At 34.6% G+C, this 55,993-nt stretch overlaps 3 protein-coding genes across 9 annotated transcripts; 2 read left to right on the forward strand and 1 right to left on the reverse strand.

Annotated features, from left to right (window-relative positions):
• Window positions 1-26,996: 26,996 nt before the first annotated feature.
• On the reverse strand, window positions 26,997-34,716 carry LOC145591332 (F-box/LRR-repeat protein At5g02910-like). Of its 7 annotated transcripts, none has more exons than XR_014102294.1 (6): window positions 34,464-34,716; window positions 33,286-33,543; window positions 32,511-33,208; window positions 32,270-32,430; window positions 32,032-32,184; window positions 26,997-27,695 (listed from the first exon to the last, which is right to left on the reverse strand). XR_014102294.1 is itself a non-coding variant. In XM_081647763.1 (6 exons), exons 3-6 carry the CDS (start codon window positions 33,379-33,381, stop codon window positions 27,618-27,620), a joined length of 1,266 nt encoding a protein of 421 aa, XP_081503889.1. In that variant the 5' UTR covers window positions 33,382-33,403; window positions 33,485-33,543; window positions 34,464-34,716; the 3' UTR covers window positions 26,997-27,617. The 7 variants fall into 7 exon arrangements, 6 of the variants coding, with proteins under 6 accessions (XP_081503889.1, XP_081503890.1, XP_081503893.1 ...); XM_081647763.1 differs by having other exon boundaries at window positions 32,270-33,208; window positions 33,286-33,403; window positions 33,485-33,543; XM_081647764.1 differs by adding an exon at window positions 33,588-33,732 and having other exon boundaries at window positions 32,270-33,208; window positions 33,286-33,403.
• Window positions 34,717-48,873: 14,157 nt separating this feature from the next.
• On the forward strand, window positions 48,874-50,999 carry LOC145591665 (PKS-NRPS hybrid synthetase cheA-like). The gene is made up of 2 exons (XM_081648176.1): window positions 48,874-50,521; window positions 50,977-50,999. The coding sequence occupies exons 1-2, from the start codon at window positions 48,874-48,876 to the stop codon at window positions 50,997-50,999; spliced, it is 1,671 nt and encodes a 556-aa protein (XP_081504302.1).
• A 1,582-nt stretch (window positions 51,000-52,581) lies between these two features.
• Window positions 52,582-53,502, forward strand: LOC145591666 (uncharacterized). The gene is made up of 2 exons (XM_081648177.1): window positions 52,582-52,597; window positions 52,889-53,502. The coding sequence occupies exons 1-2, from the start codon at window positions 52,582-52,584 to the stop codon at window positions 53,500-53,502; spliced, it is 630 nt and encodes a 209-aa protein (XP_081504303.1).
• Window positions 53,503-55,993: the final 2,491 nt, after the last annotated feature.

The following is a 55,993-nucleotide window of genomic DNA, read 5'->3' on the forward strand; positions in this document are numbered from 1 at the left end:
AGAGCTCGCAGGGCTGCAGGAAAGGACTAGCATAAGTAATTTTCCACGTAAATCTTCTTGGTTGCCCTTGATTTGTGTTTCGTTCCAACCTTTTGGGACAAATTTGGGTCCGATTTTCACCAAGATTAAATTTAAAATAAATGGAAAATCTCCCATCACCTATGCCCTAGTGTTAATTGAAGTGTGTTGTGCTATTGGCTCACAAGTCAAAAAAGTCCAACTTCCTACTTCAACCTTGTACAATCATGAATTCATGATGATCTTAAATTAATATGAAGGATTGAAGATATGTACTCGTAGTGTATTTGTTATCCTAATTAACTTAAATAGTTGAATGGATATCAAGGGGAATCTTAATGATTGTACCATCACTTCTCAGTTTGGAGGTTGGTAGTTGGATTTTCACCCTTCTCAACCCCTTGGTTAGTTGGGAGTTTTTACTATACCTGTGTCTAGCCTTTGAATTAGGGTTTTTTCATAGTCCGATATCCTCCTTCGAGTCCTCTCCTAGGTCTTACATGCTCCACGATCAACAATAAATAAAATAGGATTAACACAAATAATGCATAATTATGTAAGAGCAGCCTTTCTGCGAATTAGTAATTATCTGGCCATAAGCGAGGTCTGGTGAGGTTAATGATCAATTAAGATTCGTACAAAGGCTATTTTTTTAAGACCCACAAGAATGTTTAGTATGTCTGAGTTGAAACTAGATACTTATGTTCGTACTTGCTTGATCACTAATTCTTCTCTAATTATAGTTATTGCAGTTAGACTTGTGTTAGATCCAAACTGAATTTTGACCTACTTGACCTGATAATTACTGTGAGGTCTGGACTCACCTTGACTAAATTCATCATAATAATTCTAACAGTAGACCTATATATGACCTGACCAAACAAATCCGAACCAAGTCACTGAGCACTTGAACATGACCCGAACAAAACCCGACTTTAATAATCTGTTTTCCACATACTGTTTGAGGTTCTCCATAAATGACATATACAAACCAAGATCCAAAAAAGTTTCCACCTTTAAATTTCAGTTAATCCCCTGAATGTATCAACTACCAGTTCTGCAAATTGCCCTGGTTACTTATTATCCACCATCTTACAAGAACTTGAGGCCCATGCTTCTTATAGATTAATTTCAAAACTACGCAACCACCTCAATTCAATTTATTCTGAAAAAATTACCAAATTCTGACATCTGAAGAGTAAAACCTACCAGCTAAATGCATGTTTAATATTCTTTCTTTTTTACTTTGTGTAAGGGACCAGTAAAAAAAGGTTAAGTTTGACCTTCATAAAGGAAAAAATGTACTCGAACCAATTTGGTCACTATATTATCTTTGATTAAATTCATTATATAGTTATGTTTATATTTACTAAAACAGGGTTCTATTTGCAGGTGAATTGTAAACCACACAACATGAAACCTTCTATTATGCAGCAAGGAAGGTGAGAGTTTCATTTATTACTCCCTGCCGTTTCTTTTTGGGCATTCATGGAGGCGGGCCCGCTCTCTGTCACGAATGCTTCATGAGATTTGGCAATGGTAAGATTATTTTAAGTACTAGTTTTATTTTTCTTGATCATCCAAATTATTCGATATAATTAGGAACATCACAAACATTAAAATGTTGAGATATGTACTTGGTGTGTGTGTGGTTGCGTAGTTTTGTTCCTGCTTGATACGATTTAGCAACTTTTTATTGCATGTATAAGAGATGTACGTCTCAAAATAATCAACCCCGAAGAGTACTACGAGTATAATGGATTCTTTTTTAATTATCTATATGGGGCTGGAAGGCTGTCCATGCTCTAAGTCCCTACATTGCTAAGGCACAGTTAATCATTAATACACAGCATGTTGAAATGCTAACTTCTATAGTCTATGGAAGAGGGAAGGCCAGGCAGTAATGTGCTCGCTAGTCCAGATTTTAGTCTTAAATATCGAGTTTGAATCTTCATAGTGTTAGGTTAGGACTACTTCAGGGTAATATAGATAAAACTTGTGTTAAAGTTTTATTCATAGTGAAGCACTATGCAACAATTGCATGGTGCTTTGCATAGTGCTCCAAAGAATATTTGCGAGTTTAAATGGGTGGCTAAGACCAACCTTAAGAGAGGCGAGCCACGTAACGTGTTCCGTTTCAAAGTCTTATTAGCCTCTCTAATCATAATTACTTCAACAATTGGAATTTTACATCATTATTAATTTATTCGCTATAAAAAATTCTTAAAATTTATATGATTTTCGTATAAACCATGTAAAAGTTGCAAATAGTTTGCTACCCAGAGAAATTATTAATGCACTATAGTAGCATTTCTTCATTAAATCTACTCCTATCTGTTATGGATACCAAACACCTAAATCCATCAGCATTTTCAAAATCTGACAGTAGTACGTAACTGCAATAATAAATAAAAATGAATAAAAATACTAAGATTAAGTTTGTTGAATAATGTAGTATCACTGTATCTCTTATTAAGTATGTGTATGTTAGATTTTTTTTTTCCTCTTTTCATGGCAATTTGGTCGGTAGAATTTTGTCGGTAAAGTTTAAGCAGAACAAATTGAGGTTAGTACTAAGTGAGAATCTTGTCTTGAGTTGTTTTCCATTTACCAAGAGAAACAACATTATTATGTTGCTTAACTACATTAGCTAGAAAAAACCAGACAGACTTAATTGTGTATGGGTACTTCATAAGAATCAAAATCTATATCATTACGTTTGTGGCTCTCTATTACTATATACGCGGGAAGTAAAAAACCCTCTCGTATTAGGTGACTAACAATCTAATATATATATAAAGGGGAGTGTTTTCTCGAGTTTTTAGAGAGTCACATAGGATTTAAATTTTTTAGAGCGCCAGATAATAAATTTTAGTGGTAGCCAATTAAATACGAGATTATTAATTTATTTTAAAATTAAATAATTTAAATGACACGTAAGCAAAATTGGCGAATGAGATTTCCCAATTTAAATTAATTAAATATAAAATATTATCTTTTAACATTAGGAATTTTATCTAAATATATAACAAATTTTAGCACATAAATATATATATAAAAAAAATTATTTTAAAAAATTCAAACAAACCGTGCATTCATCTAGTTACCGTAATTTACGTGTTGAACTTATTTATTCATTTACCATGGGGGGTATACACCTGCACCATGACCTTACTGTGGACTGAATCAATTTGGTCATCGCCTTAATGAGCATTTATCTACAATACTATGTACTGCAAAATAGTATAGGTTGCTTGTTATCTGATTAAGGATGTACACCAGTACATGTATGGCGTGTGTACTGCATTATTTTCAGTATTCTAGTATTTGATGTCTCATTCAACTATTACTCGTACTTTAGTTTTGTTATTGTTATATCAATACGCACTTAGTTAAGACGTAAATGAAAATCTGTGAACGTTTATCGGATTTTGATTTGGTACTAAACTATGTGTGGCCGTGTGGGTATGGAGAAGTCTTTTTTTTTTTTTTTTTTTTGGGGGGGGGGGGGGGGGGGGTGGGGGGGAGATTGGGGATACCTTGCTAAGGGAGATTGGGGATACCTTGCTAAGGGGTGAGATCGAACCCTTGTTACAGAGGTGGAAGGAGGGCTTTCAGACTTTAAGCTAACCTCGATTCTCAAATATCAATGCTATGTTTTGTGAATCAAGAGCTACAAAAGCTGATGAACCAAAGAGGACTTTTTCTTCAAGGTAGATGAAGAAATGACGAACCCGGTTGTGGTACTTGGGAAGTAACCATAAGCAATCTTTAACCTAGATCAAGTTCAAACCTTCTACTATTTTACACTTATACAATGACGGAGCTAAACCTTTCATCAATTGGGTTCAATGGCTCAACTCATATACTTATATTATTGTTTGTTCATGTCAATATATATATTTTAATTATTTTTTTTAACAGTATCGAGAAAGACCTTGATTATAACTTAACCATCACCAAAAAAAAATATGTCTTTTTCAATGTTTGATGGTACTCTGTATACAACGTATAATACATTAATACTACATACATTTATACTACGTATATGCTTTCAAGTGTTATCAAAGAGCAAAGTTTTGGGTCAAACATTAATTCTCTGTATTTGTTTGTAATCACAATTCAGAAGACCATCAAGCTAAGTAAGGAATGAAAGCCAAATCTTTTTGTGTGTGCTTAATAAGTAACAACCACTAAACAGTGGGCTTCCTGTAAAGAAGCTCTCTTCCAACATTGGTACGACGTACGATATTTACCCTAACGAAAAGGGATAATATGAGAAATTTTAACATTACACCCGGTTGTAGATTTCACACCTTATTAGTAAGATTACATACATAATTTGCTACTTTTCAGTCAATTAAGCTGGTTGATACTCATTGTAATTATGAGATATTTAAAGCTGAAGTTAAAGCAAAAAATAATCGATATTTTTGTGTCAACATTTGTAAGAAGTATTGAGTACGACAATTGTTTCTAGTTTAATTATTTGTCTCAATATAATTTGTAATAATACTTATTGTTGATATGCTTCCAAAATAAACAACTCTACCTACAAATCTCACCCCAATCCCCCATCTAAAAAAATTATTAAATAAACTAAACAAATAAATAAATAAATAAATAAATAAATAAAAAAGGAAATGAGCCTAAATTTGGAGGAAATAAAGAACGGAAAAAAGGGTTAATAAAATATAGTGAGACAATCAGACAATAGTTTTATGCAAATTGAAGGGCAACTTTAAGCCATGACATGTGGCAAAAACAGACTTGGTAGTAACACAACGCAAAACACCGTTATCAAGGAAGAACCACTACAATTTGGTTGGAAATCGAGCCCTCGTGTTCTTAAACACTTACTTAAAACATTGTATTGTTGTTATCTTACTACCACTAAGATTGGTTTGCCGCTGATTTTTATTAATTCTATGCATTTATCACTTGCCATCTTCTTTATGCTCTCACTTTCATGCTTTTATTTTGCCCTTTGCCAAATTCACCCTTGCCACTATTACCGGTACGCGTACAGTTCTTTTCATACTCCATTCGATTTGGAATAATTATAACGGTTTGATTTAGTTGTTGCATCCTGTGCACAATATTCATGAAGTCATGGTGCGTCTGATTATATAATGTTCATTTGTTTTTTGATTTACATGTTCGTTTTGAAGAATATGCTCTTTTAAATTTTATTCTTTTTATGACGATCCATAATCTTGTTAACTTTTCTGAATAAAAATGAACATATGTTTTGACTATGAACATACATGTTCATTAGATTTGGACGTGGAGATTTGACATGTTCTTTATTGCTTTTGGAATTCATATTCATTCATTTTAATATTTATTGTGTATTTGGCAGGGTTCTTGTTTGTTTTTAGGGTGCTTAAATCGGTCTTTAAAGTTACTTAATTTTGAGAAATCTCATTTGTTTTCCAAAAGAGATATTTTTAAAATATTTATATGAATTGACATATACTACTAATATTAAGGTTTATATTAAGTACAAAAATTTATTACAATGCATGAATGCTAGGAGTACATAGTTACATTCCATTCTTCCTTGGAAGATAGAAATGAAATTCATGAAGTGTAAGACCCTATTCACTTCACTTTATTTTTGCTGAAATGAAATTATTTTTATTAATTATCTATTATAGTTTTTATTTAGTGTTACTATTTTTTATTTTGATAAACTGAACTTATGGCGTGTTCTATTCACCTAATTTTCACTTATATGAACTTATTAGACTTTATTAAAACTTATTTTAGTTGTAATTTGTACTTGAATTACCCTTACTTGAACTTATTTTTCCTGAACTGAACTTATCTGAACTAAACTGAACTTATTTGAATTTTTTTTTTGAACTTATCTCAACTTATTACATTTGAAATAAGTGAAAATAAGGTGAATACAACATACTCTTATTTTTATTGAACTGAACTTATTTTTACTGAATATATATTTTTTTAAAGTGAACTGAACCGTGCATTAGATAGTTTTTTTAAATCTCAATAATTTGTCGTATCTGTGTATCATAAGATCAATAGCTGAAATAAATCACTACCAAAATCATGCATGTAAGCCAAAAAAAAAATTAAAAATAAAAAAGGGTTACATATTTTTAATAATATTAGCTCGCTTTCTCCCTCTCTAAATGAATTATTCTAATTATATTCTAAAGTATATATACTACTACGAGTCTACGAGTACGTACAACCCAAAGAAAGCATCCAAGGAAATTTGTCTCCACATTGACATGTACTCGTATTTTAAATAGATCAATGAAGAATAATTAGTCTTCAAACTTTTAGAAATCCTGATATTTATATTTGGCCTAATATTATAAATACAGACCTCGTAAGAATGTCAATTAGCTTAATTAATTAAAGTATTATAGGACGGAATTATAGATCGGGATAAAATTCCGTCTATATCACTAGTACCCTTGTACCTCTCTCTACATCAAAAGAACACTTTGTACTATATTGATCAAGATTGTGGACTATCATACATGGACATTTTATTTGATGCAGAAGGTCGGTCCAAAATGTATGTAATGAATGTGCGTGATAAGACTGTTAACTATATATTTCATCTAACTACTAGAATATATATTTCAGAAAATTACAGCTTTGAGTGGGATCTTATCATTGAATTGCTAAATATGGTTAGTTGATCATCATATAAAATTTACTAATATAGTATGTGTAACAGCTTGAAAGCTGCATTGCCTTTTTTTTTTTTTTCATTTTTTTTGTTCGTTTCCTTAATAAGATGGGTAAGAGGGGAGGGTTGTTAATCGAAGGGTTTTGGAGTTATATTTTTGTCGGTTTTATAGTATTTTAAAATAATAGACCACTTTATAATTATTTTAAAGGTCAGAATACATTGATTATATAGGATAACTAATTTGAGAAATCTATTAAGATATGATCGTTATAAACTTTTTATACTACTCCGTAAGAAGATTATTTGAGTCAATAATTTAAGACGAAGGGAATTTCCTCGGTTATGTATAACCTTATTTAGAATTACAAATCACAAAAAACCTAGCTATAAGATTTTCATGTCCTATTGCAAAATTTAAAACTTCCTTGTGGTAAATGCCTTGCCAATTTACTGATTACTTAGTTCGAGTAGTTAGTAGTTACTATGTAGAAGATCACCATACACAGTCTAAGCCACATTATTGTCTTAGATTTTTCCTTAACAATTGTTTGTGATACAAAGTACAACTATAGTGTATGTAACATGTATCACTTACACCATTTGTCGAAAAATAAAAATAATCACGTTGATAATGTACTTTAACCAGCAATATATATGATATGAAGACAATCTCGAATATGGACGCAAGTGATTAATTTTTTTTGTTTTGGATAATCATAGAAGTGCATCTATATCATCTTATAGTACAGCAGAAAATTAGCCTCTTTCAGTCCATGTTGCATGCAAACGCTTATCTGTCAAAACCATCCGTAAACATATATTTAATTATGATAATAATATTCAAATTAAACCATATAAAACAACATATTACAAATACAAATGGCCTGACATTGGTTTATATATTTATGTTTTTACTCTAATGTTTACTTTGTAGCTAATTTAACTAGCGAATCTTCATATAACATATGACCGCATTCAACTTTAGAATATAAACAAGTAATTAATTCTGCAATTTTCTTGATTTAATTTTTAAGTTTCCCAATGCTTTGTCTGTACGAACAACTTATATTCTAATAATCTTTAGGACTTAGGAACCCTAGCTTTGACTTGAGTCTCTCTTCAAACTAACTAGCTAGCTCTATAAAATCTTACTTTGAGCTTTTTTATGCTTCTTCTCTTTTTTCTTTGTTTTTCCTAGACCATCAAAACTAAAAAAGAAAAAAAAAATTGTGTAAAAAGAAAAATGAGAAAATTGGTTTCCTTAAGATTGACTAGCTTAATTTTGGCTGTTTTTCTTCTTATGCATGCTCTAAGAAATTCCTTAGCTCATGCTCATCAAGGTGATTTTTTTTACATATTTTATTTATTTTCTCTTAATCATATCAATTATTGGAGTAATCATATGTTATCCTTAAAGAATGAGATTTAACAATGTTCTTCCTTTTCTTTCATGTAGCTAAGGTACCAAATGCCCTATCGAGGCAAAATCATGTATTTGCAAGAAAGGTATGCTATTTTTCCAATCACTTAGCTAATTAGATTGAATTCATGGAGATATATCACTATTTACCTCTTTTTAATTTGAATTTCTTTTAATTAAAATCTTTGTATTTATTTTAATTACTAGCACCAATATTAATTGTTCCATATACTCATAGACAAAGTTTTGTGTAGGACCTTGTTGATGCTAATAAACATGTCGAAAAGGCAAGAAAAGGCGCTATGGTAGGAGGAAGGAAAATGATGATTACTCACCATGAAGTTCAAGAGGATGATCATATGGTGACAACGAAGAATCAAACTCCGGTGTTCTCAGGTGCTCCTAAAGTTAATGATACGAATGATTTTGGAGTAAAAGGGGATCTTGATATGCATTATAAAGTTAATGATCATACTACTACAAGTGGTTATAGCTCTATGAAGTTGAATGAAGCATTTAGTGCAACTGATTATCACGGTCCTCGGTCACACCCTTCTAAGCATCACTAAGTTTATTTTTAACTTATGATTGATGAGTTGTATGTATAGTAGATTGATCTATCTTGATATAAATAGATTCAAAATTTTGTTGTGTATAGTCTATTGAATCTCCTATTCAAACCTTAAACTAATGAAATAGTTTATTTAGGGATCTAGGTTATTTTAGCTAACCTATGTGTCAAAGGTTGTTTCCAAGAGTTAGGAAATTATAGTTAAATGGCTATATATGCATGTATATGAACCCCTATGTATGAATGAAGTTCCTTTTTTCGCTATATACTCCGCCTATTATAATTTGTGGCATTGATTATAGATTTGCAAGCAACCAATTTAATTGTTTATAATTAATTAGCAATTAATTTAAGAAAATTATGATTTTCATGGTTTATTTAATTCCTTGGCTTGATAGTATTATCTACAACTTTTTTTTTTGGAATGCAGGAAATGATCAAGAGAGAAATGCTTCAAAGATCAACTCTTCTTTGAGATTTCATGATAAATCACACAACAAGGTATTTATACATATTCATTATATTATCTTATAAATGTGTACTTAGTAAATAAAATTATAATTTTCAAATTCATTGATAATAATAATCTTTGACATGGTCTAATAATTTAAGCATTCCAATTCTTCTTTGCAACATGATTAATAGTTGGAGAAGAAGGCAACACAAAGCAACACCAACAAGGCAAAAACTACTCAAGATTACGATACAAAAGCTAAAAAAGATGATGAATCAAAGAGACTCTTAGACGCGACTAAAGAGATTATGAAGCTAATGCATAGAGATTACCGAGGAAGGGGAAGACCTAAGAGAAGGCCACCCATTAACAACCATAATCCCAGACACTAAAACAAAATTAGCTCTTAATTAACCTCAGTTAGGCCAGGGCTTAAGGTTCACAATTTTGACCCTTTGTAGTTAGTGAACCTTTAATCCTCACTGAGTATATATATTATAGTCCTGTATTATTTGCCTTTTTTTGCGGCTTGCTGTTCAACTTATTTTCTAGTTAATTTAGATTAATGTATTAGTCTATAGAAGGAACATAGTATAGTACATGACATATATAGCAGCACAGTTTTTTTTTTTGCTAGGATTTTGTACAATATATATGCTCAACTTCTTCCTATATGTATCAAGTTTAGCGGAATTAAATAATACGAGTATATGTGTTACTTTTTTTTTTTTTTTTTGGAAAGAGAGTATATGTGTTACTTAGATGGTATCTGTAACCATTATAAAAATGCAAAAACAATTACTGTAGCTTGTGAATAGTAATTGTTGGTGTTATTACATAGCTGCCCTCAATTTTAATGATCTGTCGAATTTGCCCCTGTGTTAAGCCCTTGCATTTTGTTTGCCATCTATACTGACATGCCAGCTGTTCTTCATACCTTCTTTTATTGACAGCTACGAAGGTCTTGTTCCTTGTAAGAGTTGCTATTGAATTTCGGGGATTCCTTTGGTGCCGCTGAACTTGGTTTGGTTTGGGTCTTCTATCGGTCTGGTTTTGGCAGGCTCTGGGTTGGATGATGAGGTCTGGAAGGAAGATGCCTTCGTCTAAGAATATCCGGTATATTTTACTTACTCTTTTCGTCTTTCTGGTTTGCAATTGTAGGTCTGGTTTGCTAAATTACTTTGCATGTTAGCTTTGGTGCTTTGATTTCTTAATTAGGAGGTTAGGATTACAATTAGTGTTGGATGTGATGTGGATTGGAGTAGCTTACTTGGGCATTACTTCAATGTCTGGTTTTCAGGAATTAAAAAAAGACTTGGGGATGACTTTGATGTACTTAGTTTGTTGCATAACTCTAGGGTTATGAATGGGTGCCCTTGTTTATCATAACCTATATATAGAGTGAGGGGGGTTCATTTTGGGATATAGCAGGCCATTCATGCCCAGTGATAATTCTTTCTGCCTGTGAGTGATTTGAGCTTGTTGTGCAGAGGTATTCGTTTGAGAGGTGGTGGTTCGTTTTAGATGCCATTATATTGCCTATTGTACAGTCTTGCATATGTATTTTGGACTACATCTTTCGAATTCTCTGACAAATTGAACTTTTAATTAATAACATATATAATATACTACTAAATCAAGATTGTTTTACATGAATTTGATTTCACTAATTCGTTGGAATAATACTTTGTTTTAGGTTTGAATTCTTATTATACATATTGGGTAAATTCAAGAGTGCTTTCGGGTGAATGTGTTCTGTGCTTATGAGCACATATATGATGATTCTATTTTGAATTGGGTTGTTGTTCTGTAGAATAATGTATGGTGTTGCATGAGTGAATTGATTGTTTTCTCTACTTTTAGCCAATTATGTTTAGGATTTATGTAATTGCCTAGCTTATTTGCATGATTCCTTAGCTGTTCATCGTATTCTGTTCGCTATTTGACATATGTTTCATATCTGCTTTGTACATGTGCTACTATACTGCCACTGTATACATTATTTATTTGTAAAGTTCTTACCTGTTCTTCTGTACATTATTGAAGGCTATATCTTACCTACACAACTTTGACGACTATTTTACAATTAGCCTTTGAAACTGTTATTAGTTACAATCCATTTTATTGTGTTGTAATTTAGATTTACACAATGAATACTATTGTCAATGCAGTTGGTCAATACTTTACCTTGGTGAATTGCCTTTGTAGAATGTCCATCTTGTTCTAATAATTGGAAAACCAACAAATAGATTGATGGATTTATATGTTTTTAACTCAGTTTCCCTTAGGGTTACAGGTTTGCTGGTTGCATTGTTTGTGGTTCTGCTGGTGGAGTTTTGCCTGTTGTGCTGTGCTTAGGAGATTTGTTAAGGTAATTTCTATTATTCCTTTTATGTACTAGGTGTTGTGTAGTGATTACCGTCCTTTTAAGGTGTTCATTCCATGCTTTTAAAAGGTTATGATCTCTTGTTATATGGAAGTGTCTTGGTTTCTATGTGCATTAACGATTGTTATTAGTAGTGCCTATGGGTTTGATGTTCGATTGATATGTATTTAATTTTCCATGTGTTATATAAAGTGCTTTTGAGTTGGCGTGCTGCGATTAGGTTATGTTTTAAAAAAGCACAGCTAGGCTTTAGTGGTGTTCTTTGGGAGGTGAAAACTTGTGTTGTAAATACTTTGTCCTGAACATCAATTTTGCCATTACAGGTTATGGCTAGACGGTCGAATTAGCGAGGAATAGTGTTCTGTTATGGACTTTGAAAGCCATTGAAGTGGAAGATGCAGAACCAGAGGCTCAAGTTCTAGGCTCATCATCTGCTACTCGTAACAACGATCAGAATACCTCTACAGCTGCTAAGGGACACAGAATAGAACAACCATTCATGACTGGGGTTGCAGCTTATGGCAGGAAAGACTTCAACATGTCACCAGCCACAACTAAGGCTCATGGCAAAGCAGCAGCTGTTTCTAGCCCAGAGTTCAATGCCAATTCAAGTGACGATAATACAGAAACTAATGATGAGATTCTTGCTGAAATAGCTCAGCTTCATGAATTCAAGCTAGCTTCTCAAGCATTTGACACAGATTGCTTTGACATTCCAATTCAGCAACCAAATAGAGGAATTACAATTTCAGAACCACCAGCTTCAGTTACTGAACTTCCTACATGGAACAAGCTTGCTCGCACACGAAGCAATGTCAAGAACAAGGAGCCAATGGCTGTTGGTGAGATGCTGGATTCAGAAGATTAAGACAGTGTTCCTAGGAAGAAGCTCCGAACAGCCCTTTTTAAAGAAACTGCTGAGAAAGAAAGTTCTGATAACACAGAGTAATCTGGAAACATCCTCAACAGTTATGAATGAAGAAAGCTAAAACTATATAAATATTCGCCATCTTTTGCTTAAGGAATATTGGTACTAATCAGTCTCTATGGTATGGTAGTTTGCTAAATCTGAAATACCTTTTGTTTGGATGTTTAAAAGGAACATTTTGGACATCTTTTGTTTCCAATAAACATCAGCTATGTAATTAGTACTGAAATTATGTAATGAAGCCTGATATGCAGTAGCAGTAGTGTCTTAGTCACCCTATCTTAGTTAAACTTGAATCTTCTGATGTGTATATAGTAATGCTGGCAATTAAAAATTTACCAACATTGTAAGGTAACTATGCTGTACTTGCTTGTATCCTTAAATCAGGATACCTATCTATAATAGAAGCTTTGGTGTTATAATTTCTTGCTTTCAAGTGTTACCTTACTATTATTAGTACACACCTTTATAGCATCAGAAGTTATCATCTACGCTATAATTCATTAGTTAGCTATATTACTTATTTCTTTTCTACATATTGACTCTTGTTAAAGGTTAGTTGTTGTACAGGCCTCTACTATTTTTTGTTAGCTTATTTACATTCTTTCTTGCTCCTGTTAATGTCGCCATTGAAACTTGCAGATTATACAATTAATGATTTGTATCATAAAGTTGTATCCCTCAACTTGCAACTTCAAATTGATAAAGCAAGGAAGGTTCGACACAGTTGCAATACAACACTTGCTTATACATGCTTACAAGAACAGGTACTTATTAATAAGATAGCCTTGCAACACACCTGCCCCTTCTCATATCAGTCTTCTTTTTATTCTCAAACCTAACTGAACTCTCAAAAATGAAACCTCGACCTGTCAATGTTCACAGATTCCTTCGCAGCTCATACTAGATTTCTTGTCACTCCTTGTCTTCCAATCCCACAGTATCTGTACTAAGGTACTACTCTACTTATAATTTCAAACAACCCTTTCTAACATTATCTTGCTCATATTATTTAAATGATAAGAAAGTTTAATTACTCATGTTACGAACTTGCATTAACTATAAAATACTAGGATAAAACTCAAGGAACCCATGTAATTTGTCTGACAATCCTTGAATTAACAGCCAGCAACCTAAAACTTCTACGAGGGCATTGTGCCTTAAGAAAACATATATCAATTGATTCTCTTTAAAACTACACAAGCTACACAAAATCACAAATATCACAAAAACAAAACAATTTCATGAGTCACACTTATCTTGCCGTCGAGGGAGCACGCGCATCGCGCGTGCTCCAACGACTAGTTAGGATAAATATATGCTCCTTTCGCCTCTTAATGAATGCCTTAGCTTGTTTGCTTATGGGACGTAAATATTACAGGAATTGAGTTGAATGATACAAGGTATTTTGAAGGATAATATATAGGCTTGCTATAAGTCTAGTTTACTAAATGTAGAAAGTGACCTATCATTAATCTTAGAACAAACATCAAGATGTTTCCGTGCCTCAACCAATGGCCTACTTTTGCTCGTTTCACTTACAACAATTCTAGATTCAATGTACTACTTCTGTTTCATATTATTAGCAACAATTAGACATTTTTCCTCTCTACTTTATGTCAAATCGTTGCAAATAATATAAAACGGAGGTAGGAAGTTTTTTGGCGATATATAGCTACCAACTTAATTTAACAATTTACTACTCACATTGACAAGCAAATAATGACAATTTCTTAGTACAACCTACTTTTGAGCCCATATCTTGATTTTTATAGACAAGCCCATGTTTTTTGGCTCAATTAACTACTATTTAACAGATTCACTTAATTATAATTTGTAAGCTTGGTTTTTACAAGACCATAAAGGACCCTAGGACACCCTTAAACTTAATTCTATGTATTCTAGTAATTTTACTTATTTTCATGTTGCAATATTTTTAGAGAAAAAAAGTATTGACATTTCATAAGTGTTTATAGATATTATATATTGAGATTTATGATGTATACTCTTTATATGTTACGGAGTAACCTTTTTTTTCATATTATTATTGTATATATATTGTCATTTTGCGTCACTGACAGATTAAATTGAAAACTATAAAGATTATCTTAATAATAACTTGTGCTTTACTACTAATATAGTAATATTGGGCGAAAATAACTTGTATCAAAAAATTCAATTCACTAAGAACAGTACGTAAATGATATACTACGAATGTATATACCACAAATTTTTTTGGAGGAAAATTACAGAATTAAGACGAAGTAAACTAAAGACCTTTCCTAGCTCAAATCACGGTTGTTATAAAAACTCCCTTGCAAGATAGGGTTCTCTCCTCGAAAGATAGCCGACCTCCGTCTCGAACGCGAATCTCCGGTTCAATGGCCGACGATCTTATCTCCAAGTGCTCTAATCTTCGTCTCGATGACGATGATGCGGGGATTGTGGATTTAGGAGGCACAGATTCGACTGAACCGAAGGAAAACTTGGAATTACTCCTAATTGGGAAGCTATGTACTGAAAAAAAATTATAACGCTGATGCTTTCAAAAGAACTATGCAAAAGGTGTAGGCGCCGACTAGGGACGTAGCCAGGAATTGAAATATGGGGGGCCGAGATTTATTAAGTAACAAAATATTGTATTTACCGATGGTATTTGCGATATTATAAATTAGATTTGACTATATTTTATAAAGCAACATAAAGTATTTCATCAAAATAATCAACATTACAACCTATGAAGTCTTGCCTTATTGGTTCAAGCGAAAGATTTGTGTACGATATAAGATTATAGGCTTGATTTCCTCCTATATCCTTCCCGTTTTTATATTGTATTGCTCTTGTGGTTCATTTGCACAAAAATCAATAAAATATTTTTTTTTTTTTTGGGTAAGAAATCAATAAAATATATATAGGAATAATTTTTTAAAAAAAAGTTATGCAATTTACTAATTTAGTAAATTAGAATATAGAAAAAATAATAAAAGAAAGTTTGAAATCAAAACAATTGATAAACAAATAAAACGTAAGATTGAAGGGATAAAAGAAATATAGAGTAAAAATAATAGTACTAGTAATTTCAAGTGAGAAAAAAAAATTCCCTTAAAAAAAAGTAAAAGATTGCCGTAAAAAAAAGTAAAAGAATAATTTAAAAAAAAAAAATGAAAGTGACACCCACAAGAATCGAACACCAAACCAATATGTGAAAAAATTTACATATTCCACTCTAACTCACTAAGGCACTAAGCTATACACTAGAAAGTTATATATAAGTCCACCTTTATTGTATATAAAAATTCCCTTAAAAAAAAGTAAAAGATTGCCGTAAAAAAAAGTAAAAGAATAATTTAAAAAAAAAAATGAAAGTGACACCCACAAGAATCGAACACCAAACCAATATGTGAAAAAATTTACATATTCCACTCTAACTCACTAAGGCACTAAGCTATACACTAGAAAGTTATATATAAGTCCACCTTTATTGTATATATCTATGGGGGCCAGCTTTCAAAATATAAAGGCCGCCAATTGGGCCATGGGGGGCCGTGCCTCCACCAACCCCCCTCCTCCCCCCATGGCTCCGCCCTTGGCGCCGACTCACAATTTGATTATTCGCTCAATTGGACCAAATCTCTATGCCTTTCAATTCTTCCATTGGAGCGATAAGGAGAAAGCTCTGAATGGACGACCATGGTGTTGGGAGAACCACCTTCTGATTTTGAAGGAAATTACAGGGGACGAACAACCCGAAAGTATTTCCTTAACGCACTCGCCTTTCTGGATTAGAGCTACAATTTGCCTTTTAATTGTAGATCGAACAATGATATAAAAGCCCTAACAACGGGATTGGGGGAATTTCTGGAAATCAAAGACGATTTTTTGGGTTAGATCGTTTCCGACAAGTTCGAATCATGATTGATGTTCGTAAACCTCTTAGACGACATCAATGGATTAAAGATAAACAGGGGAAGGAAGTGAAGGTGGAATTTAAGTATGAAAGATTGCCATATTTTTGTTTTGCTTGTGGTATAATTGGACACTCTAAAAAGGATTGTTCAAAATTCTCTGACGAAGAAAATCAAACAGATTGAGGTGGGGTTTGTTTTTGCGATGCGAGCCTCACCTAGAAAGGGGCACGTGAAGGAAGCAGAGGAGGTGACCCAATTAGCCGCCAAAAAACAACTTTTTGTTACAAAAGAGGTAGATATTGCTCAGCCTCGAATTCCTACCACTGTAGAAGAGGAAAAATTGATTGAAAATGTGGCCCCTAAAACTGAACATAGCCTTTTTCCTAATGCTTGTGTGGAGAACAGTAGTACGTGAGGTCAATATTTTGGTTGTCTCGAACTCAGAACATGATGACAGCCAAATGATCATTGATGACGAGGTAGCTATTGGGGCAGGTTCATTGTCTGGGGTGTGTTCTGACGAGAAAGCTGATGGTGTAGGCAAGCAAGTGACATAAGGGAAGAAGTGGAAGCGAAAGGCCCGTACTGGGAATGCAAAAACTGGACCTCATCCAGATGTGGGCGAGCTTAAGAGAAGTTCTTCTGTTGCGGGACTAAGGAGTGAGCTGTTTCTAGGCGTGGTAGAAAAGAAGCTAAAGCCGAGTGTGGATTACTCTAAACTTCAAGTAGCGGGTATTGGTCAAAGCCAAAACCGCGAAGAACAATGAATCTCTTGTGTTGGAACTGTCGAGGTGTCGGCAACCCCTCGGCAGTTAAAGCACTACGAAGGTGGTGCTCGACTTTTGTTCCTGATATTCTTTTTCTTTCTGAAACTAAAATTAAAAAATGTGACTTGGAAAATTTAAAAAATAATTTGGGTTTTGGTTGTGCTATTGGTGTAAGTAGTGTTGGTTTGTCCGGTAGTCTTTGTCTTTATTGGAAGAGTAATAATGTTACATTCTCTAGTTTCTCAATCTCAAAACCATATTTGTGGCGACATTGTTATGACTGATAATGCTTCATGGAGGTTTGTTGGTTTGTATGGTTGGCCGGAGACGATCAATAAATGTAAAACATGGAGTCTTATTCGGAATCTTTGTGTGTCTTATGACGGTCCTATGCTTATTAGTGGAGACTATAATGAAATTTTGTGTTATGATGAGAAGGAAGGAGGGGTGGACAATGAGAGAAGGGCAATGGAAGATTTTCGAGAGACTTTAGCCGATTGTAATCTTCGAGACCTTGGATATGTAGGACAATGGTATACATGGGAAAAAGGTCTGACTACTGAAACTATGATTAGAGAACGGCTCGATAAATATTGTGGGAATGATGCTTGGACTAATTTGTACCCGGAGGCTTCGGTGGAAAATCTAGTGCGGTATAAATCGGACCATACCCCAATTCTCTTGAGATTGACACAGCCTAAGAAGAAGCATAGGAAGAGAAGGAGGACCTTAAAACTGGAAACATCATGGTTGCTTGACCCGTCATGTGCAGCGGTGATCAAATAGGCTTGGTCAGGTTCGGAGGGGAGCTCTATTCCGGTCAGACTTGATACTACTATGAGGGCTCTTAAGCTATGGAGTGGAAAGAAATCCGAGGACCTTGGCAAGAAAATTGACAAGGCCGAGAGCTTGCTTAAGGAAGCTTTAGGTCGTGGGGAGTAAAAGGACAATGTGGCAGAGTGCAATGCTTTGGAGAAACAGTTAGATGATCTCAATAACAAGCATAAAGCCTATTGGTATCTTCGTTCGAGAGCCTCGGAAATAAAAGATGGGAATCGTAACACAAAGTATTTTCAACATAAAGCATCACAAAAAAGACAACGGAATGAGATCAAAGGGCTTTTTGATGATCAGAGTGAGTGGCATGTGGAAGAGGAGGAGTTTGAAGATATTGTGCAAGGGTTTTACTCGAATTTATTCACATCTGCAAGCCCCTCAACCAATGACTGTGTTAAGGTACTTGATGCAATCACTCCCTCTATATCCCTTTCTGATAATAAAGCTGAGATATATGTTGCGATTTGTGAAATGCATTCGTGCAAGGCCTTAGGCCCTGACGGTTTTCATGCAATCTTTTATCAAAGATTTTGGCATATTGTGGGGGATGGTGTTTTTAATCAGGTGAATAGTATTCTTAGTGGTTTTCAATCTCCGGAGGCCATTAATAATACTAATATTATTTTGATCCCTAAGGTCGAGTCTCCGACCCACATGTCTGAGTTTCGTCCAATAGCTCTCTGCAATGTGTTCTATAAAATTATTTCCAAGGATATTGTTATGCGGCTAAGGTCTATTCTTCCTTTTGTGATCTCTGAAAATCAAAGCGCCTTTGTCCCAAGAAGATTGATAACTGATAATGCTTTAATTGCTCTAGAGTTGTTTCACACTATGAAGAAGAGGAGTTCAAGCCGAAAAGGCATGATTGCCATGAAACTTGATATGAGCAAAGCCTACGATAGAGTTGAGTGGACTTTTTTGGAGAAACTTCTCCTAAAAATGGGTTTTTCAGAGCAGTGGGTAAGCATTGTGATGAAATGCGTTACTACGGTTTCTTATTCCTTCATCATAAACTGTAATGTGTACGGCTCAGTGGTTCCTAGTAGGGGGTTGAGACAAGGTGATCCGCTCTCCCCGTACCTCTTCATCATCATTGCGAATGCTTTTTCAGCGCTCATTAAAAAGGCTTCGGATCACAGACTAATTCATGGCGCGGGTGCTAGTAGGAAAGGGCCAAAAGTCACTCATCTTTTCTTCGCAGATGACAGTTTGCTTTTTACAAGAGCCAACCGAGAGGAGTGCTCTAAGATAGTTGATATACTCAATGTTTACGAAGTAGCTTCCGGGCAGAAAATTAATTATGAAAAATCGGAGGTCTCTTTCATCAAAAGCGTTTGTTCATCTAAACAGGAAGAATTGTTGCAAATCATGAAAATGCGATTGGTAAATGCTCATGAGAAATACCTTGGTATACCTACAATCATCCGGTAAACACAAGAGTATGGTTTTTGCTGCCCTCAAAAATAGAATCTGGAAAAAAACTCCAAGGCTAGAAAGAAAAACTTTAATTGAGAGTCGGGAAGGAAGTTCTTGTCAAATCTTTTGTACAAGCTATTCCCACCTATCTTATGGGAGTGTACAAATTGCCTTGTAGTGTGATTGATGAAATTTGATCGATGACGGCAAAGTTTTGGTGGGGTCATTCGGGGTCGGGACGGAAGGTCCATTGGCGGAGTTAGGAGTCTATGTGTCAACCAAAGTGCTTGGGAGGACTGGGTTTTCGGGATATGGCAGTTTTTAATGATGATGCCCTCTTAGGGAAACAAGCTTGGAAGCTTATTAAAGCCCCGAACTCCCTTTTTAGCCGTGTGTTTAAAGGGAAATATTATCCAATTGGCGATTATCTTGAGGCCTCTCTAGGGCTAAACGGGAGTTATTCTTGGAGAAGTATTTGGAGTGCGAAGTCTTTAGTGAAGGAAGGTTTGATTTGGCGTGTTGGAGATGGAACAAAATTAGAGCTTTTGCGAATCCCCCTGACGAAAACGGACGTTTCCTGCAATCCTCTAATGTTGATTGTATAGCCTTGTTCGAGACTTGATTGATGACGAGAGAAAGGAATGGAATTATGATTTAATAAATTCCAGCCTCAATGCTCGAGATACTTCCTGCATCATGGCAATTCCCTTGAGTATGCGTGCTTCGGATGATGTTTTGACTTGGGCTTTCACGAAGGATGGTATTTACTCTGTCAAAACAGCATACATGCTTGGAAAGTCCTGCAATTTTGTAACACCTCAATAATTCTCTCTTTTCCAAACCACTTAATTTAAATAAAATAGAGAAGAACCATTGACATGTTATCGCCACGTGTTAAAATGTTAAGGCTTTATCAAAGTATCGCAGTGGAAATCCAACTTAAATCTTAAAATAATATAATTTAGAAAACCAATAAGTCAAAGTTTACAAATTGGAACCATAAATGCCCTTATTAAAATCAAACCAATATTAAAAATCCCAAAACATAATTGAAATAGTAAAACATAAATAAGTTCAACACAAAGAAAGAATACTCTCAATCACACCAATCCCTTGACAGTGCGTATGTCAAATCCCCGAACTTCACATCATCAAGCTAACTTGTGCAATACTGCTCCCCAATAATACAAGTGTAATAATTGGATCATCACAGGGTCATTGAAAAGCGAAGGCCATGACTAGAAGTAACACACACAAAAGCACGCAATCAGCAAAGCTGAGTACATACAAGCTACAACGTACAAAACCTAGCATGCTCAATTAATTAAAGTAAATAAACATACAACACGAATTCATTAATCAAGACTCTATACTTAAAACAATTCAATTAACTCAACATACTTACTAACCAATTTTAAACACTTGACTCTTTATATTTAATTTGATTAATTTAATTTGGAGTAAGCAATAGACGAGGTTGTCCAACCTACCAAATCATTTTGGTCTCAATTGACCATTTAAAATAAAAGTTTAGCAATGCAAGAATGGGCGCGACTCCATTCTCACAAAGTTAGTCTAGGATCCCATCTGTAGACACCCAAATGTGTCTCCCCAAAACCAAACCCAGTGATGAATACCTTTCACGTCATTTGATTATCGAACGAGGTGAAAGTGTGAAAGGTCTAGTGATGTGGATGTTTTTTATATCTCTCTTTCCGTTTTTGAAAACATTTCTTTTCTTACTCTATTTATGAAAATAGACAGTCCAATTTAGTTTGGTCCATGATAAGGGTCCAATAATAGTGTAGTTGGGTTGGGCTTAAAAAAGAGCTTTCCAACGATATATTATAAGCCTAATTATGATGAATAATGAAGAAGTTATGGATTAAATACTAAATTGGGCTCGAAATGATTTTTATATGCGGCCCAATGATTTAGAGGAGGGCCTATTAATTATTATTCCTAAAGTTATTAGGATTGATTTTAATCTTCTAGAATATTTAGAAGGTTCTTTTAAATTCTAATAGTATTAGGACTGATAATTATATTTTAAAGAGTTTTATTTGGAATAAAATAAGTGTTTTATGATAAACCTCATTTTAATTTGATAAACACGGAATTTGGTGCTTAATCATATTAAGAAGATGATTCCACGTACAAACGTGTTTTATCTTTTAATTAGCGCCAAACGACAAAATCTGTCGCCTGGTGCTAATCCTGTCGCCTGGCGACAGATGCCAGTTTTATTCCGAATAGGACTTGATTTGTTTCCGGACTATTTTTCTATAAATAGGGGTCGTATCTCACCGTTTTCCTTCATCAACAATCAAGAATCAACAATTCACAATCATCTCTCTCTATTCTTTCTCTAAAGCTAGAAGCTTTCTCTCTCTCTTCTTTTTCTAAACCTTCCATCATACAAAATTCCACATTCACAAGTTCAAGACACACCTAGTCAAGTTCGAAGTTGCCTTCGCCCTAGACGTGAAAGGTTGATAATTTCTAAGGGTTTGGTCCCAAATCCCAATTTCAAGTATTTAATTTAATTGTTTATTATTTTCCTTGAAGTTACTAACGTGTGTATTTTGTTATTAGAAAGAGATACGAGGCGTTGAAGTAAGTAATTGCTTTAATTGTTATTTTGATATAGAAAGCATGCTTTTATTATTTTGATTCCTAGTATCATGTTAGGTTGTCTTTATGATTTATAGTATCATGTTTAGGGTTAACTAATATTTCTGATATTATGTATGATGCCTCCTATTCTTTCTAATATCATGTTAGTATCATGCTAGGGATAAAGCTTTGATCTTTAATGTTTAGTGGCATGCTAGGGTTTGTTATTAATCTTGTTAGTATCATGCCTAGGATCTTGCTATAATTATCATGCTTTAATGAGATTAATAATATTATGATTGATGATTGTTATTATTGTTGCTTGATGTTATTATTGTTGTTATTGCTTGATCACGCCCTCTCTTGCAGGATTAAAGAGAATTTGTACTTATAATCATGCTTAATAAGATAATTAATAATCTTGTTTAGGCTAATACGATTATAATTCAAGGGATCACCAATAATAGTTTTGTTTTTGCATTAAATTCAACCAACATAGATAAACAGGTTTAGGGTTAATCTATTGGTTGTATGTTAGTCAGAAAGCGCACATGAATATGAGAAGAATAAAGTAGAGGCCTATTTAGGGCAGGTTCAATCCCTTTTAGGTTGGATTTGTACCTTCATCCCCAACTTCCAGTCATGGTTCCAGACCTATTGGAGTTAACGATCTCCTGGATCGTTAAGGGGTGTAACCTTCACCCTGTGAACGGTTTACAAGTTCCTAAAACTTGTTGGAGACTCTTTTGCTCTAGCTTCCTTCCCTTTGGACGCCACCATGCTTAAGTGTATGATCATAGTGGGGCTCAAGTGTGGGATGCTTGAAATATTCCCTACACCATCTAACTTTCATTATAAAATAAAAATGTAAATACCAAAAGAGAAGAGGACATGTTGATCAAACAAGCCTTGGAAACCCACGGGCTACCACCGTGTACCCCAACCCATAATTGTCAATACTCTAGAAGTGCACGCTTTGCTTATCCATGTTTCACTTTACGTGATTACAAATTTAATTAATAGCCGACTTATTCAAGTAGACCATACATAACAATCATACATTAATTCACTTTTAATCTTATTTAGGACATTGGTGATCATATCACAAATTGACCTTTAATTTCTTTAAACTTCCAAATTATCCAAAATTGTTGAACATAGTCAACCTATCTAGCCATTTCGGCTTAATCCACTTTTACTCAACATACTAACAAGTCATGCTTGAGTAATAAATAAAATAATAATAACATTATGGAATAATTAATAAATTCATTCCACTTAAACCATTTAATTCCAATCCTTCAATAATCAAAATATGGTTAACAAACCAATCCAATAAAAACATGATTGTATCAACATTCCATACAAACCATTAATCCAATTTAATTCAACATGCCTGCATCCATAATTCCATACAAATATAATCAATTCACCAAAACATGTCTCATAAACATAAGCACATGAATTAATTAAATGTATAACCAAACAATTTTCATTCAAGTGTTCTCTATACATGAAACTAAGTTTTTTCCTTTTGGTACCTAAACATGATCACTACTTACAACGAAGTAGACATGTACGTACCTAGTATAAACAATCCTTTGTGCCACTTTTAATCACTCAAAAGTCTCCTAGGGAATAATCACTTCCTAGAAAACAACCAATAATCACAAATTAATACCCAAACTAATTTCCAGCAATATAAATTTAATTAAAACTCCTTAAAACTTACTTTAAAACATGTTTTTATACTTAATTAATCATTAAAAATTCAATAGGAATAAAAGCCCCAATTTAATTGCTCATTAGAACCCTAAAATCCCAATTTAAATAAATTGAAACCCTAGGTTTTAAAATCACCAAATCTGAAAATTATAACAACAATTATAACCTGAAATTATGAATTTAAACACCCAAAATATAATTTTTCATACTAATAAAATTAATTTCAAACAATTTAATCAAAACCCAAAACAAATTGAATTAATTTAAGCAAAAATAAAAAGAAAACAAAGGAGGAAAGAGGAAGGAGCAGCCACGGTGGGCCGCTGCTGTTGGTGGGTCGCCGGCGGCTGGGCGGCTGCGGCGGCGGTAGGGAGGTGTGTCGGTGGTAGCAGCGGGCAACAACAAGGAGGAGCAGTGAGCTATGCTCCGTGAAGAGGAAAAGAAAAGAAAGAAAAAGAAAAAAAAAAGAAAAAAAAGGAAAATAAATAAAATAAAATAAAGAGAAAGGAACATAAGACTAACCTTTTAAGTGGGGAAAAATTTTGGGGATGTATGGGGTATTTATAGGAGAGAGAGTTATAGGATAAGTAAGAAGATTGGGCCTCATAAAATAATGGGTCAAATGAATGAAATGGACTAGTTTTATTTGTATTGACTTGAATTATAAAATGAAGGTTCATAAATAGTTTGTACTAAAATAATTTTCAACCCAACTTAATAATTTGAAACTTTTGAAATTAAATTCCGTAAAAATACAAATAAATATTATAAATAAAATAAAATTTCATTTATAAAATATTTAAAAATACGGGGGATTACAAATTTTGACTTGTTTCACAAAGTATGGGCTGATATTTGGAGCCTTGACACAACGCCTAAGATCAAGCACTTCCTGTGGAGGGCCTGCACAAACTCCCTCCCCACTCGTGTCTTACTCATACCCGCCATATGCTTGATCTGGAGACGTGCCCCTGGTGTGAGGTGTCGTCAGAAACTGCTGCTCATGCACTATTTGCCTGTCCGGCTGTCTCTGACTTGTGGAGAGTTTGTGGTTGCGAGGAGCTTGCTTGTATGGATGAAAATGCAGATATGAAGGAGGTGGTGGTCAGTTAAATGGACAAAGATCGCAAAAAGAGACTAAAAGGGGTGGCTTTGCTTTGGTATATCTGGAGTAGGCGCAACGATAAAGGCTTTAAATAATAAAGAAGTGCCTCACTTGGTTGTGTGTGACAGAGTTGGGAAACTGATAGAGGATTGTTATAAATATACAAAGCAAATTTATAAGGTGCATGGCAACAAGAAGCCCAGAAGTCCGAACGTTTGGCAGCCCCCTCCTGATGGTTTTGTCAAGATTAACTGCGATGTGAGCTTAAAAGACAATGGTTGGGTTGGTCTAGGAGCAGTGATCCGGGACAGCAATGGTGAAGTGCTTGTTGCGGGTACTCGAAGAAACAGAGGCTGCTGGCCTCCTGAAGTCGCTGAGTGCAAAGCGGTTTTGTTTGTGGTGAAGTTGGATCGCAAGTATGGCTATGGGAAGGTGATTCTTGAATCCGATAGTCAGATTATAATCTCTCCAAGGCGGCTACCTATTTCACCAATTTAGATTCTATCCTTGATGATGTTTTAGCTTGTAGCAAAGAGTTTGATTTTGTTTCGTGGTCACACGTTAAAAGGGATGGGAATTCAGTTGCCCATCACCTATCTAGTTTAGTGCCTTTTGGTTGTGAACAAGTTTGGGAGAATCATTGTCCTTCCGTTGTTGCTTCTTATGTTCTAATGGACAAATTGTCCATTAATTAATAAAATGGCTTTAAACTTGTCTTCAAAAAAAAAACTAAAGACCTTTCCTGTTCCTCAAAAACGCAACTTTCTCCTGTGCCACTGCCTCTGCCTCTGCCTATATCGATCCCACTTTCCCCTTTGACTTGAGTATCTCTTCAAACTAGCTAGCTTTATAAAATCTTTCTTTGAGCTTTTTTATGCTTCTTCTCTTTTTTCTTTTTTTTCCTAGACCATCAAAACTAAAAAAGAAAAAAAAAATGATGAGAAAATTGGTTTCCTTAAGATTGACTAGCTTAATTTTGGCTGTTTTTCTTCTTATGCATGCTCTAATAAATTCCTTAGCTCATGCTCATCAAGGTGATTTTTTTACATATTTTAATTTATTTTCTCTTAATCAATTATTGGAGTAATCATATATTATCCTTAAAGAATGAGATTTAACTATGTTCTTCCTTTTCTTTCACGTAGCTAAGGTATCAAATTTTCTAATTTAGTGATAATAAGCACTATTGACATTGTCTAACCATACATCTAATTTTACAGTTCACGATATTAGCATTCTAATTCTTCTTTGTAACGTGATTAGAAGGAAAAGAAGGCAATTCGTATTCTTGGAAGCTCTAAGCCAACATCAAACAACACCAACAAGGCAAAAACTACTCAAGATTACGACGCAAAAGCTAAAAAAGATGATGAATCAAAGACTCTTAGACGCGACTAAAGAGATTATGAAGCTAATGCATAGAGATTACCGAGGAAGGGGAAGACCTAAGAGAAGGCCACCCATTAACAACCATAATCCCAGACACTAAAACAAAATTAGCTATCTAATTAACCTCATGATGAATCAAAAGTTGTTTACCAAACACAACCAGTATAAAACCTAAGAACATGATGAGGTTTCCGAAGTTCAACAAGTGGCCTACCTTTGCTCATTTCACTAATTTCATTTTCTTGTTGCTTAAAAAAAAATTAAGTTATTAATCGTGTGCACCAAATGTTCAGCCAATGTAGAAGACTTAATCCACATTTTCAGGGATTGCCCTAATAGTTCAGCCCCATTGAAGATTTCAAATATACTCGTATATAAAAGCTCCAATAGCGTGCATCATGAGAATTGAACCCTTGCTGAAAGATGGGATTATGGGAAGGGCGCCAGCGTAGAAGCAGTTGGATAGTGTCATGTAGGTATAAATCGCCTAATGAATGAGTTGCTTGCCATGTAGGACCAATAGCTTATAACTTCAGATACCGGAAGTGGAGTGGAGGCTTTGGTTGATCATTTGATGCATTCTTCTCTTCAATTTTGTTTTTTGCAAGCGTTGGCCACCTCTGTTGTGTACAAATGCGTCAGACCCTGTATTAACTATTATCCGCTGTTTTTTTAATTGCAGCAAAGCTTGCCCAACAAGCTACAACAGAAACCTCATATCTAGCAATAGTTGAAAGAAACTTTATATTCAAAGAAACAGTGTTGAATCATCACAACTTGATACGAAAAGGTAACAATATACAATCAATATGTTACTAAATACTAATGTCACAATATCGTTAAACACCAACGAACACAGTACCATATTGAAAATTTAATCTTAATATACGATCAAATCATCACACAATACGTTACTAACGCCACAATATCGTTAAATAACGACGAACAAAATACCAAATTATACATCTTAAAGTTTTTTTCATTACCTTTATATATATATATAAATGTTGTCTTATACCCCTAATATGACCTAGTAGGAATGTAGGATCCTTCACATTAGCAATTAGAATGAGGACTGAACTCATCACCACTCAATTTGGTGAGTACTAAATTCAGTGATGCCCAAAGCGGCAAATCCTTACCGCCATCCTTATATAAACATAAATTAATTTTGTCAGCAAACTCACTGAATTACTAAATCTGCATTTGGAGAAATAGCATTCCCTTGCAACGCGAAACGAATATAATCACATTCTTGTTGAGAAAAAGAATGGGCATCATTCCTCTTCCATTCTCCCTCACGCGTGTATTTGGTAATATGACGACTAATCAACATGCGATCAAGCGCAACAGTACTTTTTAAGAAATAACTTGCACATGGAACCCAGTCCATTTGAAAATTACCTAATTCAACCTCCTTATACTGGTATTGAGACATACATCTGGCAGCTCATATGATCTTGAAAAAGAAGTATGTGGCACCTGCAGTAAAAATCAAGTCTAACTCATTCCATTCTAGTTGGAGGGACAAGGCAATTTAATATCAACATATCAGACATCAAAATGCAAGAACAAACCATTTAATTAGACATATAAATTAAATCAAATATCACACCAAGTGCTGAAGATTTTAAACATATTGTCCTACTCTTACACCCAACCCCTTACCTACTTGAAACCATCTTGAAGGACCGAAACCCAAACCCCAACCACCCAAAACAGCCCCTAACCCAACTCCCAATGCCCCACAACAGCTATGAGCCACCCAAACACCACGTAGCCAATTCAGCACCCACAAAAACCCCACCAAAAACACATCCCCATCCACGAAACCCCACCCCCACCTGCCCAGATATCCACCTCTACCACCGAAAACCTACCTAACCACAAATAAACCCATTAAAACTCAGACCTATGGGATTAAAAAATGATATAAACAAAAATAGAGGCGTCAGCGGCTGTTATAACTATGGCATAGTATGGTGGTGGTAGGCGAAGAAGTGTAGTGGTGGTGGTGGTTGGAGAAGTGCAGTGGAGATATGGGGTTATACTGTTGTAGAGGGTGATTCCCTTTGTTAACTTCAAACACAAACAAGAAAGGATATTTGAGGTTTTGTGTTTCTATTTCTCTTCTATCCCTTTCTTAGACTCTTTCCCATTTCCCTTATAAAATTGACTGCCTCCTAATATTGAAAATTATCATCAACCTACAAACTACATACATTGCATGACTATACCAAACCATGCAACATGCCAACATTACATCTACAAAAACCGACCAACACATATCCCATTATTACTTGTCTATGTGAAAACAAAGGTATACAAAGTATCTGTTATGTTCTCATACCGTCAAGGAATAAAACTAAACTAAAACTGTCTCTAAATTCAACATCTTTTTCCACAAAACTCGAATAATACTTGAACAATCATTAGGTGGCTAAAAAGTATATACATTTGTTCTCTTCACTTTGAAAATAAAAAAGGTTCAATTAAGCTTCCACTTCTGATAAGTTTTTTTTTTTTTTTTTTTGGTGAATTTAGGTAAAAAGAACAAAGCCAGATGTCAAACATCCAATAGCAGGGTTGGCAAAAGTTGACCCGACTCTCGAACCTGACCTTAAAATAGTGGGTTAGGGTTGAGTCCTTAATTTCTTTTAAATCTATCAAAGCCCTTTTTTTTCTCTTCCCTTCTTGACATATACGTCCAAATAGATTAGATTAAAATTACTTCCAATACTCCATAAAAAAATAGATTAACATGAGTATATACATGGAATATTTTGATAATTAGTAATGTCTTACTATAAGTTAATTTAACTATTTTTTATTGATTTTATTGTAATACGGAGTACTTTAATACAAAGCAACTAGTACGAAGTGAATAATTTATCCATGAAAAAACCTCATTGCAAAATTAATCATTATTTAAAATTAATGGTTACTTTTTATACGATAACACAATAAATTGCGTAAAAAAATTAACTTGATTTATTAGTTAACTAGATGTATTATTATTAGCTTAATTTTAGTTAGAGTTTCAAATTATTTGGTTTTTTTACTTTGTAGTGTCTAGTGCTATCCCTGATGCGCTACTGTTTGCACTTATTTAATTTCTTCTACTTAAGTTAATTTCAGTTGATTTGTAATAGTATGATATTGTGAATTTCAGTTGATTTGTAATATGACAATATCGGGAAAAGCAACTGCCCGACAATTTTCTCAAGCTTTCTCTCTCCCTCCTTTCTCTATACCTTCTCTATTACCTCCAAGCCTCCATTTTTCATCCCTCTATGAGGGATATGATTTTTTTTGGTCGAATGAAAATATAAATTACAACTCCCACCAAAACTACAAAACAAAACTCCTCCATGTATTTGCAACCAATAAAGCTTTAATTCCAATTAAACAAACATAATCAATGAAACCCCATCAGGCCATCATGGAATTGACAACGAGACTTAAAAATATATATACATATAGGATCATATGAGAAGCGCTTTTATGGTGAGAAGGGTGAGAAACAATTATGACCCTTGGATCAAACAATGCATGGTCAAGATTAGATCTTTTTTTTTTTTGTTTTTTTTTGGGGGGGGGGGGGGGGGGGGGGGGGAGGGGTCTTTTTCCTCCCGCTACTTCCAATGTTAGTCAGCTTGATTTTATATCTCCTCCCAAAACCTCACTATCCTCCCATTTAATTTTCTCCCCTTGCCATTTACTCGTCACCATCTTCCTCCTTAGATCTTGACATTCTTGTGCTTAATATCATCATGCCAAAAAAAAAGAAAAACGCAATGTAAGCTCAAAGAAAAACAGAGAAACGACATAAAAGTAATCCAATGTCACTGCTTAAATTTCTTCCTTCAATTGGTCACCCCTCAATTTTCCCCGAAGCATTTCATCCAAAACCTAATTTTCTACCCGGTTTCATAAATTAACCCTTATGTGAGTGAAGCTTATTATTTCCTCTACGATGAACAAGAATGACATACTTTGATGGCAGTATTATCAAATTTGTCACTAATTGCAGCATGAACAATGGTGGATAACTCAGACAATCATATGCTTTATCATGTTGTTCAATTTACCCATAATACTAATGTGATCCCAATATATTTGTAACATGTTACCAATGTATTCATAATGTGTTTCCAATAAAATTGAGAATCTGATTATTCCAATTTTAGTAACAATTATCACCCTCTGATGTTAGGCATGAATATGACGATGAATTATGACTACATTATGGGTTTAAATAAATTAAAGAAGTATTATAAATGTATCTTTATAAGCAAAATTAAGATGTATCTCCAACATATCATTAATGTATATGTATTGTATTGATGATGTATCTGTGAACTATTTATAGTGCATCTCTATTTCTCACGTTTCTCACAATAAGCAAAATCTATTTCTCACGTTTCTCACAATAAGCAAAATCTATTTCTCACGTTTCTCACAATAAGCAAAATCTAGTTCTCACGTATCTTTATAAGCAAAATCTATTTCTCACGTTTCTCACAATAAGCATACTTCTCAACGCATCTCAACCTTATATATACTTCCTCTATTCCCGAAAGTTCGAGTCACTTTGCATTTACACAGTCTCCAATAATCATCTTTGACCATTAATAACTTCGATTATCTATAAGTAAAATTTTTAAAAAGTTGATATTTGAAAATTTTATCATAAAGGGAAATCTACTAAGATCGAATTTATTAATTTCTTTTGCTTGTATAAATCATAAAATGCAGTAAAATTTATTTAACTTTGACTACATGAATAATAAGTGAGTCGAACTTTTAGGAACGGAGGTAGTCTCCAATAAGCACTACTATTTGGTTTGAATATATATATATATATATGTATATATATATAGTTAATGGTTTCAATTGCTTTGGTATGGTATCAGTAGTATTAAATTTGTTATAGGCCTTTTAATAATCTTTTTAATAGTAATAATTTTATTATCCCCTTTCTCGAAAGTGTCTTTGTTAGTTTTGTAAAAGCTGAAAACCAAAACTAAAATCTGTTTATAGTTTATTTAGAAACTCAAAACTTAAAAACAGATTTTTAACCAAACGAGCCCTTAATTAAGTGATTGTCAATTTGCTCCAAGGTAAACATGGAACCATTATGGAAAGTCGATTCCATATTTCATTTGACATTAAGCAGCTACTCTATGAAGAGTCACTTTTAATTGCATCCAATCTCAAGGTTGTTCAAAAACCGGTTCGGACCAAAAACATGGATCTTACCGGATCGAAGACTTGACTCGGAGTGAACCGGTATTGCTTTGATCTGATCCAAAACCCTTTGAAAAATTGTCTTTGACCTAACCTTATTTTTGTTTTAAAAATATGCATATAAACAATAAAAATATCTAACCGTATTTTATTAGTATGTTTGAAAAGTTAATGTATTACTAACTATATAGCATTAAGTTTTTAACAAAAGACCTTTAATAATTAGATTCAATTATTTATTTTAGCTACTTTATCTTATTGTCACCAAACTTATAAAAAAAGGCAAAGGTGAAAGAAGTACGAAAAAGATCCAAATTGATCTGATTCAGGGTTTGGAACAGTTTTTTCGGTCCAGTTTGGTTTCAGTCCAAGCAAAATTGGTCAGGCCTTGTGTTTAAAATTTCTATTTTTAGTGTCCTACGGCTTCGTAAAAGAGGCGGAAAATTCATAGGCAAGCAACATCACCTTACCTTAGAAGTATGAATCATTACCAATAAGTATGAACATTAAATGCTCTCTTACAAAGAAATACATGAAATATTACTCTGGAAAAGTTAACCATACTAACCATTAGGTAAAGCTTCTGTAGCTGCGGAAAGGAATTGAGAAGGCGAGGAAAACTCTTTACCATGTCAACTTCAGGATCTTCACTCATGAAAATTAAACTCCACCGCACAACACACCGAAATAATGAGGATGGGTGAGTAGGTATTAAATGTAACTGAAACAAAAGAGGATTATAGTGAATCTAGAGAAAGCACACTAGCCAATAACAAAAGACAAACTGTTAAAAGTTTTTCACGCACCAGAGAATCAGGACATTCTGCTCCTTTGTAGTTATTATCTGTTAGAGCCACATGGCTGATCTTCAGCTTTGAGGCACTCAAGAAAGAGAATTTTACAGTTGCTCTACCAACAAAATCAAAGAAGTTTAGACTCTTGGCACCAAGTTCAATTTCACGCAGGTCTGAAAGAGCATGAATCATCAAAGAGGTCAGTCGCTGCAAATTTTCACCAATGCACAATTTTTCAGGAAGATTACACCACCTAATTCGTAACCATTCAATTGTTGAAGAAGTGGAAAGCATCCATTGTAACTGATTTTCCTCTAAAATAACATAATATAAATCCAGGCGAACCAATTTATTGAACCTGAAGTCACTATGAAGCTTCAAGTTGCAAACATCGAGACGTAGATCCTTCAAACAAGGAAAACGGGAAAGAAAGGAACCAGTGATAGTATACATATTCTCGGGCTTGAAGCGATTATGAATAGTGAATTTTAGTGCTGAAGCATAATAATTATAACAAATGAACTGGAGGGTAAGGCTTTGTAGACTTTTTTTAGAAGCAAAACTAATCCAGTGGTCTACATGACTAGCGTAGTCCTTAGTAAAGCAGAACGAAATGCGAAAAGATGAGATGTCTTGATTATCATAATCTAGTAGGACCTTATTCACCCTCTTCACATATGCTTGTTTATATACTTCACACTCACCTACATGAGAACAACCTTTGTGTCCTGACATTACCCGCCATTCCAAGTCAAGTTTTGATAACGATAACCAGATATTTTTCCACCTTTTTGATAATGTAGTCATTCTCACAACATCACGTAATGTCAAATGTGTGAGAATGCAAGACAAGATCTCATCTGGGAGGTCAGCGAGGCGATCCCCGTGATTAAGAGAAATCGGAATCTCACCGTCTTGTTTCTCGGAGCTATCATCGGATGTATTGTCAACCTATTCAACAAAATCTTAGTACAAGAATAATTCAGTAATTTCAAAATTTAAAGATACAAATAAAAAACATGCGATACCTTGCTAGGGTCTGTGTAATTGTTCATAATACATCTGAAACGCCTCGTCCAAAATCCACACAAAACAGCTGCAATAATTATTAAATGTGGAGACATTCCTGGTGGAATAGACAATATTCTGCGGATAAAAAAGTTCAATGATTAATAATAAACAGCACATATCTGAAGAATTGAAGTTTTAAGATAGTATAGAGGATACAGATTTCTATTGCTTATCTTCAGCTGCAGTTTTAACCATAACTTTTAAGCTTCACTTCACTGTAATAATTCAATAAAACAGAGACAGATTAAAAACCACTAACTTTGGGCTTCAGTTGAGATTACTTATTTCAATCAATCCACGAACTTTGGAAAATCAAATGTCAAAACTTTATTGAAGAGTTGGGTTCCTGCCAAACGGAAAAGCCCCAACTATGGGCTTCACTCGAAATCAATTCAATTAATCCACTACATATGAAAATCAAGTGTCAAAATCAAAACTTTATCAAAAGTTTAAATTCCAGATAAATTCAAAATTCAAAAGTTTAAAGTTTAAAACCCCTAATTTGGGCTACAATGAAAATTAATTTAATAAATCCCATACATATGAAAATCAAATGTCAAAGATTAAAACTTTAAAACTATATCTAAAGATCAAATCTTGATAAACTGAAAAACCCTATCCTTAGACTTCACTTGAAGTTAATTCAATGAATCCACTCCATATCAAAAATCAAATGTCAAAGATCAAAACTTTATTCAAATTTGAATCCTGATAAACAACAAAACCCCTAATTTTATGGGCTTCACTATAAAATTTTCAATTAATCCAAAGTATATATGAATTAAATTTCAAAGATTAGAACTTTGTTAAGGGTTCGACTTCTTGTAAACTGAAAATTTTCCACTAACTCTCAAAAATATATGAAAAATCTGATAGTTTCATCAACCAAATACAATTGCAAATTAAAACTCCAAATTTTATTCATGGGACAGTGGAAATTAAGTAAAGAACAAAACTTTTAAGGATAAAAACCCTGATTTTCCGGGAAAAAAATTTGAAAAAAAAAAAAAAAAAACTGAATTTGAGATCAAAAAATCTTCAGATTAAATTGAAAAATTCAGGAGCATAAATCATGAATGAAAAACATCAGACAAGAATAAAAGGAATAAATTGGGAAAAAAAAAAAAAGGCTTACCCACTAAATTGCAGCTTGAAGCAGATTGATTATTGAGCTTTCTCCTTTGAATAATTTAAAAATAGATGAATAATTTACAGAACAACAACCGATCTCACTTGTCAAAAAAAGAACCGATCTCTGTGAATGAAGGAAAAGATAGGTTTTTTTTTTTTAATTTTTTTTTTTTTTTTTTTTTTTTTTTGAAAGAGAAAAGATAGGGTTTTTTTCATACGAGTATGTATTTTTGACAGAACGTTTCACGAGCCGGGCCCCGTTCATGTTCAAGATAAACAATTTTCATTTATCTTTTGGCATTATGGTAAATTAAGTGAGCAGTAACCATTCCACCATTCCACGTAGGCTGTTTCAATTCAAGTTGTACTTTTTACAGGACGCATGTGATGTAATGTGGCTATCGAAGTGTTATGAGTTACTTCGTACGAGTCTTATGACTCATGAGATGTGTACTTGTAGTCTTGTACTTCTTCCGTTTTTTTAATCGAAAACGTTTGACTTTTAATATTACTCCCTTCATTATGAGTTACTCGCAATAAAGGGGGAGATTACAGACTTCTAGGCAAAATATTAAAAGCACGCTTAATGAAAAATAAGGACATACACTTAAATATTAATTCAACTTTTAAATAAAAAAAAAAAACAACACCATGAATCACGAACAGCCTATCACCACTACCACCTATCACCATCACCACCACCACCTAGTACCACGACACTACCCACCACCAGAACCCCAAAACCAAGAACCTACAACCCCGAACTCAAACCCAGAACCCCGAAATCGAACCCACAACCCCAAAAACCAGAACCCACAACCCCAAAATCGAACCCACAACCCCAAAAACCAGAACCCACAACCCCGAACTCGAACCCATAACCCCAAAAACCAGAACCCACAACCCCGAAATCGAACCCACAACCCCAAAAACCAGAACCCACAACCCCGAACTCGAACCTAGAACCCCAAAACCCACAACCGACTAACCCTAAAAATCGAACCCACAACCCCAAAATGACAAATTAATGCCTTCTCTATCGTCAATTTAAGCTTTAATTGGTCAAATTTAACCATGAAAACTCTAGATCTAGAGTTTCTCTAGAGTTTTCATGGTTAAATTTCACCATAAAACCTTCAAATTTAAGCTTTAGAAACAACAAGAAGAGGAGAGAGAGAGCAAATGACTTCCGGCGACAAACAGCGAGCAACGGGACATCGGCAGTGGTTGTGGTGGAGATTGGGGGAGATGAACAAAGAGAGAGAAATTTCTAGGTAAATAGAGTGGAGATTGGTGGTAGTAGTGGTGGTGGTGGTGGTGATGGTTGCCCATGAAGATGATGATGAATTGAGATGGAAGGGAAATGATTTTGGTAAAAATGGTTAACTTAATCAATGTTAAGTTTAAGTTAATAAGATAAAATTAGTAGTTAAATTAGGATATTAAAAAAAATAAGTAAGGGTAATATTGTAAAATTACACTAAAAAACTTACCATTAAAGGAAAGAAAAAAGTTTGTTGCGAGTAATATGTATCGGCTATTTATAATAATTGTTGCGAGTAATTCGTAACGGAGGGAGTATTTATAATTTCATATAATATACTTTGACTCGCTTTTGTGGTTTATAGATACGATAAAACATATTTATGTTAATCTTGTTTGAATCGTTTCAATGTATATTTTTAATTAATATCTACTTTTTATAATTTACAATGTTGATAATTAGAGTTATTAATCATCAAATACATGCATTGACAAGCGTGATAATAAAAAAGTTTCAACTTAAAAAAAAACAAAGGAAGTATATTGGAGTTCACGGTGATTAGATTAATTTGTTGGCGTTATCGTTAAATTTATTACCCACTTACATATTACCCCATGTACCGGTAGGTGAGCATTTGTTTTGAAGAAGCTCACAACATGTGTTCAAAAAAAAAAAATCTCACAGAATTAATTAAGTGGAAAGAATTTTTCCTCGAGACGAAATACGGTACCGTATTTTAAACTGCTAGGAATTTGACTGAAACACGCATAAGTCAATAGAAGGACGAAACACGGTACCGTGTTTTAAACTTCTAGGAATTTGACTATCTGGGGCATAAGTCAATAGAGGGACGAAATACAGTACCGTGTTTTAAACTACTAGGAATTTGACTATTTGTGGCATAAGTCAATAGAGGGACGAAACAAGGTACCGTATTTTAAACTGCTAGGAATTTGACTAAAACACGCATAAGTCAATAGAAGGACGAAACAGGGTGTCATGTTTTAAACTTCTATTGACTATTTGGGGCATAAGTCAATAGAGGGACGAAACACGGTATCGTGTTTTAAACTGCTAGGAATTTGACTATTTGTGGCATAAGTCAATAGAGGGACGAAACACGGTACCGGGTTATAAACTTCTAGGAATTTGACTATGTGTGGCATAAGTCAATAGAGGGACGAAACACAATACTGTGTTTTAAACTGCTAGGAATTTGAGTAAAACACGCATAAGTCAATAGAGGGACGAAACATGGTACCGGGTTATAAACTTCTAGGAATTTGACTATGTGTGGCATAAGTCAATAGAGGGACGAAACACGGTACCGGGTTTTAAACTGTTAGGGATTTGACTAAAATACGCATAAGTCAATAGAGGGACGAAACACAGTACCTGGTTATAAACTACCATAGAAGAGCGGCAAGTCAAGCTTGCGCAGCTTCCAATTCGATTGAGCACCGAACTCCAATTGGGGTTACGAGGCAAACGGATTATCCCACTGAGGTTGTGAGTCGTTCACCAGAGACGAGCGAAGCTCAGAGTAGAGATTCTCGGTAATACCCCGTATTTTCATTCGTATTTTCTAATTAATTAATTAGGAATTATTGTATAAAAAAGGCATTTTAGTAAATTTATTATTTGGAGTCAAAATGATATTTGAAGTTTGGCGCCAAAAGTATTTTGAAATCTAATTATTATTTTGGATAAGATTTATTATCCATTTATCTTATTTTAAAAACCAGATTATTTATATATTTCAGATATTTTAATTAAAGCAAAATTATATTTTATTAATTATATTAAATGGCCGAAAATTCCCATTTATTTAGCTAGGAAATTTGGATTTTCTATGTATAGAAAATCTGATTTTCTTAGTTATTTATTGGTGAATAATTGGTATTTAATTAATTATTTAATTAATTATTCTGTATTATTTACACAATTATTTTTATTCCTTAAACCGAGTAAAAATCTTCCTAAATACTACTAAGGGAATCCGAAAATCTGAGCTATGGAAAGCTTAAGATTTTCGGCCCTCTTGTATTATTTTGGGGGAAATTATTTTGATAAATTGTATTTTTAATTATCTCTCAAAAATCTATTATTTTCCTTAATTCTATTTTTCCATCTTCTTAATATTTGATAATCATATTTTCCTACCTTTTATTCCTCTTGATTATTCCCCAAGGAATCTTCCTTGCCATATTATTTTTCATGACAAACATACCTTCCATATTTAATTATACACAATCACCTTAATAACAAAACTTTTCATATTTCTTTCATTCACTCCTCCAGGTAATTCCATAAACCCTACTTGTCATAATTCTTCCCACATTCTCTTGTCATACTTCTTGCATGAGCTAGCCAATAAATACCCCTCCATACCTTTCACATTTTTCACACCAGTTCTCTTCTTTCTTCTTCTCCTCTTTTTACACAAATCATCCCATTTATCTTTGAAACCAATTTTCGGGCATTTTTGGTCAGTTTTTGGGGTATTGACGTTTCACAAAAGATTGTTCCTCTCGAAAAATCCTTGAGGTTAGGCTCAAGAACCACCCAATTCGAAGTTATATTGAAGGAGTTACAGCCTCTGCAAGTTTTGCCTATTCTTTCCAACGCAAATCCAATTATTCTCTTTTCCTTGGTTTCTTATCTTTTCTTCTTCTCTTCTCTTATTCAATTATTATTATTATTATTATTGTTATTATTGTGGGGGATTTATAAAAATTATTATGAGTAGTTTTAATTATATAAAATCAGATTTTTAATGATGTTTATGAAAATTAATTTAAAAGGTTCGTGTACATATAGTAGGGGGTTTTTAATTTAATTATTGTGATTATTTGTTAACCTTATATTAATTAAGGTTATATTTATTTGTAGGGTGTATTCGATCAAGATTCTTGAGGTTCCTTTTGTGTGTTTTTGCTAAGCAAGGATCAAGGTTCCTTTCAATATATCTAGGTGGCTAGATATATTGAAAGTGATTGGTTTGAATAAACATGTTTGAATGATTTTATGATGATTGAATTATGATTTATGAAATAAAAGCATGTTTAAATAAATTGGTTTTGATAAATAAATTGGAGTATTGATTTTATATCATGTTTTAAATAATTAAAATTATTATTTATGTTTAAAAAGTTTGATTTTGAAAGCATATGGAATTAAATAAAAAGGAGTTTGAATTATTATTATTTAAGGTTGGAATTATTGGATTTAAAGAGGATTTATTGAATTATTATTATTAATGCTTTACAAGCTTGTTGATATCCCCCTATGCGGATTTGGTTTATTGATAATGCCTTGGACTTTGTATGACTAGGTCTTTCCTCAAAAATAGCCTTGTAATATAAAGAGACTAGCTTGGGGGTGTGCACACTTGGGTGAGGAATTGGATTAAAAGGAATTGGTTTTAAAAGAATTGGATTTTAAAGAGGAATTGGTTATTGAATTGACTATTGATATTGATTATTGAATTGGTTTTGGAATTTTGAGTTGGAATTATTGGTTAAATTATTAGAAAGGATGGAATTGATTTTTCAAAAGCATGTTTGCTAATAAATTGAGTTTAATTATCTTGCACTTATCGTACTTAGCATATTTTGCTAATCCGTATTTCTTATTTTGTTTTGGTTCGCCCTGTTTACCTTAATGGTAAGCAGTGTTGACTAATTTCAGGTGGAGTCAATAATTGAGCATATGGAGTCCCGGGAATGGTTTCACCTAGATTAGGAAATGTTGGTTTTTATGTTTATTTTTGGGTACTCATGACAATGGTTACTATTTATAGTCTATTATTAATAAAAGAAGAATATTGAAGTTTTCCGCTGCAAAGTATTAGTTTTGTTTAGTAAGTTTGAGTAGCCTTGCGTAATCACGCGGCGGTAATACGCATAAGTCTATCTCTACGGTATAGTTATACGTATTATACTAGTATTTCCGAAGAGGGGAGATTTTGGGGTGTTACACTTGGGATGTGGGAAATATCTGGCAATTATTTGATATCCATACTGCTTCAAGGATATCAGCGATCCCACTATCAGAACAAGCAGCTGTGGATGGGTTCGAGTGGGGAGGCTCAGATGCCAAGGAGTATTCTATAAAATCAGGGTACCGGTACCAGCAGGGATGAGAAACAAGGGATAATCAGATTGATGTGTTTTGGAAGAAGTTCTAGAAATCCTAATTTTTATCTAAGTGGAAAGTGTTTGTTTGGAAACTAATCAACAAGGCTATTCCAACTGCTTTAGCACTGAGAAAGAGGAAGGTAATGGACTAATGGTAGACCTTATGTGCTTCTTGTGTGGGTCTAAGCAGGAGTCAGAAGATCATTTATTTAGAGACCGTGCACTGTCCTCTAGAGTGTGGGCTGCTTCGATATTGGGACTTAGATCACAACAACATGGGATCTCTCCGCAGGAGTGGGTAAAGAATTTTGTTCAATACTTTATAGCATAAGACATGCAGGATGAGACAAGGCTGGGTGAATTGTTGCCACGCTTTGGGCTATTTGGCTACACATATAGGAATTAAACCAGATTTTAGATGCAAAACCATCTCCCGAAAGCATTCTTGCAATTAAATAGGAATGCCTACAAAGGTGGTTAATGGAGAAGAACAACATTGTCCACAGGACCACAGGCATAGTCAGAATGCCAGGCATTCAAGGGAGCTGTTCCAAGGATGGAGAGTAGGAAACCTAAAATCAACCAGCTGGTGGAAGCATCTTGGAAAGGAGGGAAGCTGCGGAACAACGAATGGTAAGCTGCAGTTGGATGGTGTTCTGACTCGCCTAATCATGCAATCATCCAGGGATCCTTGAGGATAAGGGCTGAGAACGCTCTTCAAGCTGAATGCTACGCTATTTTATATGGAATAAAACAGGCTAGTCAGAGATATTCTCATATAGTTATTAAATGGGATAGTATACAAGCTATTCAAGCCATAAGTAAGTACCCGCGAACACCAGCGTTCTTGAAGCCTATCATTCAGAACATTAGAACGCTTGCTGATAGCATGGACTTTGTTTCCTGTATTAAAGTAAATAGGACTGTAGTAAATAAAGCCCATAATCTAGCAACTTTGGCTAGAAAATATGGGTACTAACCTATAATACCCCGTATTTTAATGAATTTTATAAATTATTTATTTAATTATAATATATATTTTGGGTTAAACTATTTTAATTATGGAATAAAGTAAATAAAACAAGTATTAACATTTGGGTCAATAAGTATTTAATTTAAATGTAACCCATCTTCATAATAAACCCAATCATCCTATTTTTATAATTGGGCCAACTTTTTCATCATCTAAGTTTACAATTCTTATAAGCCCAAAATTTACCTTAACCTACTCTACACTATAAATACTCCTTCAATCCCCGAAATTTGTCACCCAAAAAGTCAAATGGTCAAAACTCATCCCTTTTCTTTTCTTTTCTCCTTTTCTTTTCTTTTCTTCTTATTATTTTTTTCTTTTTTCTCTTGTTTTGGGAGGTTCATGCGTGAACCATTCCCATGCAAGCAAGCATGGCTTGCTTTCCTCCCTTTGCCACCTTGCTGCCATGTCACCACCAGTGACCTTCCGACCGTCCACCCAGGCGCCGCCATCGCCGACCTCCAGGCGGCAACCGGCGTCCACCAATCGGCCCACCACCGTGACACCCTCCTTCTCTATCTCCTCTTTGTTTTCTTGCTTTGTTATTTAGTTTGATCTTGGTTTTTATTGTTCAAAATTGGTTTAATTAGTATCAAAATCATGTTTTAATGATTAAAAAGTATAATTTCATATTATTTAGTTGGGTTTTAATTTTCAGATTTTATAATTCATTAAGTTAGGGTTTTAAAGTTTATAAAGTTATGATTTGTTCTTATACAAATTGATTTGGGGTTTTTGTATACCTAATGATTTTATTGATTAATTGAGCATAAAAGTACGTTTTAATAAAGTTTTTAAGGGAGTTTTAATGAAATAATATTGCTGGAATTTTATTTAAAGTAGTAGAATTATGATTTTAATGAAAGGGTTTAATTACCCATTGAAGAGGGGATTATTTAGGGGTTTTTAAATAATTTTCAGATTCTTATAAGTTGTTTAAAGTGAGTTTAAGTTGCTGAAAATTGTGTATATAAGGGTAATTAATATAGTATTATTGTTCCTTTATGCAGGAGACCTGGTCCGGGAATTGTTGTAGTGTACTCGGCTATTTTAAAAGCTTATTTGAGGTACGTTCGTGTACTTGGCATATAATTGATTATGTAGGAACATGCTAGGCTTTGATTATTTAATTCCAAGTAGAATCATGCTAGATTGTGATTGATATTTGTGGCTTGGTTAATATTGGTGATTGAATTATGAAGCATGATTTACCGTGATGGATTGATAATTGGAAAATATTTATTTGGCATGTTGGATATGAACCACATTTTTATTTATGGCATGATAGAAAACATGTTTAATTAAGGTTGGAATATTAAAAAGGAATTTTATTATAGTTCATATAATTTTTATTGATGCTTTAAGCATGAGGAAAGAGCTATTTAAGTGTCTTTGCACACGAGGAATAAATTATATTTTGGTGCTTTCGTGCACTTAAGATGTTTTCAACACTTAGGGATAGGATTTGTAGCGCATTATGCGTTTAAGGTGTCTTTGACACCAAGGTAGATTTAAAAAGGGTTCAACATTAAATATTATATGGTCACTAATTATTCAAGAATTAAATTGGTCTGTTTGATTGTTTGAATAATTATTATGATTGAATGATTATGGTTTGAGAGTCATCACCAAGTCTAATAATATGTAAATAACGTAAAGTGAAAGAGATTACGCACCAAAACTCTTGGAACGTATATACCTTGAGTATGAACATATGGGGGGAGTTATGCGAATTTATATTTAACCATAACTTCTACTGGGGGTACAGGATGTTGTACTTTCCATTTTATTATGCGTAGGAATTCCGCCACTTACGAGTGGTTATTTTATACTGGCACGGTTAGCTCCCATTTTAGTACCCCTTTATTAGGGAAGGTTAGGGAGAAACCCGTTCGATGCGTAATCAAGCTAATTAATAAATTAGTTATGTATTAGTTGGATTGAGTATGTTGTATGCTTGTAAACAAGTGCAACAAAGTAAGTTGTGTGATGATAGAATGAAAGCATGTTAGTGTGTTTTATTTACGGTTATGTACTCAGCATTGCTGATTGAGTGTTTGTATGTTTGTTTGGCCTTCTCTTTATCTTGGCCCTACGACGACCAATTTCTAATGGCGAGTAGTGGGGACAAGTAGAGAGAAGCTTTTCATGTGATAAAGCATATTCGTGAAGGACATGAGTAAAGAGCAAATCATGCTTAGTTTCTATAGGAATATGATGTGTTTTATTGCTTTGAATATTGTTTATTTATTTATACTTGTGAGACTAACGCAAAGTTTTTGTTATTGCTCGGTTTTAATAAGGGTCTATAATGGTTCCAAGTTGTAGGTTGACTTCGTTTTACTTTGTTTGATTTTACTTTCGTTTAGTTAACTTTTTAAGTTGACTTGTTTTGAATGTTTTTAAAGATAGTCTTCCGCTGTGTGTCTTTGATAATTTGCCTTATCCGTTTTCACGGTGGCGGTAATATCTTAGATTTTCCTATTTTGAGTTTTAAAAAGAGAAAAACAGGTGTTTTAAAGGAATGAAATTTCTAGGGTGTTACATAACCCTTGTTTGTTTAGTCACCTGCCACAAAAAAAAAAAAAAAAAAAAAAAAAAAAAAAAAAAAAAAAAAAAAAAAAAATTACAACATTTTCATATTCTTTTTTTCTCCATTAGTTTGTTATGGTACTAGGGAATTTATGCCGTATTTCAAAGTCATACCTTTGAAATCATTCCTCAATTTGCAACTTAGCAGGTGATAATTTGGAAACCAAGGCCTTGAAGTATACTGAACCGATGCTAGGCAGTGCCTGAAGAGTTTCAGGGACACTACACGATCTACACCTCACTATTGTGGAGAGTGAGGTAATTGTTTAATAACTAAGTAATGCTCTGCCTTTGTTGAACTTCACTGTGATTGTCTTTGAAGGTGTTATAGCCCTTAGGAAGTCCATGTGACTCTGTGGCTCTGTGCTGCAAATATCTCCTAATATAGTATGTAAGCCTAATTGGAGTCTCCTTTCATATCTGCATATTTTTGCATTCAAAATAGCATGCTGTCTTCTTTTATTGTTATCTTTCATTGTGTTTGTAACAACGAACCATTAACCTTTCTTGATAGGCCTTATAAAGGGAAGGAAATAAATTTATTAGCAAATTAAGGGTTTATAGCCTGTAAAGATTAATATGACCCAGGGCTCTGTTATTTCAATTTTGTATCTGGGTTTTTGAGGGTTCTATCTTTGGCATAGTGGTGTCAAATGACCAATCAAAGTGAAGTTGCATAGATAAAGGCCTTGCTGCAGCTCAATGTTCTTGTCCTGGCTCTTTTTTTAATTTACAGTGTGGATGCGCCTAAATGAGTTGTAATGCAGCATTTGATCCTAACCTCAGGTATGTAATTGGCATAGGCTGGATTTTTTATAGAAATTATGTTGTATACGAATTTATGTGTTCTGTCCCTTTCAGTTGGGATTAAAATAGCCACCGGAAACTTAGACAGCTATTGAATCACAAAATGGTGGTTTGCTAAGTTAGGTAATCCAGTTCTGAAGTTTGTTTGCTTCCAACAGATTCAATGCAGATTTTGGATTCAAGCTATGAATTTGGTGTTGTAGATTCAAATTCTTTGTCGTTTAGATGTGGAAGATGTAGCTTATCTGATGGATTAAGATAATATGATTCGTTGTGAGAAGTAATTTTACACTGGGTTGGGATATATTTATTTTTTTTCAAAATTTAATTATCTGGGTTGTTTGGTGACTGGAAGTCAGGAACAATATTCAGTTTTTTTTAAATTTGGATTTTGTTTATAATTTTTGTTTATAATCAAAATTCTTTCAATGAGGAAGAGTAAGGTATGTGTTATTTACTACGTTTTTTTTCCCTAATACTATAATTTTGCTTTGAGCTTAATTATTTTTACATTTTTTAAGTGGAAAGTAAAATAAATTGATAACTTGTAGAGGTGTCAAATCGGGTACCCAGATGGAGTTTGGGTTGACCCACGACGGGTCGGGATGTTTGGATCGGGTAATGATGGGTCATTTTAACTTAACAAACCAAATCAAATCAGGTTGAGCTTAATCAGATTCGGGTTAAAGTTGAGTTCAAGCATGGTCAGATACAAATCAAACTTGGCCCAAATCTAATTGTGGTCGAGTCATACCGAGTTCAGAAGAACTCGGGTCCGGATTTTATTGGGTTTATTTGGGTTAAAATGGATTTATTTAACTTTGGGTCGGGTCATTTCGTATTCGATTAGATCTCGGTTCAGATCAATTCAGTTCTGGTAAAAAATTGAATCTCGTTACTTCGATAGTTAGCTCATTCTTTTGGGTCGAATAATTTGAATTCGGGTCAATCTCGGTTCAGGTCGGCTTTTAGCTATATTAGAATAGTCATGTCATTTTTGTTGTTGGAGATTTTATTCATATATAGTTCAGATCATTTTTTGGGTTTCGTTTAAGTTTTTGTATTGGCTTATCAGAATTGATATAAGATTGACAACTCAAGTTATTAAAGAAATTAAAATGATTATTTATCTCCTTGATCAGGTGATTATCACATATTATAAAATGTTTCCTTACGTTTTGGTTTATCATCGTCTTTGTGGCTATTTATCATCGCCAATTCATTGGCTACTCGATTATTAGAAGTATCAAGATTGTTTATTGTATATTTGTATATTAGCAACTAACTCGTGATTAACAATACAAGATTTTTCATAATTTAGTAACGTTTGATTTTGTTATTGTTAATGAAGTTATACCCCTCCATTTTGTAACAATCGCAACACATATTTACTTTACGTTGGTTTCATAATAATTCTATTATCTTATTTAGTAAGGACACGTTACTACGAATATTTTATTACTTCTCCTCATTAATCCTACCAACAAAAATATTTTATTATTTCTTACTCATATTAACAATTAATTATATTTCCACTAACTACACTTTATATTATAAAATTCTCAATTTGGACCATACCTTGTAATTTTCTTACAACTTTATGCAATGCAAACCCTAAACTAGGCTAATACGGCAATAAGATAAGATTAGTGACAATCAGATGAAATAAACACACGGTCTAATATCAAAATTCAAATAAATTATAACTAAAATAAGCTAAATAAGCCCTAATATGTTAGAGTCCGTTCAGATAAGGGTTTGTTCAACTCGCCTTTATATTTTCTCTTATTACAACACTATAAGTTCAGCAACCCGTCTTGTGTGTGGCCAGCCACACCAAGTAACCACTTATTTAAAAAAAAAAGTAACCCATATAAAACGAACTGACCAAGTAACCCCTGTAATACAAACTTAGTAACCCCTATAACACTAGTAACCCTATAGCACTGACGAAGTAACCCCTTTAACACTGATCAAGTAACCCCTTTAACACTGATCAAGTAACCACGGTTACACTAATAAAGTAACCCCTGCCACACGATGTGACATTGTGACCAACCACATATAAGACTTTGTGTAATAAGTTCAGATAATATCATATAAGTTTTGATATATTAAGATTAGTTAAGATAAATTCAAATAATTAAATTCAGATTATTTCAGATACATTCAGATAAATTCAGATAAATCCATATATGTAACATATGTTGAAATAAATTCAGATTAGTTCAATTAAGTTGAAATAAATTCAAATAAATTCAGATTCATCAAAATCGTGAATATAATACACCTAATCACATTAATATAACATATATACATATTTAATGTCATAAACTTTAAATTTTATACATTTTAGGAAGTATATTTCATGGTATAATGATAATATTGGATTGTTTGACTTTAGAGTGCAAAATCATAGACTAATTGTCTAAATATATCAATCAATGATCATTGTACATTTACCGTCCCTAATCCATGCACTAATATCAATCAATGACAATAATTTGTACATTTGTATTGTCCCTAATATGTTGACTCCATTCAACATTGCCATTTCTTTGCGGCACGGTTTTCCTTATATTAACAATATATCAATTTCTTGTCAAAAAAAAAAAACAATATATCAATTTATTAATAATGTACATGCGTTAATTTTTTGGTCATCCATGAGCTTTTAGTTTGCAATGTTGTAGAAATGTAGAATATTTAGATGTGTGAAATCATGGGCTCTTGGATTTAATTATAGTTTGTTAGCTTAGTTAGACGAATAAAGGATATATAAGTAAATGTGATAGTGTATGTCTCACTTTTCCTAATTATAACTAAGCTTGAACCCCACAACTTAAAATGGTTGGAGAGGATGGTCATGAAAAATGTTGGATTAAGTTAATTAAAAGGGTCGGGTAAAAATTAATCATGAGTAGTTTTGGGTCGGGTTAAGTTGGGTCAAAGGATGTTTCAAGTCGGGTAAATAGCGGTCGGGTGATACATAAATCGGGTAAAAAGAGATACTTTTAGGGTCAAAATGGTTTCGGGTAGATTTTGTTTCGGATTAGATTGAATTCGGATCTTGAATTATCGGGTCTTAATAGTTTCGGATTAACTATGAGTCGATTCCAAGTTGGGTTTGGACCATATATTACCAGGGGAAGTCGGTTTTGAGTTAACTTCGGGTTGACTCCAGATCGAATTCGGATAAAAAATTCGCGGGTTAAACCAGTTCGAAAACAGTTCGGTTTTAGATGAACCTTTCGGGTCGGGTGAGTTTTTGACACCCCTAATAACTTGTATATCTGTATATCTGTAATTACGATAAGCGGCAATGGGGTTTTCAATATTTGGCATTTGAACAATTGCTAATTGAACTAATAGGTTGTTTCTATCTTATTTTCACTTTTATTTATTAATTACATATGCATATGTTTGTAATTTGTTAATCTATGTATTCTAGTTGCACTATTGTTTTTTTTTTTTTTTTGCTTCAATTCATTGTTGTTATTCAACTATAGTACGTAATATTAATTATTATAATCTAAATGATTTTCATAGACGAGTTAAAATTGCACCTGTTTTTTTCGTTAGGGCCCAATTTTTAGGATTAGAACAGGGCCCCAAGAATATTTGAGACGGACCTGATCCTTAACTAACATCGAGGCTCTATAACCCCCAAAAATGAAGGTCCGTGTAAAATAAAGTGAACTGCTAAACAACGCCCACATTTTTATGTAAACTTCCAACATTACCCTTTTCTTCCTCTCTCTCCTAACACAACCACCACCGCCCGTCACCACCATTGCACCGTCACCACCAGCGCCAACATGACGGAAAGTGATAGCGGCAGGCCGTGTACTCCGCCGGATCCACTTCGCGAGGTAATTTATTTTCGCCGGAACTCAAACCGCCCAAAAAAAACGGTCCACCGTGGTTAAACCGGGCAAACCGGACGATTAAACCGTGGTAAAACCGTGCAAATGGGGCGGTCCAACCACGGTCAAACCGTGTAGTCCAGGCAGTTTGACCGTGGTTGGATCGCCCGGATTGCACGGTTTAACCGCCCGGTTTGCCCGGTTTGTTTTTTTTTTAATTAATATTGTTTTTATTATTATTATTTAATTATTATTATTATTATTATTATTTCATTGTTGTTATTATTATTATTATTATTATTATTATTATTATTGTTCTTGTTGTTATTATTATTACTATAACTATGATTATGATTATTAATTGTTGTTATGATTATGATTATTATTTTAAAAATATTTTGTTGGGATGTTTAATAGGCATCACTACCGGATTATGGTGGCGATGGCATCGACTACAGTTCATATTTTATAACGTCAATGATCTTCCCGACTTTTGAAGAAGCATTTGAATGGGAACAAAACATTTCCATACGTTATGGCTTTTTCCTTACAAAGTCTTCGTATAAGAAACAACGAGATGGTTGACCGGTCAAGTATCTTAAGTGCGATTGTGGCCATAGAAACACAGCCGAAGATAGAGATATGGAGAATGCTGTACAAAAAAACACGAAAAGAAAGGGTGTTAGTGTCCATTTCGTATCAAGGTCACATGTATGGTGGACGATCAAGGGTGGAAAATCATTCCTTCATCAGGTTTGCATGGCTTGCATAACCACCCAATGATGGTATATCGAGAGGGTCATCGGCAAGTGAGTGGTCTAAGTCCGGCTGCGAAGCAATTGGTTAGTCAAATGAGTTCAGCATGTGCTAAACCTAGTCACATAATGGCGGCAGTGAAAGATGCGTTTCCCACTGAGAACCCTAACATGAGACACATCTACAATTTCAGAAGTCGTGTTAGGGTTGATGCTAGTGAAGGGAGAGATGTCGTCAACCAGTTCCTTCACTTGGCCAATGAGCGCAAATACGTTAGTTGGGTAGCTGCTGACCCCGACACACGTGTTGTCACCCACGCCTTTATGGCACATCCAGAGATGGCGAATATGTTACAAACATATCCACATGTCATAGGGATGGATTCCACTTACAAGACAAACAGATACAACATGCCGTTTTTCGAGATTGTTGGGATCACACCGACAAATCAAAACTTTTTGATCGCGTATGCTTTAATGAAGACAGAGTCCTATGAGAGTTACAAGTGGGTCTTGGAGAAAATGAAGTTGTATATAGGTTTTGAAGTGACTCCTAAGGTGATACTAACTGATCGAGAGTTGGGACTTATGAAGGCAGTGAAAGAGATATTCCCAAACACAGCTCACTTGCTATGTAGGTGGCACATCAATAAAGATGTGTTGGCCAAGGTATACCATTTGTGTAAGAAAGACATGGTGACTGCCGAGAAATTTAGGAATGGGAGGTGGTCAAAAATCATGAATGCGACAACTGAGGATGAATATGAATTTGAGTTGCAACAAATGAAGGATACTTGGGGAAGGTCAAGGCATACCATTGTGGATTATGTGAAAAAAACTTGGCTTGTGCACAAGAACAAGTTTATTCCGGCTTGGACAAATAAGGTGCTGCACTTTGGCAACGTGAACACGTGTAGAGTGGAGAGTCAACATTCTGTGCTTAAACAGTGGCTCGGAAGCTCCAAAGGGTCAATGGATTCTATCTTCAACCGTGTACACCGCGCCACTGAGGGTTTGCTTATTCAAATTCGTCATCATTTGGAGGACTCCAGACGACGAATTGGAGTGGAGTACAGGGGAATGCCCTTGCACAATCTCAGTGGCTATATTTCCTTCCATGCTCTCAAAATTCTTAAGCAGGAGGTGAACAGGATGAGAGTGTTATCTGATGATGTGTACGAGCGTTGTGGTTGTGCGATGTTGATGACACACGGACTCCCATGCGCATGTACTATACACACCTCGATCCAGGGTGGTACGGGGTTGTATTTGGATCAGGTCCATCCTTTTTGGAAAACCCTAGTCATTGGAGACGGTGTTGACATTCCTATCTTTGAGGATGAGTTGGAACAGGACACGACGCAGTTTAGATCCCTGGTTGATGAGGTACTACTTCGTGATGCCAGTTTTGTGCGAAGTGTGAACCGAGTGTTGTTTGCGGAGCTTTACCCTGAAGATGTAGATTATGAAGAGCCCGAGATAAATGAGACAACCAGGGGTCGACCACAAGGCCAACAGTGGTCCTCATCTACCAGGCGTGATCCAAGTGGCTTCGAGCATATTCCGGGCGGCCGTAGTCGTGGTCGTGGGCGAGGTCGCGGCCGAAGTAGGTGTAATACCCCATATTTTAAACCCGTTTAATTATATTAATCAAATTTATTAATTTAATAATGTTCGATTTCCTTCCAAATTATTTTAAAAATATAAATATGTATTTAGATAATACAATAGCATTATTTAACTTATCAATATATAATTTTACGGAAATAATAATTACATTTATAAAAATTTTTATACGTATGAGTTAAGTCGGAAATGTAATACTCGAAAATCATATTTTTACTTTGAGTATTTCTTTGCTCCAAGTCAAAGGACCCAAGTCCATTTCTTACTCCTAAAGCATGACCAAAGTCACAAACTTCTCTTACAAACTTGAATACTTGGCCTCCAAGTTGTTGACATCATACATGATGTCAATAACATGACCTCATAAACTTCCTTGACCCCCAAGTTGTTGACATCATACATGATGTCAATAGGGCTCTCAAACTCTATAAATAGGATCCAAAGTTCAGCCATTTTAAGCCAAAAGTCTCTTGCCCTCAAAGCTCCATCTTTCTTTCTTCTCTCTTCCTCCCATTTTCGTACTTCTTCATCCCGTATATGTTCCAGGCCATTTTTCAGTCACTTCTGTTCATTTTTAGCATTTTGATATTTGAGACAAAGTTGTTCTTCTCGAAAAATCCTTGAGGTTAGGCTCAAGAATCACCCAATTCGGAGTTATATACTATGAGATATGGCCTCTGCAAGATCTGACTCCTCCTTTTCAACGTGAACCTTTCTACTTTAGGTTGTTTTGCGGTTAGTATTCTAAAACTAATATTTATTTTCAATTTATTATTATAAGGTTTTATATTTGATTTTATTACTCCATATAATGTTTATTTAGGAGATAATTCATGGTAGTAAATCTAGGTGAATAGTTGTAAAGAGTCAATATAATTGTTCATGCACAACTAGTCTAGGGTCGTTATTTAATGGTTTAATGTTCATGGGTTGAAGAGTTTTTTTATTTAGGATTATTGTTTCCTTGTAGGGGGAATTGCAAGTTTGAGATTAAGAAATTTGTGTTTGTTGCAAAAGATCAAGGTACGTACTCGTGGCTAGATCTTTAAATAAGTGATTTTATACAAATGTGTTTTGTGTTTTGAATGATGAAATATGTTTGAATGTTGAACAAGGATTTATGAATGTTTATGAAATGAATATTGTGAAATGTTTTACTGTTTAATCTTTGGAAATAATTTCAATGTTCTAAAAGTTGTTTATGCACATACTTGACTTCAAATTCATTTTAAAGTGTTGAAATCCCATACATGGGAATTGGAAGGTTGATTTATCAAAGATATATATTGGATTTTTATGACTCCCACTATGTGGAGATAAAATTGAAGACTATGGACTATGTATGACCTAGTCTTTCCCCTTGATAGCACTATGTAAGGAGTTACTAGCTTGGGGGGTGTGCACACTTAGGTGGTAAAATGATTTACGAAAATGAGGATTGATCCATCCTATTCGGAATTATCTTTGGAAAGTTGTTTATTTCGGAAATTGGTTCTTTGACAAGTTTTTATATATGAATTTCTATTCATCAATGGTTTGGATAAAGTATGATTTATTAAAGTTGAATCTCTTCGAAAACATGTTTAATTCATTAAATTGATTTTACATGACTAGCATTTGTATGTACTTAGCATTTTGGCTAATACGTATTTGTTTTGTTTTGGCTTGGCCCTACTTATCATTTTGATGAGTAGATAGGTGATGGCGGTCGGACAACGTGAACTATGTGCTGCATTGGGAACGATGGGCGGTGATCACCCAGTTTAACTTAATAAACATAGCATTAGTAGTATAGTTACTTTGAAAGTGTATCAAACTATTATTACTACTATTATTATCATTAATGAAAGTAGTACTATTTCCGCTGCAAAACTCTGTTAAGCCTTACGTAATCACGTGGCGGTAATACTCCCATGTTACTCCCTAAAGTTGGATTATTATTATTGTAAATATTAGAGAGTAATTTGGGGGTGTTACAGTAGGGGTCATGCTACTTCTACATCTAGCTTCGGACGTGGTCGATCACAATCATCAGTAAACATGGAAACGCCTTCTGGTATATGCTTTATTATTATTATTATTGTTTTTGTTGTTGTTGTTGTTGTTGTTGTTGTTGTTGTTACTTGCTATTATTATTATTATTATTATTATTATTATTATTATTATTATTATTATTATTATTATTATTATTATTATTATTATTATTATTATTATTATTATTATTATTATTATTATTATTATTATTATTATTATTATTATTATTATTATTATTATTAATTCTTTTGGGATTTAATTAGTGCGGATGTTGTCGGATAATGCTAAAATACTTTCCTGGTGATTATTACAGGTAGTCAGATGAACATCGATGATTTTTTATACGTCGATCATTTTCCGAAATTCATTTTGCCGTTTTTGGACGGTTGGCTTGACCCGATAGGTGACGGAAATTGCGGATTTCGATGTATTGCAGATTTCTTTTTGGGTGACCAGGAGCAGTGGATGTTGGCCAGGACTATGGTTGCAAACGAGGTTGCCGCGCATCCTAACATTTACTCTCAAATTTATGTTGATCAACTGGAGAACGAGGTTCGTCGTATCAGATGGACTGGTGGGAGATGCACAAGTGAACATTGGATGGTAGTGTTTCAGGACTTGTTTCCGATCGCTAACCTATTCAACACTGCCATTATGCTTTTCGGTGCTGGCGTAGATGGAATAGGTGTGTATCCATGCATCACTGTGCTACCATGGAGTGCCCCGTCCACTGCCACGGGCCCATATAGGGAGTTTGCACTCCTCAAAGTGGCAAACTATCACTATGTTCGATTGGACATGTCACCTAATTTTCTAGTCCCTCCTGTAGCAGGTTTTTGGTACGACGTGCGCGATTTTAGTGTGCAAGACTGGGATCAACGATATGTAGGTCGGATAGCAACATGGCATACTTTAGCTACAAATTAGTGATAGAACTTTGCAATGTTTAGTTGTAGAACTTTACATAGTTGTAGAATTAAGCAATGTATTATGCAAATGTAAATTCAAATAATAACTTTAAAAAATTTTACAACATAACCTAAACAAATGAAGTTAGTTTCTAAATAAGAAAATGAAATCAACTACATCCTCATCATTGCGTCCCACGCCGCAATAAGGTCCTGGGCCTCAACCACTGTCGGGGTAATCTCACCGCCGCTATCAGCAATGAATCGTCGTATAACATGCATGGAGCGACCCATCCACTGTAAAAAATACAAAAAAAATCAGTACCAATATTAAGTTGCACAGTACTCTATGGAAAACAAGTAACAAATACTTACGTAATCAGTGTTCGTCCTCCCTGGAATTGGTGGGGGGGCAAGAACCGCGGTATCACTGATAAGCCGAGGATGGGAGTACGTGTAAAACCAGGCCAAGTAGTCAGGTGTGCATGTGGGCTGTCCATCCAATAGAGGTGGATGGAACGACAGGCCGAAACAGCAGCTCCCAGGACCAAACTTATCCCATAACCCCTAACCTCGAAAAGTAACGCTATACGGCCGGACATTAGCAGGTCTGTACGCGCTGTCAGGCCTAAAACCGGGCCGCGGTATCCCCTGCACATGACCAAGTTGCCGTAAAACCCTATCTGGGTTATACGGCTCGACGATGTCCCGAAACTGTATACATCCCATATACGTGGTTCTCGGGACGTCCTGTGCGGGGGTAAGTGTATAGGGCCGCAAGTTAACCTGCACACGCAATCATCAGAAGAATGTTACATTAGTTTTGAAGACGTTAAATAATAATATAATATACGCAAGCTAAGTTCACATACTACCTCAGCATCAGTCATCTGATCAAGTCGGGTATGGAAAGATATAAGTCGCTGGTGATCCCTCGACTCTGAGCGTGGATCCCACATTGAGGCCCGTGCCTCACCTGGCTGTACCACTAAAGCTCCCTGACAAGGCCAAAAACATGGGAAGTACTCGTATATCCACGCCTGCAGAAGCGTGAGACAACCTCCGATAGCCTTACACTCAATACGGGAGGCGATACCCAACTGCCGATACAGGAAAGCAAGTGTAGCTGACCCCCAAGAATATCGGTGAAGATCGTCATAAGACTTCTTCACCTCTAAAATGCAGGAGGGAAAAAGGTGGTGACCACTCTTGTCAACGAACAAGGTGCTACCAAGTAGTGTGACAAAGAAACCCATGAACTCAACGTCTGGGACCCGATCCAACAACTTGCACCGTTCATAGATGCTAGTCACCGCTACAGCACCGTTCTCCCAAATAGCTTTCGGCTTCACCAAAAGCTCATCCCTACTCAGCCCCAACAACTCTTGAAAGTCAACCTGGAGAGATGCACTGTCGCTAACCATGTCAACCAAGTCACCCTCAACCGGGATCCCCAGAATATAAGCGACGTCGTGTAGCATGATCGTCATCTCACCAAAGGGGAGATGAAAAGTGTTCGTATCCGGCTGCCACCGTTCAACGAACGCAGAGATCAGAGGCCAATCAATGTGGAAATGCATGATAGACGGCAAGTGCTGTAGTCCAGTGACACTAAGGCGTGCACGTAAATCCGCACTCAGCTCTGTCTCCCATTCCTGCAACGACCTACACCACTGAATCCTACTGTGGCACCTCAACGGATCACGATCATCCCCGACCCAAACACGAGAAGCAACGTGAGCTGCATAGCTAGGGATAAGACTGCCATCAGCTGGACCACCTGGCATCGCCTCGTGAACAAGCCAAGACGTATCTGAGTCTCGAGAACCACGAGACCTACGAGTACGGCCGGTGCTCGAACTCGTAGTCGTAGAACCCACAAACCTCCCTCCTCTACCTTTCCTCACGAAAATCCCAGACGACGACTCCCCGTGCTCGAATCCTCCTCGCCCACTCTCGGAAGTCGTGGCATCCTCCGTGTCATGATGATCAGAATCATAATCATCCATGACCTGATCTAGCTCGTGCTGAGCATCCGAAGGCCAACCCAGGACATCATCCGCCATGCGAGAAGCTGCCCTCTCCCTCCTAACAGAAGCATCAACACCACGAGATCGAGTATGTCGAGGACCCGATCCTTCGACACGTGTGAACTCGATATTTAGCCTTCTAACGGTCTGTGGCTATTATTTAATAAAAAAATGTAATACAAATAATTAATACTCAATTCTATAAATCTAATTAATATTCACTAATAATAAAAAATTACATTATTTTATTTTCCTAAACATAAATCTAATTTATAATCACTTAAAATAAACAATTACATTATTTTATTTTCCTAAACATAAATCTAATTAATATTCACTACCAATAAACAATTACATTATTTTATTTTCCTAAACATAAATCTAATTAATATTCACTAATAATAAACAATTACGTAATTTTATTTCCTACACATAAATCTAATTAATATTCACTTAAAATAAACAATTATATTACTTAAT

The sequence above is a fragment of the Chenopodium album genome, chromosome 18 (genome assembly GCF_948465745.1).
Source record: "Chenopodium album chromosome 18, dcCheAlbu1.1, whole genome shotgun sequence".
In the NCBI taxonomy this organism is placed as follows: domain Eukaryota; kingdom Viridiplantae; phylum Streptophyta; class Magnoliopsida; order Caryophyllales; family Amaranthaceae; genus Chenopodium; species Chenopodium album.

Coding starts and splice junctions, on each gene's coding strand:
- LOC145591332 (XM_081647762.1), bottom strand. CDS start 33,381: ATGTCTCCACATTTAATAATTATTGCAGCTGTTTTGTGTGGATTTTGG. Junction 33,209..33,285: donor ATTACACAGACCCTAGCAAG/GTATCGCATGTT, acceptor TTTGTTGAATAG/GTTGACAATACATCCGATGA. Junction 32,185..32,269: donor CAGAATGTCCTGATTCTCTG/GTGCGTGAAAAA, acceptor CTTTTGTTTCAG/TTACATTTAATACCTACTCA.
- LOC145591665 (XM_081648176.1), top strand. CDS start 48,874: ATGGTGGACGATCAAGGGTGGAAAATCATTCCTTCATCAGGTTTGCAT. Junction 50,522..50,976: donor TGGGCGAGGTCGCGGCCGAA/GTAGGTGTAATA, acceptor CTCTATAAATAG/GATCCAAAGTTCAGCCATTT.